The sequence below is a fragment of the Tachyglossus aculeatus genome, chromosome 1 (genome assembly GCF_015852505.1).
Source record: "Tachyglossus aculeatus isolate mTacAcu1 chromosome 1, mTacAcu1.pri, whole genome shotgun sequence".
Classification (NCBI taxonomy): domain Eukaryota; kingdom Metazoa; phylum Chordata; class Mammalia; order Monotremata; family Tachyglossidae; genus Tachyglossus; species Tachyglossus aculeatus.
The window spans coordinates 24,414,899-24,486,987 of NC_052066.1; the positions used below are offsets into that span (position 1 = coordinate 24,414,899).

Here is a 72,089-nt window from a genome sequence, read left to right on the forward strand (position 1 = left end):
GGCTCTTTCCGCTGAGCCACGCTGCTTCAATTTATTCAGCACATACTGTGTGCCTAGTACTGTACTAAGAACTTGGGAGAGTACAATATAACAATATAACAGACATGTCTCCTGCCCATAATGAGTTTACAGTCCGGAGGGTAAACTTCAATCTCCCGTCTCCCCTATGCTGTCACTGCTTCGCGGCCGTGATTGATGAGCTACTGAACTGGCTGTCTCCCCATATTTCCACAATGCTTCCACCCTCACTTCCATCCCCACGACATGCCTCAGACTCTGTAATGCCCTCTTGTCCCACACTTTTTATTTTACCTTATCAATCAATCAATCAATCAATCGTATTTATTGAGCGCTTACTGTGTGCAGAGCATCCCTGCCCTCTCCAACCTCTTTCCCTTTGTTGTTGTTCAGTCCCTTAGCAACCCCCAAAATCACGGGACAGCGGGGACAGAGAGCCTTTCCTTTGATATTGCACAAGAAGCAGCACAGTATAGTAGTTAGAGCACAGGCTGGGAGTCAGAAGGTCATGGGTTCTAATCCCGGCTCCTCCCTTTGTCTATTTTGTGACCTTGGGAAATCATTTTACTTCTCTGTGCCTCAGTTCCTTCATCCGTAAAATGGGGATTGAGACTGTGAGCCCCATGTGGGACAGGGACTGTGTCCAACCTGATTTACTTGTATCCACCCCAGCACCTTACTATTCATTCATTCATTCATTCATGCATTCATTCATTCACTCATTCATTCAATCATATTTATTGAGCACTTACTGTGTGCAGAGCACTGTATTAAGCGCTTGGGAAGTACAAGTTGGCAACATATAGAGACGGTCCCTACCCAACAACGGGCTCACAGTCTAGAAGGGGGAGACAGACAACAAAACAAAGCATGTGGACAGGTGACAAGTCATCAGAATAAATAGAAGTAAAGCTAGATGCACATCATTAACAAAATAAATAGAATAGCAAATATGTACAAGTAAAATAAATAGAGCAATAAATCAGGGGGGTTGGGGAGGGGGAGAGGAAAGAGGGGGCTCAGTCTGGGAAGCCCTCCTGGAGGAGGTGAGCTCTCAGTAATAATAACAATAATAATGGCATTTATTAAGCACTTACTATGTGCAAAGCACTGTTCTAAGCACTGGTGTGGGGGGGGAATACAAGGTTAACAGGTTGTCCCACGTGGGGCTCACAGTCTTAATCTCCATTTTACAGATGAGGTAACTGAGGCCCAGAGAAGTGAAGTGACTTGCCCAAAGTCACCCAGCTGACAAGTGGAGGAGCCGGGATTTGAACCAATGACCTCTGCCTCCAAACCCCATGCTCTTTCCACTGAGCCACACTGCTTCCCCAGGATAGTGCCTGGCACATAGTTAAGCACTTAACGAGTCCCATCATTATTATTATTACCTCTTAGAGCCTAGTTCAGTGCATTTCACTATGTGTTTGCTTAGTAAATGCTGCTGCTGCTACTACTACTACTACAGATTGCCTGAAATCCCATTTAACATAAGCGTCTCTTCAAAAATCAGTGTTCACGAGCCTTCTGATGGACAGGGACTTATCTAGTTCCTACTTGGGTATTCTCTCCAGCGCTCAGTACAGCGATCTGCCCACAGGAAGCACTTAATAAATATTCTCACTACTACACCAGGGGGATGACCTGGCCATCTTTGCATCCCAATCTCTCCACAGCAACGATAACTAAAAAGAAAAGACTCCAAATCCCACAGCATTTCACTCTATTTAATATATGTTCTTCTAATATATTAGACAAGAATAAATCTTTTGCTACATCTGTATAGTTTCCAATCATCTCACATACTACAGGCATTAGATCGTACGATACAAAAGACGGCGGATCGATGAACAACTGACGGACCACGGCAGTGTGCGGAGTTTGGGCGGAGAAGATTACGCTGTGACCCTCATTTGATGGGTGAATCCAGGATCTCCTGGTAGTCCTGCCTCTCTAACTTCCTCCAGTAAAGCTTATAGCCGGCGAGGACGAAGACGCTGATCATGATGACGACCCCTCCGGATACGTCGTAGGCACTGGGGAAGATGTGCAGCACCAGAAGCTGCAGTAACATGGCGACCACGATCTCCAGGTGTTGCACCGTGCTGACCAGAGCCGGATGGAATTTATCCAAGGCGTAATAGACGCCCAGAAAAGCCACGGTGGAGCAGAGGCAGATGGCGAGGAGGTAGCCCCAGGTCTCTCCGTCTAGCGGAACGATGGGCTCCTGGAGGACAAACATCGTGGAGACCCCCCAGGCTGTTCCCGTCCACCCGAAGGTAAAGAGGGCCGTCCACATGCTGACCTTCTCCCTGATGGACCTGTACACGATCATGGAGAGGGCCGCAGTCAGGCCGGCCGCCACCGTCATGGTGTATCCGAAAGCCGCCTTCCAAGCGCCCGGCGAGGAGTTTCCGTCGTCTGCGAGGTTGGGGATCATGACCAGGCAAACTCCCAAGATGCTGCCGCCGACGGCGGCCGCGTCGACGCCCGCCATGCGCTCGTCCGCGAGCAGGAAGGCCAGGACGGCGCTGAAGACCGTGGTGGTGGCCCTCCACATCGTGGTCCCGTTGCCGGGTGGCACGATGGAGAAGGACGTATAGGCGCAGGTGATGGAGATGACGTTGCACACCCCGTAGAAGAAGAGGCGTAGCCGGTACCCCTTGGGCCCGAAGGGAGGCTCGTGATGGTAGCACACGACGAGGACGGACAGCACCTGCAAGACGGAGCGGATGAAGATCAGCTCGAGGGAGGGCACGCGAGACCGGTCGGAGACCAGCCTGGTGATGAGGGCCACGCACCCATGGGCCAGGGCAGACCCGAACAGCACCATCCAAGTCTTTCGAGACTGAAAAAGATTTCTCTCTGCCAAACTCTGAAGCCGCTGGCCAACCTCGTGGGCTCTGGGGCCTTCCAGCGGTGGAGGACTCCTGCTCTCCGTGCTTCCGAAGAAGGCCCTTCCTTGTCTTTTCATCTCGCTCAGCAGTCCTCTCTTTGGATCGTCCTCCAGGAAACCCCCATAATCCTCGTCGATCTCCTCGTAGCCGTCCTCGCCGGGTTGAGGGTAGTGGGAGGTATATTTCACGGTCACCGTGTTGGGGTGGATCTTCACCCGTTTCTTTACTGGGTGTCGCTTGGAGGGGGAAGTATCCATTTCCTCAGTAACCCGTCACTGTCGCTTTTAAAAAGAGAAGGAGAAGATCGATTTAGGTTTCCATTTCAGTCAGCGCCGTATGCGTAATTCAGAGACAAAGTTCGTGAACCGAGACATCGGTGGAGAATCGGGCTTAGCCGCGGGCAGCGAAGTCAACCACGAAGTTGACAGGGGACGGGAGGGAGATTCCAGATATCCCAGCTCCCGCTCCATCTCCTTCCCTTTTTTGGGGGGCCCCCTCTGCCCTTTCAACCCACTTCCTTCATAACCCTGACCTTGGCTCTGGGACACTGCTTTGTGGCAAGCGGTTCTGCAAAGCAAGAGAGCAGGGAACGCATCTGCTCCTACTGTTGTGTCATACTCTCCCCAGCGCTTAGTAACAGGGATCTGTAATAATAATAATAATAATAATAATAATAATAATGGCATTTGTTAAGTGCTTACTATGTGCAAAGTACTGTCTTAAGCGCTGGGGAGGATACAAGGTGATCAGGTTGCCCCATGTGGGGCTCACAGTCTTAATCCCCATTTTATGGGGATGAGGTAACTGAGGCCCAGAGAAGTTAAGTGACTTGCCTAAAGTCACACAGCAGACATACGGCGGAGTCGGAATTTGAACCCATGACCTCTAACTCTCAAGTCTGTGCTCTTTCCTCTAAGCCACGCTGCTTCTTTGTACACAGTAAGCGCTCAAGAAAGCGTCATGATCTCCTGGATAGAGCACAGGCCTGAGAGTCAAAAGGTCTAATCCTGTCTCTGCCGCTTGTCTGCTGGGTGTGTGACCTTGGGCAAGTCACTTCACTTCTCTGCGCCTCGGTTCCCTCATCTGTAAAATGGGGATTAGGACCGTGAGCCCCATGGGGGACAGGGACTGTGTCCAACTTGATTAGCTTGAATCTAATTTTTTTGTTTTGTTTTTGTTTTGTTGTCTGTCTCCCCCTTCTAGACTGTGAGCCCACTGTTGGGTAGGGACCGACTCTACATGTTGCCAACTTGGACTTCCCAAACGCTTAGTACAGTGCTCTGCACACAGTAAGCACTCAATAAATACGATTGAATGAATGAATGAATTACTCTATTTTACTTGTACATATTTAGTCTATTTATTTTATTTTGTTAATATGTTTTGTTTTGTTCTCTGTCTCCCCATTCTAGACTGTGAGCCCGCTGTTGGGTAGGGACCGTCTCTACATGTTGCCAACTTGTACTTCCCAAGTGCTTAGCACAGTGCTCTGCACACAGTAAGTGCTCAATAAATACGATTGAATGAATTAATTACTCCATTTCTTTTACTTGTACATATTTAGTCTATTTTATTTTGTTAATATGTTTTGTTTTGTTGTCTGTCTCCCCCTTCTAGACTGTGAGCCCGCTGTTGGGTAGGGACCGTCTCTAGATGTTGCCAACTTGTACTTCCCAAGCACTTAGTACAGTGCTCTGCACACAGTAAGCACTCAATAAATACGGTTGAATGAATGAATGAATGAATTACTCTATTTATTTTACTTGTATATATTTAGTCTATTTATTTTATTCTGTTAATATGTTTTGTTTTGTTCTCTGTCTCCCCATTCTAGACTGTGAGCCCGCTGTTGGGTAGGGACCGTCTCTAGATGTTGCCGACTTGTACTTCCCAAGCGCTTAGCACAGTGCTCTGCACACAGTAAGCGCTCAATAAATACAATTTTATGAATGAATGAATGAATGAATCTACCCCAGGGCCTAGAACGGTGTTTGACCCACACAAGCAGCGTGGCTCAGTGGGAAGAGCCCGGGCTTGGGAGTCAGAGGTCGTGGGTTCTAATCCCGGCTCTGCCACATGTCAACTGTGTGACTTTGGGCAAGTCACTTCACTTCTCTGGGCCTCAGTTCCCTCATCTGTAAAATGGGGATGAAGACTGTGAGCCCCACGTGGGACAACCTGATCACCTTGTATCTACCCCAGCGCTTAGAACAGTGCTTGGCACATGGTAAGCACTTAACAAATACCAACATTATTATTATTATTATTATTATTATTCTCTGTGCCTCAGTTACCTCATCTGTAAAATGGGGATGAAGACTGTGAGTCCCACGTGGGACAACCTCATTACCTTGTATCTCCCCCAGCGCTTAGAACGGTGCTTGGCATATAGTAAGCACTTAATGAGTGCCATCATTATTATTTATTATTAAATACCATCATTAGCATTAGCATTATTATTAATAATAAATGCCACTGGTGGATGACTGATGGAGAGAGACTCCGGAACTTTTGATTCACGGTACCCAATGGAATGCTGACTCTATCTGCTTGTCCTCTTTTCTCCCATCTTGGCTCTCCGCCGACACCTCAGTCTGTTCTTGCTCTCTCTCTTTCTGCCCCACTCACATGCTTCCATTGTATTTATATTATACTCCCAAAGCGTTTAGTTCAGTGCTGTGCACTCAATAAGAGCTCAATAAATAATAATAATAATAATGGCATTTGTTAAGTGCTTACTATGTGCAAAGCACTGTTTTAAGTGCTGGGGAGGACACAAGGTGATCAGATTGTCCCACGTGTGGGGCTCACAGTCTTCATCCCCCTTTTACAGATGGGGGAACTGAGGCCCAGAGAAGTGAAGTGACTTGCCCAAAGTCACACAGCTGACAATTGGCGGAACTGGGATTTGAACCCATGACCTCTGACTCCTAAGCCTGTGCTCTTTCCATTGAACCACGCTGCTTCTCTAAATACCACTGGTCGACAGATTGATGCTTCTCCCAGCGAACTCTTCCCCTTCCCGCTTTAAATCCCCTCACAACAATCCTTCCGTAAAGACATTCATTAATGACAAGCATTCAAAAATAGCCATTCACACCAAGGTTCCCTTCAAAGAGGAAGCCAGGATTCCTTTTGACAAAGAAACAGACAACTGCATTTCAACTACTGGCCTTGTTTTCATTCAATCATACTTATTGAGCACTTACTGTGTGCAGAGCACAGTACTAAGCACTTGGGAAGTACAAGTTGGCAACTTGCGGCTCACTGTGTGCCAGGCACTGTTCTAAGTTGTGGGGTGGATACAAGTTAATCAGGTTGGACACAGTCCATGTCCCACATGAGGCTCACAGTCTTCATCCCCATTTTACAGATGAGGTCGCTGAGGCACAGAGAGGTTAAGTGGCTTTTCAAGGTCACACGGGAAACAAGAACAGAGCTGGGATGAGAATCAATCAATCGCATTTATTGAGCGCTTACTGTGTGCAGAGCACTGTACTAAGCGCTTGGGAAGTACAAGTTGGCGACATATAGAGACAGTCCCTACCCAACAGTGGGCTCACAGTCTAGAGAACCCGGAAGCAGCGTGGCTCTGTGGAAAGAGCACGGGCTTGGGAGTTAGAGGTCGTGGGTTCTAATCTAATGTTCCGAACACTGAACTAAACCCTGAGGTAGATACAAGATAGTCAGGTTGGTTGCGAACCCTATCTCATGTGGAGTTCGCGGTCTAATAATAGTGGCATTTTTTAAGTGCATGCTATGAGGGCCTGAGGGCCGCGGGCCGGGACCAGGCCTGACGTCATTCAGACCGTCTTCTACTTATTACTCCATTTATTTAGTCCTTTTACTTCTACAGATTTATTGCATTTATTTCATTTTGTTAATACGTTTTGTTCTGTTGTCTGTCTCCCCCTTCTAGACTGTGAGCCCGCTGTCGGGTAGGGACCGTCTCTCTATGTTGCCAACTTGGACTTCCCAAGCGCTTAGCACAGTGCTCTGCACACAGTAAGAGCTCAAGAAATATGATTGAATGAATGAATGAATACTAACCACTGGGGTAGAATCAAGGTAATCCGGTCAAACCCAGTCCCTGTCTCACAGTCCAAGAGGGAGGGAGAAGAGGAATTGAATCCTCATTTTCCAGAGAAGTGAAGTAACTTTCCCAAGTCACACAGCAGAGATTACGATCTCATGCCTCAGAGATTCCCAGGCCTGTGCTCTTTCCAATCAATCAATCAATCAATCGTATTTATAGAGTGCTTACTGTGTGCAGAGCACTGTACTAAGAGCTTGGGAAGTACAAGTTGGCAACCTATAGAGACGGTCCCTACCCAACAGCAGGCTCACAGTCTAGAAGGGGGAGACAGAGAACAAAACCAAACATATTAACAAAATAAAATAAATAGAATAGATATGTACAAGTAAAATAAATAAATAAATAGAGTAATAAATACGTACAAACATATATACATATATACAGGTGCTGTGGGGAAGGGAAGGAGGTAAGGCGGGGGGGATGGAGAAGGGGGAGAGGAAGGAGGGGGCTCAGTCTGGGCCACTAGTCCTTGCGGCTTCTCGGAGTTTGAGGTAACTAACTCTGGGAAGCAGCGGGGCCCAGTGGCTAGTGCTCTGGCCTGGGAATCAGAAAGATCTGGATTCTGATCCCGGCTCCACCACAAGCCCGCTGTATGACCTTGGGAAAGTCACTTAACTTCTCTGTGCTCCAGTTACCTCATCCGTAAAATAGGGATTAAGACTGTGAGCCCCATGTGGGACATGCACTGTGTCCACCCTGATTAATGCTAATACAGTGCCTGGAACATAATAAGTGCTTAACAAATGCCATTTAAAAATGACAAGGAACTCTTTAGGGTGCCTGGCTCTTCAATAAAGCTGACCTGTTTGAGAGAGTCAGAGTTTCTGGATCACTTGAACCCTTGAATGAACTTAATTTCCTAACCCTTCATTCAAGTAGCTAATGAAGTCCGTGAAACAAGGACTCTGGTTTTCTCATTTAATCCTGGATCCAACATCAAGTGGGCTGGAAATGAAGCAGATAGCCATATGCACAGAGCATGGGTACAAAGGGGGAATAATTCCCAATAAACTGAATAGAAAAGAGTGCCTTTATAATGAAGGGCTCATTTGTCTTGAATTACGGTGTCAAGTTGTCTCCGACCCAAAGAGACCCAAACAGAAAAGCAGTGTGGCTCAGTGGAAAGAGCCTGGGCTTGGGAGCCAGAGGTCATGGGTTCAAAACCCAGCTCCACCATTTGTCAGCTGTGTGACTTTGGGCCAGTCACTTCGCTTCCCTGGGCCTCAGTTACCTCATCTGTAAAATGGGGATTAAGATTGTGAATCCTATATGGGACAAGCTGATCACCTTGTATCCTCCCCAGCGCTTCGAACAGTGCTTGGCACATAGTAAGCGCTTAACAAATACCAAAATTATTATTTCCCCCTCGTCCCCCTCTCCATCCCCCCATCTTACCTCCTTCCCTTCCCCACAGCACCTGAATATATGTCTATATGTTTGTACATATTTATTACTCTATTTATTTATTTATTTATTTTACTTGTACATATCTATTCTATTTATTTTATTTTGTTAGTATGTTTGGTTTTCCTCTGTCTCCCCCTTTTAGACTGTGAGCCCACTGTTGGGTAGGGACAGTCTCTATATGTTGCCAACTTGTACTGCCCAAGCGCTTAGTACAGTGCTCTGCACACAGTAAGAGCTCAATAAATACGATTGATGATGATGAAAGAGATGCCACGGACATATCTCTCCCAGAATGCCACGCCTCCATCTGCAATCATTCTGGCAGGGAATCCATAGACTTTTCTTGGTACAAATATGAAAGTGGTTTACCACTGTCTCCTTCCATGGAAGGGCTCAATTAGAGAAGCAGCATTGTGTAGTAGATAGAGCCCAGGCCAGGGAATCAGAAGGTCATTCATTCGATCGTATTTATTGAGCGCTTACTGTGTGCAGAGCACTGTACTAAGTGCTTGGGAAGTACATTCATTCATTCATTTGATCGTATTTATTGAGCGCTTACTGTGTGCAGAGCACTGTACTAAGCGCTTGGGAAGTCCAAGTTGGCAACATCTGGAGACGGTCCCTACCCAACAACGGGATCACAGTCTAGAAAGGGGAGATAGAGAATAAAACAAAGCATATTAACAAAATAAAATAAATAGAATAACTATGCACAAATAAAATAAATAAAGAGTAATAAATTCATACAAGTTGGCAACATATAGAGGCAGCCTCTACATATTTATTCTATAAGGTCATGGGTTCTTATCTTGCCTCTGCCACTTGTCTGCTGTGTGACCCCTGGGCAAATCACTTACCTTCTCTATGCCTCAGTTACTCAACTATAAAATGGGGATCGAGACTGTGAGCCCCATGTGGGACAGAGATTGGGTCCAACCCAATTTGTTTGTATCCACCCCAACGCTTAGTGCAGTACCTGGCACACGGTAAGCACTTAACAAATACCATAATTAAGACCTTATATCAAAGTTCCAGCCACCTGACCCCTGGTCTATTTTAAATCTTATCATACTGCACGGTAAAACTCGGCATAATTAAATCTTTTGCTGATTTCCACAGTTAATCGCACTGCATTGGGATCCAAAGTGTATCAGCGTCGAGCGAGACAATGGAAAGGATCCTGCTGAAAAGGTTTGGTCAAGGTTTTGATTCTGTTCCCTACGATCTCTTTCCCACTTCGGAAGCACTCCAGGTCAGTCAGACCAGCCCCATCAGTGAAGATGCCTGACCAATCATTATTTAATAATAATAATAATAATGGCATTTGTTAAGCGCTTACTGTGTGCAAAGCACTGTTCTAAGCGCTGGTGGGATACAAGGTGATTAGGTTGTCCCACATGGGGCTCACAATCTTAATCCCCATTTTACCGATGAGGTAACTGAGGCACAGAGAAGTGAAGTGACTTGTTTGAGAAACAACATGGCCTAGTGGACAGAATCCAGGCCTGAGAGTCAGAAGGACCTGGTCATGTCTGCTGTGTGACCTTGGGCAAGTCATTTTACTCTTCTATGGCTCAATTCCCTCATTGGTAAAATGGGGATTAAGACTGTGAGCCCCATGTGGGACAGGGACTTTGTCCAGCCTGATTTGCTTCACCTCAGCGCTTAGTACAGTGACTGGCAAATAGTCAGTGCTTAGCAAACGCCCGTGGCTCAGTGAAAAGATCCCAGACTTGGGAGTCAGAGGTCAAGGGTTCAAATCCCAGCTCCACCACTTAGCTGTGTGACTTTGGGCAAGTCACTTGACTTCTCTGTGCCTCAGTTACCTCATCTGTAAAATGGGGATTAAGACTGTGAGCCCTACGTGGGACAACCTGATCACCTTGTATCCTCCCCAGCGCTTAGAACAGTGCTTTGCATGTAGTAAGCGCTTAATAAATGCTATCATTATTATTATTATGAAGGGTTCAAATCCCAGCCCCATCACTTGTCAGCTGTGTGACTTTGGGCAAGTCATTTGACTTCTCTGTGCCTCAGTTACCTCATCTGTAAAATGGGGATGAAGACTGTGAGCCCCACGTGGGACAACCTGATCACCTTGTATCCTCCCCAGCGCTTAGAACAGTGCTTCACACATAGTAAGCACTTAACAAATGCCATCATCATTATTATTATTATTACTACTGTGTGGAGAGTACTATACTAAGTGCTTGGGAGAGTACAGTTCAACAGAATTAGCAGGCACATTGCCTGCCGACAATGATCTTATAATCCAGACAGGCATTAATAGAAATGAATCAGTTATGGATGTGGACATAAATGCCGGGGGGCTGAGGGAGAGACCAAATCCAAGTGCAAAGGTGATGCAGAAGGGAGAGGGAGCAATGTGACTAGAGCTGGGATTAGAACTCGTGACCCTCTGAGTCCCAGGCCCAGGCTCTATCCACTAGGCCATGCTGCTTCTCATTATCATCATTATCATCAAGAGGAAATGAGAGTTTAGTCAGGGCCCGGGCACCAGCATTCCCGGAAGGGAGAGGCCTAGGAAGAGAGCGCTAAGAATCCCCTTATTCCCCATTTGAACCCCACCACCCTATAATCATTCCCTGGGCTCAGCCCCACCACCCTGAGGCCCCAGCAAGACAAAGGTAAGAAAATTGTAGAGAAGCAGTGTGGCTCAGTGGAAAAGAGCATGGGCTTTGGAGTCAGAGGTCATGGGTTCAAATCCCAGCTCCACCAATTGTCAGCTGTGTGACTTTTGGCAAGTCACTTCACTTCTCTGGGCTTCACTTACCTCAACTGTAAAATGGGGATTACGACTGTGAGCCCCCCGTGGGACAGCCTGATCACCTTGTAATCTCCCCAGCACTTAAAACAGTGCTTTGCACATAGTGAGCGCTTAATAAATGCCATAAAAAAAAAGGTACGTGGGCTGGAGGAGGGGCCTAGGGAACAGGACCAGTCTGATGTAGTAATAATAATAATAATTATTATTATGGTATGTGTTATGCACTTAACTATGTGCCAGGCACTGTACTAAGCACTGGGATAGATACAAGCAAATCAGATTAGACACAACCCCTGTCCCACAGGGGTCTCACAACTCAATCCCCAATTTACAGGTAACAGAGACCCAGAGAAGTGAAGTGACTTGTCCAAGGTCACACAGCAGACAAGTGGCAGAGCCGGGATTAGAACGCATGACCTTCTGACTCCTAGACTCAGGCTTGATCCACCCCACCATACTGCTTCCAAGGTAATAATAATAACAATGGCATTTATTAAGCATTTTCTTTGTGTAAAGCACTGTTCTAAGCGCTGGTGATCAGGTTGTCCCATGGGGGGGCTCACAGTCAATCCCCATTTTACAGATGAGGTAACTGAGGCCCAGACAAGTTAAGTGACTTGCCCAAAGTCACACAGCTGACAAGTGGGGGAGCTGGGATTTGAACCCATGACCTCTGACTCCAAAGCCCATGCTCTTTCCACTGAGCCATGCTGCTTCTCTAGGGGGGGAACATGGGAGGCTGGGCTCCAGGGCTCCCCTGTGACCCTCCCGTTTTCTGGAATAATTATCCTGGGTCAGAACAGGGTCAACCAAGTTGGTTGGCAACCCTCTTTCCATTCTGGGGCTTCCAGGAAAGAAAGAGTGTAAACCGATGGGGAAGTCCCACCTGTATATATGTATATATGTTTGCACGTATTTATTACTCTATTTATTTATTTATTTTATTTGTACATATTTATTCTATTTATTTTATTTTGTTAATATGTTTTGTTTCGTTGTCTGTCTCCCCCTTCTAGACTGTGAGCCCACTGTTGGGTAGGGACCGTCTCTATATGTTGCCAACTTGTACTTCCCAAGCGCTAAGTACAGTGCTCTGCACATACTAAGCGCTCAATAAATACGATTGAATGAATGAATGAATGAATGAATGAATGAATGAATGAATGAAAGTCCAGCAAGCCTGCTTTAACTTCCCTTTAGTCATCCAGGGAGTACCAGGGTTCAGGCCGCGCTGTGCTGCTTTGGGGGGCCAACCCATTTCGCTCACCCCACTGGTACCTAGGGCTGAAACTGGGACTACTGGGAAAGTTATGGTACCCTGGTTCCCAGGGCCATGCTTAATCTAGACTGTAAACTCCTTGTGGGCAGGGGATGTGTCTGCTATATTGTTGTTTTGTGATAATAATAATAATTGATAATTGTGGCATTTGTTAAGCACTTACTATATGCCAAGCACTGTTCTAAGCACTAGAGGAGATACAAGGTAATCAGGTTGTCCCACATGGGGCTCACGGTCTTCATCCCCATTGGACAGATGAGGGAACTGAGGCCCAGAGAAGTGAAGTGCCTTGCCCAAGGTCACACAGCCGACAAGTGGCGGAGCTGGAATTAGAACCCATGACCCTCTGACATCCAGGCGCGTGCTGTAGGTCATGCTGCTTCTTGACTAATAAAATACCACCTCTCCAAGTCTCCCCAAAGTGGACTGGTTAGTTCAACTGGGCAGACCCAAACCATCATCATCAATCGTATTTATTGAGCGCTTACTGTGTGCAGAGCACTGTACTAAGTGCTTGGGAAGTACAAGTTGGTAACATATAGAGACAGTCCCTACCCAGCACTGGGCTCACAGTCTAAAAGTCTAAACCAATAATCAATCGACTAACCGATCAATTAATCAATCGTATTTATTGAGTACTTACTATGTACAGAGAATTCAAGCATGGGGGAGTACAATATTACAATATAACGGAATTGGCAGACACATTCCCTGGCCACAGTGAGCTAAAGGTGAAGTTTTTTCTTTTTATTTGCTGATGACCTAAACAAAAACCTTGACAAGGAGGCCTTCCCAGACTGAGCCTCCTCCTTCCTCTCCCCCTCCTCCTCCTCCCCATCCTCCCCCCGCCTTACCTCCTTCCCCTCCCCACAGCACCTGTATATATGTTTGTACGTATTTATTACTCCATTTATTTATTTTATTTGTACATATTTATTCTATTTTCATTTGTTAATATGTTTGGTTTTGTTCTCTGTCTCCCCCTTCTAGACTGTGAGCCCACTTTTGGGTAGGGACCGTCTCTATATGTTGCCAACTTGGACTTGCCAAGCGCTTAGTACAGTGCTCTGCACACAGTAAGCGCTCAATAAATACGATTGAATGGATGAATGAATGATAAACTGACACGTTGTTGAGCAGCTAAGTTTGGATTTTGGGTGGGGAACTGGAAAGGGAGGGGAGAGCCAGGAAGAGCAGAGCGGTTGGAAGTTTGCTCTTCAAATGTGAAGGGATTTTGATGGATTGAAACCTGAGAACTTTTTCTTACAAGAGAAAATTGGTTTGGCTCCAGTGAAAGGGAAGAGGACTTATTTGACGAGGCTCTCAGATTCACAATATGAACTGTATTTTGACAATCACTCGTGGATGATTTGGCTGGCAGCCATTTAAGAAATACTATCTGTCTCAGTATGAATCAGTTATGCACACAAATGTATAAAAATATGATCCCTCTCCTTTTCATACACACACACACACACACACACACACACACACACACACACACTTTCCTATCCAGACTCCAGTCTCTGGATCAACAAATCAGTTCCCTTAAATAAAATATAACTTATCCATGTATCGGATGCTTGTATAGCAATCGATCAGTGTATTTATTGAGCGCTTCCTATGTGCAGAGCACTGTACTAAGCATTTAGGAGAGTAGAATCAAATTAGCAGGCACATCCCCTGTCCATGACAAGCTTGCAGTTTAGAGACAGACACTGAGCACACATCATTACATTTCACTGTCATTTAAGCAGACAGTTAATTCTCATTGACTGGTGAAGCAGTACTTTAGAAAAAAGGCATTTTGCTCAACGGTTTTTGCCAGGAATTCACTGGAAACAAAGGCTCGGCAGTAAAGGAGAGCTTGAAACTACTGTAAGATGAAAGATTTGTAGTTAATATCCTTTCCGGGGAACCTAGCATCATTCTTCTTTTTCATTTCCTTTTTAAAAGGAACTTAATTAGTTACTGGTTAAGCTGTTAATTAGGTTAGATTATTAATTGCATGTAAAACATGTGCCAGGCTACTCAAATTGGCTTAATAAAATTTTACTCTTTCATTGCTTATATTGGATGAAATATCCATTACAGAGCACCAAAAACTATGGTACCGAACAGAAAAATGCATATTATGCACAGGACTCGCTTTTAGTCCCGTCTTCAGGATAGAAGGTGTTCCAGATGCTTGTTCATTTGGGTTTTTTGTCTTTATTCTTTTATGGTACTTGTTAAGTGCTTACTCTGTTCCAGACACTGAACTAAGCGCTTGGGTAAATACAAGCTAATCAGGTTGGACAGAGTCCCTGTACCATATGGGGCTGACAGTCTTTTTTAGACTGTGAGCCCACTTTTGGATAGGGACTGTCTCTATATGTTGCCAACTTGTACTTCCCAAGCGCTTAGTACAGTGCTCTGCACACAGTAAGCGCTCAATAAACACGATTGAGGCCCTGCTGAGAGCTCACCTTCTCCAGGAGGCCTTCCCAGACTGAGCCCCTTCCTTCCTCTCCCCCTCGTCCCCCTCTCCATCCCCCCCATCTTACCTCCTTCCCGTCCCCACAGCACCTGTATATATGTATATATGGTTGTACATATTTATTACTCTATTTATTTATTTATTTATTTTACTTGTGCATATCTATCCTATTTATTTTATTTTGTTAGTATGTTTGGTTTTGTTCTCTGTCTCCCCCTTTTAGACTGTGAGCCCACTGTTGGGTAGGGACTGTCTCTATATGTTGCCAATTTGTACTTCCCAAGGGATTAATACAGTGCTCTGCACATAGTAAGCACTCAATAAATACGATTGATGATGATGATGATGATGATGATTGATTGATTAATCCCCATTTTACAGATGAGGCACCTGAAGCACAGAAAGGTTAAGTGACTTGCCCACAGTAACGTAGCAAACAAGATGAGGCTGCCATTTGATGGTTCCCATTCTCCAGAGGTTTTTCAGTCCTTTTATATCCCTCCTTTCAGACTGAGAGCTCCTGGGGGACAGGGATCGCATTTAATTATTATTATTATTATAGAATTTGTTAAGCACTTCCTATGTGCCAAGCACTGTTCTCTTAACAATTTCCTCTGTCCTCTCTCCACAACTTAATCAGGTTGGACACAGTCCCTTTCCCATATTGGCCTCACACTCTTAGTCCCCATTTTTTTTACAGATGAGGTAACGGAGGCACAGAGAAGTAAAATCACTTGCCCAAGGTCACACAACAGACATGGGGAAGAGCTGGGATTCGAACCCACGACCTTCTGACTTCCAGGACCATGCTCTCTCTACTATTCATTCATTCAATCATATTTATTGAGCGCTTACTGTGTGCAGAGCACTGTACTAAGCGCTTGGAAAGTACAAGTTGGCAACATATAGAGACGGTCTCTACCCAACAACAGGCTCACACGCTGCTTCCCATCTGGGTGTTCTCTCCCAGCGTTTATTACAATGTTTTAGACTGTGAGCCCACTGTTGGGTAGGGACCGTCTCTATATGTTGCCAACTTGGACTTCCCAAGCGCTTAGTACAGTGCTCTGCACACAGTAAGCGCTCAATAAATACGATTGATTGATTGATTTTACACACAGTAAGAGTTGAATAAATGCAATCACTACTATTACTCCTCCTCGCCTTGTGAATTTTCCCAAATGCTTGCTTAGAAAGATACTCTGCACATAAATTCTCCTTCTAGACTGTGAGCCCGTTGTTGGGTAGGGACCGTATCTGTGTGTTGCCGACTTGTACTTCCCAAGTGCTTAGTACAGTGCTCTGCACACAGTAAGCGCTCAATAAATACGATTGAATGAATGAATAAGTTCTCAATGAATGTTCTAGATAAATTTATTCATTGATTGATGCAATATTCTAGGTATCGTATGCTCGTACGGTCAGGGAATCGGTCTGCTCATTTTGTTGTATTGTCCTCTCCCAAGTGCTTCGTACAGTGCTCTGTACGTAGAAAGCGCTCAATGAGTATGATTGATTGATCAGTTATAATAATCTTGGCTATTTCAGGACAATTGGATTTTGGAAAGACATTTTAAAGGAATTGATAGACTTCAGCTAAAAAGGTATGCCAAATATTGTGCAACACAATGAATGCAGTCTTGCAAAATTGCATGTAGGCTTCACCCTGTGTCTGACTCCGCATGCGCACACACAGTTATTTTATCTAGTATGGCATCGTGCAGCTTTCAAACAGATGCTTGTGGTCTTCCCTTCGAAGCCCTACTCTCCCTTCAAAGCCCTACTGAGAGCTCACCTCCTCCAAGAAGCCTTCCCAGACTGAGCCCCCTTTTTCCTCTCCTCCTCCCCATCCCCCCCGCCCTCCCTCCTTCCCCTCCCCACAGCACCTGTATATATGTTTGTACAGATTTATTACTCTATTTTACTTGTACATATTTAGTATCCTATTTATTTTGTTAGTGATGTGCATTTAGCTTTAATTCCATTTGTTCTGACGACTTGACACCCGTCCACATGTTTTGTTTTGTTGTCTGTCTCCCCCTTCTAGACTGTGAGCCCGTCGTTGGGTAGGGACCGTCTCTATACGTTGCCAACTTGTCTTCCCAAGCGCTTAGTACAGTGCTCTGCACACAGTAAGTGCTCAATAAATATGATTGAATGAATGAATGAATGAATGAGGAAATTTCCTAATCCTACCATCACATTCTAGCCAAAATGCAGAGTGAAAAACCATGTATTCTAGCAGAATTAGTATGGGTTAGTGGATAGAGCACAAGCCTGGAAGTTAGAAGGACCTGGGTTCTAATCCCAGCCCTGCCACTTAATAATGATGGCATTTATTAAGCGCGTACTATGTGCAAAACACTGTTCTAAGTGCTGGGGAGGTTACAAGGTGATCAGGTTGTCCTATGGTGGGCTCACAGTCTTCATCCTCATTTTATAGATGAGGTCACTGAGGCCCAGAGAAGTTAAGTGACTTGCCCAAAGTCACACAGCTGACAATTGGCAGAGCTGGGATTTGAACTCATGACCTCTGACTCCAAAGCCCGCGATCTTTCCACTTGTCTGCCGTGTGACCTGGGGCGAGTCACTTCACTTCTCTGTACCTCAGTTCCCTCATCTGTAAAATGGGGATTAAGACTGTGAGCCCCATGTGAGACCAGGACTGTGTCCAACCTGATTAGCTTCTCCCTACCCCAGTGCTTAGAACAGTGCCTCACATATAGTAAGTGCTTAACAAATACTATTATTATTACTGAGTGGACCTCTCTCATCTAATTCATTCCAAGAATTTTTTTTTGCAGGTGAGACAGACAAAATGTTTCTTTGGTTTTTATATTCATCTATATCGTCACTTATTCAGCTGTTTCATCCTTATACTGCCCCCGCTCTATCCTTCTTTCTTCCTCCTGCTTTCACTATTTGTATCTTAGAACAGTGCTTTGCACATAGTAAGCGCTTAACAAATGCCATCATCATCATTTATCTTCCCTGTGCCTCAGCTGCCTCGTTTGTAAAATGTAGATTGATAATAATAATAATAATAATGACATTTATTAAGCGCTTACTATGTGCAAAGCACTGTTCTAAGCACTGGATTAAGACTGTGAGCCCCGTGTGGATTGTAGACTGAGGGAAGCAGCGTGATTTAGTGGAAAGAGCTCGGGCTTGGGAGTCAGAGGATATGGGTTCTAATCCCGGCTCTGCCACCTGTCTGCTATGTGGCCTTCTAGATTGTGAGCCCGCTGTTGGGTAGGGACCATCTCTATATGTTGCCAACTTGTACTTCCCAAGTGCTTAGTACAGTGCTCTGCACACAGTAAGCGCTCAACAAAAACGACTGAATGAATGAATGAATGTGGCCTTGGGCAAGTCACTTAACTTCTCTGTGTCTCAGTTACCTCATCTTTCAAGTGGAGATTAAGACTGTGAGCCTCAAGTGGGACAACCTGATTACCCTGTATCTACCCTAGAGTTTAGAATAGTGCTTGGCACAGAGTAAGTGCTTAGTAAATACCATCCCTCCACACATCCGCCAAGCTAGCTCTCTTCCTCCCTTCAAAGCCCTACTGAGAGCTCACCTCCTCCTGGAGGCCTTCCCAGACTGAGCCCCGTTTTCCTCTCCTCCTCCCTATCCCCAGCCCTACCTCCTTCCCCTTCCCACAGCACTTGTACATATTTGTACAGATTTATTACTCTATTTATTTTACTTGTATATATTTAATAGTCTATTTATTTTATTAATGATGTGCATATAGCTTTAATTCTATTTGTTCTGATGATTTTGACACCCGTCTTCAAGTTTTGTTTTTGTTGTCCGTCTCCCCCTTCTAGACTGTGAGCCCGTTGTTGGGTAGGGACCGTCTCTATATGTTGCCGACTTGGACTTCCCAAGCGCTTAGTACAGTGCTCTGTGCACAGTATGCACTCAGTAATACGATTGAATGAATGAATGAATTAGCTTGTATTAACCCAAGTGCTTAGTAATAATAATAATAGTATTTGTTAAGCGCTTACTATGTGCAACGCACTGTTCTAAGCGCTCGGGAGGTTACAAGGTGATCAGGTTGTCCCATTGGGGGCTCAGAGTTTTAATCCCCATTTTACAGATGAGGGAACTGAGGCACAGAGAAGTGAAGCGACTTGCCCAAAGTCGCACAGCTGACAATTGGTGGAGCCAGGATTTGAATTAGTACAGTGACGGGCACATAGTAAGTGCTTAACGGTTACCATAAAAAAAATCAGATCCTACAGAGTCTCTCTCCCATATAGGGCCCACTCTCTAAGAACAAGGGAAACAAACATTTGATTCCCATTTAACAGATGGGAAACTGAGGCACAGAGTAGTCAAGTGACTTGCCCCAGAACAACAAAGCACATAAATGGAAGTCAGGATTAGAACTCATGGCTCCTGACTCCCACTCATGAGCTCCTGCCCTGCCGGTCTAGGGTAACAACCCGAAAAATTAATCACTGGAGACCTTCTTTGAGACCCCTCTCTTGCTGATGATTTCTAGAAGACCCATTTTAGACTGTGAGCCCACTGTTGGGTAGGGACTGTCTCTATATGTTGCCAACTTGTACTTCCCAAGCACTTAGTACAGTGCTCTGCACACAGTAAGTGCTCAATAAATACGATTGATTAATTGACTGATTGAGTAGAGAAACAGCATGGCCTAGTGGGTAGAGCAAGGGCTAAGAGTCAGAAGGACCTGGGTTCTAATCCCAGCTCCACCACTTGTCTGCTGTGTGACCTTGGGCAAGTAACTTCACTTCCCTGAGCCTCATTTACCTCATCGGTAAAATGGGGATTAAGAAGACTGTGAGCCCTATGTGGGACTCGGACCGTGTCCACATTGATTTGCCTGTATCTACCCCAGACCTTAGTAAGTGGCTGGCACAGAGTCAGTGCTTAAGAAATGGCATTAAAAAACTTGATCATTGAAAGAAACGGAAAGCCTGAGCAAAACAATGTTGTAATTATATTAACAATAATAATAATCAATCAATCAATCGTATTTATTGAGCGCTTACTGTGTGCAGAGCACTGTACTAAGCGCTTGGGAAGTACAAGTTGGCAACATATAGAGACAGTCCCTACTTAAAAGTGGGCTCACAGTCTTAAGGGGGGAGAATCATATATTATAATAATCATCATCATAATCAATCAATCGTATTTATTGAGCGCTTACTGAGTGCAGAGCACTGTACATAATAATAATAATAATAATAATAATGGCATTTGTTAAGCGCTTACTATGTGCAAAGCACTGTTCTAAGCGCTGGGGGGGAGACAAGGTGATCAGGTTGTCCCACATGGGGCTCACAGTCTTAATCCCCATTTTACAAATGAGGGAACTGAGGCTCAGAGAAGTTAAGTGACTTGCCCAAGGTCACACAGCTGACAAGTGGCAGAGCCGGGATTCGAACCCATGACCTCTGGCACCCAAGCCCGGGCTCTTCCCACTGCACCACGCTGCTTCTCTAATCATCATCATAATAATAATCATAGAATCATAATCATATTAGTTATCTAAGCACTGTTGTAAGCACAGGGGTAGAAACATTCCTCTAGACTATAAACTTGGTGTGGGCAGGAGATGTGACTGTTTGTTGTTGTATTGTAGTCTCCCAAGCTCTTAGTACAGTGCTTTGCACACATTAAGCACTCAATAAATACATCTGAATGAATGAATGCAAGATAATCAGCGTGGCTCAGTGGAAAGAACACGGGCTTTGGAGTCGGAGGTCATGGGTTTGAATCCCGGCTCCGCCACTTGTCAGCTGTGGGACCTTGGGCAAGCCACTTAACTTCTCTGTGCCTCAGTTACCTCATCTGTAAAATGGGATGAAGACTGTGAGCCCCCCGTGGGATAACCTGATCACCTTGTAACCTCCCCAGCGCTTAGAGCAGTGCTTTGCACAGAGTAAGCGCTTAGTAAATGCCATTATTATTATTATTATTATAAATCCCGGCTCCTCCAATTGTCAGTTGTGTGACTTTGGGCAAGTCAGTTCACTTCTCTGGGCCTCAGTTGCCTCATCTGTCTCTATATGTTGCCAACTTGTACTTACCAAGTGCTTAGTACAGTGCTCTGCACACAGTAAGCGCTCAATAAATACAATTGAATGAATTAAGCACTTAATAAATACATCTGAATGAATGAATGCAAGATAATCAGTGTGGCTCAGTGGAAAAAGCCCGGGCTTTGGAGTCAGAGGTCATGGGTTTGAATCCCGGCTCTGCCACTTGTCAGCTGTGGGATCTTGGTCAAGCCACTTCACTTCTCTGTGCCTCAGTTACCTCATCTGTAAAATGGGATTAAGACTGTGAGCCCCACGTGGGACAACCTGATCACCTTGTCTCCCCCCCCAGCGCTTAGAACAGTGCTTTGCACATAGTAAGCGCTTAACAAATGCCATAATCATAATCAGGTCAGAAACAGTGCCTGCTCACTTGGGACTCACAGACTAAGGGGGATGCAAACAGGTAATGAATCCCCATCTTACAGTTGAGAAAACTAAGGCCTGGAGAAGTGAAGTGACTTGCCCAAGGTCACACAGGAAGCAGGGGGCAGTGATGGGATTAGAACTCAGGTCCTCTGACCCCCAGGCCTGGGCTCTATCCACTCGGTGCATCTCCATTCAAACATCCAAGAATGGTTACAGAGGATGTTATAATTCTCATGAAAATGAACACAATGTTAATTAATGATGATGATGATGAAGATGGCATTTGTTAAGCGCTTACTATGTGCAAAGCACTGTTCTATGCTCTGGGGGGATACAAGGTGATCAGGTTGTCCCACGTGGGGCTCACAGTTTTAATCCCCATTTTCCAGATGAGGTAACTGAGGCTCAGAGAAGTTAAGTGACTTGCCCAAGGTCACACAGCAGACATGTGGTGGAGCTGGGATTTGAACCCATGACCTCTGACTCCAAAGCCCGGGCTCTTTCCACTGAGTCACGCTGCTTCTCAAATATTAAATATTACTGTGCTGAGTGCTTAGTACATTGTTCATTTGGGGAGGACAGAAAAAGGGACTTTGGGTGTCTCTGCAGAGAAGCAGCGTGGCTCAGTGGAAATAGAACAGGCTTTGAAGTCAGAGGTCAGGGGTTCAAATCCTGGCTCCGCCAGTTGTCAGCTGTGTGACTTTGGGCAAGTCACTTCACTTCTCTGGGCCTCAGTTACCTCATCTGTAAAATGGGGAGTAAGACTGTGAGCCCCCGTGGGACAACCTGGTCACCTTGTAACCTCCCCAGTGCTTTGCACATAGTAAACGCTTAATAAATGCCATTATTATTATTTTTATTATGTTTCTATTGTCCTCTCCCAAGAGCTTAGCACAGTGCTCTGAATATAGTAAATACTCAATAAATATGATTGACTGACTGACTGCTGTCTTCCACTCGGAGCGAGTCTCCTTTTGTCCTCTGTCACGGTCTGCCACCGTCTGATTCATTCCTGTCCTGGATAGCCTCATTTCCCCTTTGTTGGGTAGGGATCATCTCTATATGTTGCCGATTTGTACTTCCCAAGCACTTAGTCCAGTGCTCTGCACATAGTAAGCGCTCAATAAATACGATTGAATGAGAAGCAGTGTGGCTTTGGAGTCAGAGGTCATGAGTTCAAATCCCAGCTCCGCCAATTGTCAGCTGTGTGACTTTGGGCAAGTCACTTAACTTCTCTGGGTCTCAGTTACCTCATCTGTAAAATGGGGATTAACACTTTGTGATCACTTTGTAACCTCCCCAGCGCTTAGAACAGTGCTTTGCACATAGTAAGCGCTTAATAAATGCCATCATTTTTATTATTATTATTGAACTCCTGGCACTGTGGAGCGTGCCCTGCCTTCTGCCTTCTGAGAAGCAGCTTGGCTCAGTGGAAAGAGCCCGGGCTTTGGAGTCAGGGGTCATGAGTTCGAATCCCGGCTCCACCAATTGTCAGCTGTGTGACTTTGGGCAAGTCACTTAACTTCTCTGTGCCTCAGTTCCCTCATATGTAAAATGGGGGTGAAGACTGTGAGCCCTCCGTGGGACACCTTGATCTCCTTGTAACGTCCCCAGTGCTTAGAACAGTGCTTTGCCCATAATAAGCGCTTAATAAATGCCATTATTATTATTATTATTCTGCCAGTCAATCCATTTGGGATGGCAAGCCATTTTCCTACACTTGCAACTTGCGATGCTTTTAATTTACAATCCTTGAGCTAGTTGTTATTTCCTAATCTGGGTTCTGGGTTTGTTAGTATGTTTGGTTTTGTTGTCTGTCTCCCCCTTTTAGACTGTGAGCCCACTGTTGGGTAGGGACTGTCTCTATATGTTGCCAACTTGTACTTCCCAAGCGCTTAGTACAGTGCTCTGCACACAGTAAGTGCTCAATAAATACGATTGATTGATTGATTGTTCTGTTGCCAGTTTTCAAGTGCTTCATGAAACTGCCTCCTTAATAATAATGGTATTTGTTAAGCACTTTGTGCTAGACACTGTAGCACAAAGTGCTGGGATGGATACAAGCAAATGGGATTGGACACAGACCCTGTCCCATGTGGGGCTCACAGTCTCAATCCCCATTTTACAGATGAGGTAACTGAGGCCCAGAGAAGTGAAGTGATTTGCCCAAGGTCACACAGCAAACAAGTAGCGGAGTTGGGATTAGAAACCGTGACCTATTGACTCCCAAGCCTGTGCTCTAACCACTGTTCTATAGTTTGCCTCGATTTTGTTCACCAAAGAGCTTAGCCACTTTATGAAGGACGTAAGTATCTGTCTATCATCATCATCATCATCAATCGTATTTATTGAGCGCTTACTGTGTACAGAGCACTGTACTAAGCGCTTGGGAAGTACAAGTTGGCAGCATATAGAGACAGTCCCTACCCAACAGTGGGCTCACAGTCTAAAACCTGGCTGGCCAGGTTCCTGATAATCATGGTATCCAGGAGGATGGCACTGTGGTGCCTCATTAAAGGTTTTTTATAAAAAATGTATATAAGATTTATATATTTCATAAGATTTATATATTTTCATATATATTTCATTTGTTAAATGCTTACTATGTACCAGGTACTGTACTGAGTGTTGGGGTAGATACAAGCTAATCAGGTTGGACACAGTCCATATGCCGGATGGGGCTCCCAGACTTAATCCCTATTTTTTACAGATGAGGAAGCAGAGGCCCAGAGAAGTTAAGTGACTTGCCCAAGATCACACAGCAGACAGGTGCCTGGTTCTGACTCCTGGCTCCTGTTTCTGCCACTTATCTGCTGTGTGTTCTTGGACAAGTTGTTCAACTTCCCTTTTCTTCAGTTCCCTGATCTGTAAAATGGGGATTAAGACACTGAGTCTCACAATAATAATAATAATAATGATAATAATAATAATAATAATGATAATAGTAATAATAATAATAATAATGTTGGTATTTGTTAAGTGCTTACTATGAGCCAAGCACTGTTCTAAGCTCTGGGGGAGATACAAGGTAATCAGGTTGTCCCACTTAGGGCTCACAGTCTTCATCCCCATTTAACGGAGGAGGTCACTGAAGCAGCATGGCTCAGTGGAAACAGCATGAGCTTTGGAGTCAGAGGTCATGGGTCCAAACCCCGGCTCCTCCACTTGTCAGCTGTGTGACTTTGGGCAAGTCACTTAACTTCTCTGTGCCTCAGTTACCTCATCTGTAAAATGGAGATTAAGACTGTGAGCCCTCTGTGGGACAATCTGATCACCTTGTAACCTCCCCAGTGCTTAGAACAGTGCTTTGCACATAGTAAGTGCTTAATAAATGCCATCGTTTTATTTTATTTTATTTTTTTTGAGGCCAAGAGAAGTGAAGTGACTTGACCTAGGTCACACAGCAGACAAGCAGCAGAGGTGAGATTAGAACCCATGACCTCTGACTCCCAAGACTGGGCTCTTGCCACTAAGTCACACTGCCTGGGCTTTTATCTACCCCAGTGGTTAGTACAGTGTCTAACACTGGTTAACAAATACAAATACCATGGAAAAAAAAAAAAGGTGGCAGATCTAGGATTAGAACCCAGGTCCTCTGACTCCCATCTTTTTCTCCTAGGCCATGCTGCTTCCTGAGAATGTTTTCCAGAACCAAGTTTATTCCATCATTGTTTCATTCAATCAGTCATATTTATTAAGCGCTTAGAACAGTGCAGTGCTTGAGGGAGTGCTTGCAGTGCTCTTACCTCCTTCCCTTACCTCCTTCCCTTCCCCACAGCACCTGTATATATGTATATATGTTTGTACATATTTATTACTCTATTTATTTATTTATTTATTTATTTTACTTGTACATATCTATTCTATTTATTTTACTTTGTTAGTATGTTTGGTTTTGTTCTCTGTCTCCCCCTTTTAGACTGTGAGCCCACTGTTGGGTAGGGACTGTCTCTATATGTTGCCAATTTGTACTTCCGAAGCACTTAGTACAGTGCTCTGCGCATAGTAAGCGCTCAATAAATACGATTGATGATGATGATGGGGGAGGATTGAATAAGTTTATCTTTAGGATTCCCAACTATGGGATATTAATCTCCCATCAGAGGCCAGAACTCTGTTTGTGAGGACCGAGAATTTTCCTCTGTCCCAAGTGTCCAGGCTCAATCTTAAACAGTGAAGTTTTAGACTGTTTTAAATATTTTTTAAAGTTTTAAATCTTTTAGACTGTGAGCCCACTGTTGGGTAGGGACTGTCTCTATATGTTGCCAATTTGTACTTCCCAAGCACTTAATACAGTGCTCTGCACATAGTAAGCGCTCAATAAATACGATTGATGATGATGATGATGATGAAGTTCTGGACTTCTTGGCCAGGCTGCCCGTGTGAGAAAGCCGGACGTCAGCAGGATCCCCAGACAACTGCTCTATGGTGAACTGGAATTGGGTTCGAATCATCACGGTGGTCTTTATGAAATGGTTTCTGTGCACCATTCATTCATTCAATAGTATTTATTGAGCGCTTACTGTATGCAGAACACTGTATTGAGTGGAAGAGAACAATACAGCACTACACAGACACATTCCCTGCCCACAACAAGCTAACAAGCACTGGGGCAGGTGCACTCAAATAAACGTTTAGTAGAGTGCTCTGCACCCAATAAGAGCTTAATAAATACCACTGATGAGATTGTGAGCCCGTTGTTGGGTAGGGACCGTCTTTATACGTTGCCGATTTGTACTTCCCAAGCGCTTAGTACAGTGCTCTGCACACAGTAAGCGCTCAATAAACATGATTGAATGAATGAATGATTCATTGATAATTATAATAATGGCATTTATGAAGCGCTTACTATGTGCGAAGCACTGTTCTAAGTGCTGGGGAGGTTACAAGGTGATCAGGTTGTCCCACAGGGGGCTCACAGTCTTCATCCCCATTTTACAGATGAGGGAACTGGGGCACAGAGAAGTTAAATAACCTGTCCAAAGTCACACAGCTGACAGTTGGCAGAGCCGGAATTCGAACCCATGACCTGTGACCCCAAAGCCCAGGCTCTTTTCCACTGAGCCACGCTGTTGAGCACTTACTATGTGCACAGCACTGTACTAAGCACTTGGGAGAGTCCAGTATAAAAATAAATATGGGAAGCAGCATGGCTCAATGGAAAGAGCCCGGGCTTTGGAGTCAAAGGTCATGGGTTCGAATCCCGGCTCCACCGCATGTCAGCTGTGTGACCTTGGGCAAGTCACTTAACTTCTCTGAGCCCCAGTTCCCTCATCTGTCAAATGGGGATTAAGACTGTGAGCCCCACCTGGGACAACCTAATCACCTTGTATCCCCCCAGCGCTTAGAACAGTGCTTGGCACATAGTAAGCGCTTAACAAATGCTGTCATTATTATTATTATTATTATAAACGGAAACATTCCCTGCCCACAGCGAGCTTGGAGTCTAGAGGGGGGAAGACAGACATTAATATAAATAAATAAATGACAGATATGGACATAAGTGCTGTCGGGATGGGAGGGGGGAGTCAGAAGAGGGGAGCAAGTCAGGATGATGCAGAAGGGAGTGGGAGAAGAGGAAAGGGGGGCTTAGTCAGGGAAGGCTTCTTGGAGGAGATGGGCCTTCGATGAGACTTTGAAGGGAGGGAGAGTCATTGCCTGTCGCATTTGAGGAGGGAGGGCGTTCCTGGCCAGGGGTAGGATGTGGGCCAGGACTTGGCCAGGAGATGATAATGATGATGATGGCATTTGTTAAGCGCTTACTATGTGCAAAGCACTGTTCTAAGCACTGGGGGGGATACAGTGGGATCAAGTTGTCCCACGTGGGGCTCACAGTCTTAATCCCCATTTTTACAGATGAGGGAACTGAGGCTCAGAGAAGTTAAGTGACTTGCCCAAGGTCACACAGCAGACCTGTGGTGGAGCCGGGATTCGAACCCATGACCTCTGACTCCAAAGCCCGGGCTCTTTCCACTGAGCTACGCTGCTTCTGCAGAGATAGATGAGACTGAGTCCCAATGAGAAGGTTAGCATTGGAGGAGCGAAGTGTGAGGGCTGGGTTGTAGTAGATGACGATCAGACTCAATTCCTCTTCCACAGTCTAAAGGAGAGAGAGAAAGGGCAGGTACTGAAATCCCCTTTAACGGATGGGGTAACAAGCACAGAGAAGTTAAATGACTTGCCCAAGGTCACACAACAGGAAAGTGGCTGCAGAGTGGCCTGGCAGAAAGAGAACGGGCTTGGGAGCGGGAGGAGCGTGGCTCAGTGGAAAGAGCCCGGGCTTTGGAGTCAGAGGTCATGGGTTTGAATCCCAGCTCCGCCACTTGTCAGCTGTGTGACTTTGGGCAGGTTACTTCACTTCTCTGTGCCTCAGTTCCCCCATCTGTAAAAATGGGGATGAAGACTGTGAGCCCCACGTGGGACAACCTGATCACCTTGTCACCTCCCCAGAGCTTAGAACAGTGCTTTGCACATAGTAAGCGCTTAACAAATACCAACATTATTATTATTATTATTATCTGGGTTCTAATTCCCGTTCTTCCACCTGGCTGCTGTGTGACTTTGGGTAAGTCACTTCACTTCTCCGTCTCAGCGACCTTATCCACAAAATAATAATAATAATGACGGCATTCGTTAAGCACTTACTATGTGCCAAGCACTGTTCTAAGCGCTGGGGGAGATACAAGGTAATCAGGTTGTCCCACGTGGGGCTCAAAGCCTTAATCCCTATTTTACAGATGAGGGAACTGAAGCACAGAGAGTTGAGGTCACACGGCGGACAAGTGGCAGAGCCGGGATTAGAACCCACAACCTCTGACTCCAAGCCCTGGGATCTTTCCATTAGGATACACTGCTGCAGTTGGACGGACGAAAGGCGTAGGAGACACTATGAAATTAAATGTAAAATGCTGTGGCAAAGCAGTGAGCTGTTGGAAGACAGCCAAAGAAGATAGGTCAGGTTGGCTTACAGCAATCAAAAACAGAATGACTGATGGATAGATCGATTAGAACAGCGGCTTCCGCAAGATCACGACATCAAGAGAACCAAGGGAAAACAGCAGCTGGTGTTTTGGATAAAACACACAACAGGACAACAAGGGGAAATCTTTTCATACACGTAACGTGCTGCGATTTTCAGTAATGTGTGGGTCTTAGCCACAGCTGCGCACGCTGATAAAAAAAAAAAATCTTTTCAGTATTATTATCTCTCTAAATAGTAGGAGGCCCTCTCTAAATGTATTTACAGAAGTTGTCAATTACTGCATTTCCCAGAAAGTTGCTATTTTGATGGTGATTGATGGGAAAGGAGAGGGCCTGTCGCCACTAATGCGTTTGTCGGTTTCTCTTGGGACTTAGCCGCGCGTCTCCCGGTGACGGTGGCGGAGGAAAGTCATCATCAATCGTATTTACTGAGCGCTTACTATGTGCAGAGCACTGTACTAAGCGCTTGGGAAGTACAAAGTCGCGGTTCCAGCTGAGAGTTAGAGAAGCAGTGGGGCTTAGTAGAGAGGCAGTGTGGCTTAGGGAATAGAGCACAGGCTCGGGAATCTGAAGGACCTGCGTTCTCATCCCAGCTCTGCCACGTGTCCGCTGTGTGACCTTGGGCAAGTGACTTCACCTCTCTGGGCCTCAGGTACCTCATCTGGGAAAATGGGGATGAGTGTGAGCCTCATGTGGGACTGGGGCTCTGTCCAAACTGGTTCACTTGTACCTTCCCCAGGGCTTAGAACAGTGCTCGACAATAGTGTCTGCCTAATGAGTAACATAATTACTATTTTTATTATTAGGGTACATTCCCAGCCACGCAAACAGCCGAGAGCCCAGGCGTTGGACTGAGAGCCCTCATCCTTGGGCGCAGAGAATAATAATAATAATAATAATAATAATAATAATGATGGCATTTATTAAGCGCTTACTATGTGCAAAGCACTGTTCTAAGCGCTGGGGTGGTTACAAGGTGATAAGGTTGTCCCACAGGGGGCTCACAGTCTTATTCCCCATTTTACAGATGAGGTAACTGAGGCCCAGAGAAGTTAAGTGACTTGCCCGAAGTCACACAGCTGACAATTGGCAGAGCCGGGATTTGAACCCATGACCTATGATGCCCGACGCAGGCTCTCTGAACCAGGCAATTTCCTCCCTCATTGTCTCAGCCCTGTTGCCACTTTCATGGTTTCATTCATTCATTCATGCATTCATTCATTCATTCAATAATAATAATAATAATGGCATTTATTAAGCGCTTAATATGTGCAAAGCACTGTTCTAAGCACTGGGGAGGTTACAAGGTGATCAGGTTGTCCCACGGGGGGTTCACAGTCTTAATCCACATTTTACAGATGAGGAGGGAACTGAGACCCAGAGAAGTGACTTGCCCAAAGTCACACAGCTGACAATTGGCAGAGCCGGGATTTGAACCCGTGACCTCTGACTCCAAAGCCCGGGCTCTTTCCATTGAGCCAATCACATTTATTGAGCGTTTGCTGTGTACAGCACGCTGTACTAAGCACTTGGGAGAGTACAAAGCAGCTGTACTAAGCCCTTGGGAGAGTACAAAGCAGCATGGCTCAATGGAAAGAGCACGGGCTTGAGAGTCAGAGGTAATGGGTTCAAATCCCGCCTCCACCAGTTGTCAGCTGTGTGACCTTGGGCAAGCCACTTAACTTCTCTGGGCCTCAGTTACCTCATCTGTGAAATGGGGATTAAGACTGTGAGCTCCCCGTGGGACAGTCTGATCACGTTGTATCCCCCTCCAGTGCTTAGAACAGTGCTTTGCACATAGTAAGTGCTTAACAAATGCTATCATTATTATTATTATTAAGGAGCAGCATGGCATAGCGGATAGAGTACGGGCCTAGGTACTCAGAAGGCCATGGGTTCTAATCCCAGTTCCTCCACTTGTCTGTGACCTTGGACAAGTCATTTCAGAAGCAGCGTGGCTCAGTGGAAAGAGCCCGGGTTTTGGAGTCAGAAGTCATTGGTTCAAATCCCAGCTCCGACAATTGTCAGCTGTGTGACTTTGGGCAAGTCACTTCACTTCTCTGTGCCTCAGTTACCTCATCTTTAAAATGAGGATTAAGACTGAGAGCCCCCAGTGGTACAACCTGATCACCTTGTAACCTCCCCAGCGCTTAGAACAGTGCTTTGCATATAGTAAGCGCTTAATAAATGCCATTATTATTATTTCACTTCTTTGAACCTCAGTTCCTTCATCTGGAAAATGGGGATTGAGACTGTGAGCCTCATGTGGGAGGGACGGGGACTGTGTCCAACCTGGTCTGCTTGTATCCACCCTAGCGCTTAGTAGTGCCTGGCACATAGTTAAGCGCTTAACAAATATCATTATAAAAAGAAGGAGTTATCCTTTGGAAACTCTTATTTGAGTTATAATTATATTGGGCTCACTTCTCTAAAGAGCCTGGGCCACCCCTACTTGACTTGATTAGGCCTTCGGATGTGCCTGCAGTGAACTTGCGGGTGGCTCGTTTCCTTATTATCATTATTATTATTATTATTATTATTATTATTATAACTAATTAATGGTAATTGTTAAGTGTTTACTTTGTGCCAGGCCCTGTTCTAAGTGCTAAGGTAGATACGAATTAATCAGGTTGGACACAGTCCCTGCCTGACATGGGGCTCTCAGTCCAGAAGCAGCGTGGCTTAGTGGAAAGAGCCCAGGGTTGGAAGTCAGAGGTCATGGGTTCTAATCCCAGCTCCATCACTTGTCACTTGTGCAACTTTGGGCAAGTCACTTAACTTCTCTGTGCCTCAGTTACCTCATCTGTAAAATGGGGATTAAGACTGTGAGCCCCACGTGGGAACAACCTGATCACCTTGTATCTATCCCAGCACTTAGAACAGTGCTCAGCACACAGTAAGCGCTTCATAAACCATTGGGTCTGCCACTGGTCAGCTGTGTGACTTTGGACAAGTCACTTCACTTCTCTGGGCCTGTTACCTTATCCGTAAAATGGGGATTAAGACTGTGAGCCCCATGTGGGACAAGCTGACTAAGTTGTATCTACCCCAGCGCTTAGAACAGTGCTAGGCACATAGTAAGCGCTTAACAAATACCAACATTATTATTATTATAAATACCATAATAATTATAATTATTACAATTCATCAACAAATGGAGATAATCCCTACCCAACAATGGGCTCACAGTCCAGAAACCCCGGCTCCGCCACTCGTCTGCTGTGTGGCCTTGGGGCAAGCCGCTTAACTTCTCTGTGCCTCAGCGACCTCATCTGTAAAATGGGGATTAAGACTGTGAGCCCCACGTGGGACAACCTGATTACCTTGTATCTACCCCAGTGATTAGAGCAGTAATAGTAAAAGCTTAACAAATACTATTATTATTATTATAAGGTAACTGAGGCACAAAGAAGTGAAGTGATTTGCCCAAGGTCACACAGCAAACATGTGGCAGAGCCGGGATTAGAACCCAGGTCCTTCTGACTCCCAGGATTTAGGTCTATCTACTGAGCCATGCTGCTTCTCCCTTTTCTCCCACTCCCTTCTGCATCCCCCTGACTTGCTTCCTTTATTCCTTCCCACTCCCAGCCCCGCGGCAATTATGACCATAAGCTGAAATTGATTTATTTGTATTAATGTCTGTCTCCCCCTCTAGACTGCAAGCTTGTTGTGGGCAGGGAATATCTGTTTTATTGTTATATTACACTCCTCCAAGCACTTAGTATAGTATAGTAAGCAATCAGTAAATAGGATTGACTGACTACTCTCCCAAGTGCTCTGCACACTGTAAACACTCAATAAATACCACTGATCGATAGATTGATTGGGTCAGACAATTAGTGTCTGGTTGGGGGCATGATTGGGTGGGGTGGAGTTGGGCTGAAACTGCATCAAGTGAATGAATACATCCATCTCATTCATTCATTCGTTCATTCGATCAATCATATTTATTGAGCTCTTACTGTGTGCAGAGCACTATTCTAAGCGCTTGGGATAGGATACTACAACAAAAAACAGGCACATTAACACTATGTTAATACAACAGACACAGTAAGCCCACAGAGAGCTTACACTCTAGAGTGGTGGAGACAGACATTAATAGAAATAAGCAACGTGGCTCAGTGGAAGGAGCACGGGCTTTGGAGTCAGAGGTCATGGGTTCGAATCCCGACTCTGCCACATGTCTGCTGTGTGACCTTGGGCAAGTCACTTAATTTCTCTGAGCCTCAGTTACGTCACCTGTAAAATGGGGATTAAGACTGTGAGCCCCATGTGGGGAAACTTGATCACCTTGTATCCCCCCCCCAGCGCTTAGAACAGTGCTCTGCACATAGTAAGCGCTTAACAAATGCCATCATTATTATTATTATTATTATTATTATTAAATAAGCAAATGACAGATGTGTACATAAGTGCTGTGGGGCTAGGAGGGGGGAAGAACAAGAGGAGCAAGTTAGGGCGCACAGAAGGGAGTGGGAGGAGATTAAAAGGGGGCTTAATCAGGGAAGGCCTCTTGGAGGAGATGTTCCTTCAATAAGGCTTTGAAGTAGTGGGGAGAGTGATGGTCTGTCGGATTTGAGGAGGGAGGGCGTTCCAGGCCAGAGGCAGGATCTGGGCCAGGAGTCGGCGGTGAGATAGACGAGATTGAGACCCAGTGAGATGGTTAGCATTAGAGCAGCCGTGTGTGGGCTGGGTTGTAGAAGGAGAGAAGTGAGGTGGGGTAGGAGGGGGTGAGATGGTGGACTGCTTTAAAGTCAAGGGTGAGGAGTTTCCATTTGATGCAGAGGTGGATGGAAACTGGAGTTTTTTGAGGAGTGGGGAAACCTCCTGAATGTTTTTGTAGAAAAATGATCTGGGCAGCAGAGTGAAGTACGGACTGGAGTGGGGAGAGGCAGGAGGCTGGGAGGTCAGTAAGGAGGCTGATGGAGTAATCCAGGCGGGATAGGATGAGTCCTACCTCCCCTCCCTTGTCTCCTTCTCCAGCCCAGCCCGCACCCTCCGCTCCTCTGCCGCTCACCTCCTCACTGGGCCTCGTTCTCGCCTGTCCCGCCGTCGACCCCCGGTCCACGTCCTCCCACTGGCCTGGAATGCCCTCCCTCCACACATCTGCCAAGCTAGCCCTCTTCCTCCCTTCAAAGCCCTACTGAGAGCTCACCTCCTCCAAGATGACTTCCCAGACTGAGCCCCCTTTTTCCTCTCCCCCTCCCCATTCCCCTGCCCTACCTCCTTCCCCTCCCCACAGCACCTGTATATATGTTTGTACAGATTTGTTACTCTATTTATTTTACTTGTACATATTTACTATTCTATTTATTTTGTTAATGATGTGCATCTAGCTTTATTTCTATTTATTCTGATGACTTGTCAGCTGTCCACGTGTTTTGTTTTGTTGTCTGTCTCCCCCTTCTAGACTGTGAGCCCATTGTTGGGTAGGGACCGTCTCTCTATCAATCAACCGTATTTATTGAGCACGTTGCCGACTTGTACTTCCCAAGTGCTAGTGCAGTGCGCTGCACACAGTAAGTGCTCAATAAATACAATCAAATGAATCTCCGTTCATTCCTGGGAGTCAGGAAGACCTGAGTTTTAATCCTAACTCAGTCGCTTGTCTGCTGTGGGTGACTTTGGGCTTCTCTTCATTTCACTTATCTTCCCTTCACTCCTCTTCACTTCATCATCATCAATCGTATTTATTGAGCGCTTACTATGTGCAGAGCACTGTACTAAGCGCTTGGGAAGTACAAATTGGCAACATATAGAGACAGTCCCTACCCAACAGTGCTTCACTTCACTGGGCCTCAGTTACTTCACCTGTAAAACAGAAATTAAGACTGTGAGCCCCATGTGGGACAGGGACTGTGTCCAACCTGATTAGCTGGCATCTACCCCAGCGCTTAGTACAGTGTTTGGCACAAAGTCAGTGCTTAACAAATGCACAATTATTATTATTAGATGGTCCCTACCCAACAGTGGGCTCACAGTCTAGAAGGGGGAGACAGAGAACCAAACAAAACATATTCACATAATAAAATAAATAGAATAGATATGTACAAGTAAAATAAATAAATAAATAAATAGAGTAATAAATATGTACAAACATATATACATATATACAGGATTAAGCACTTAATAAATGCCATTATTATTATTATAACCCTGTATCTACCTCAGCGCTTAGAACAGTGCTTTGCACATAGTAAGCGCTTAATAAATGCCATTATTATTATTATAACCCTGTATCTACCTCAGCGCTTAGGACAGTGCTTTGCACATAGTAAGCGCTTAATAAATGCCATTATTATTATTATTATAACCCTGTATCTACCTCAGCACTTAGGACAGTGCTTTGCACATAGCAAGCACTTAATAAATGCCATTATTATTATTATTATTATAACCCTGTATCTACCTCAGCGCTTAGAACAGTGCTTTGCACATACAAAGCGCTTAATAAATGCCAATATTATTATTATTATTATAACCCTGTATCTACCTCAGCACTTAGAACAGTGCTTTGCACATAGTAAGCGCTTAATAAATGCCATTATTATTATTATTATTATTATTATAACCCTGTATCTACCTCAGCGCTTAGAACAGTGCTTTGCACATAGTAAGCACTTAATAAATGCCATTATTATTATTATTATAATAACCCTGTATCTACCTCAGCGCTTAGAACAGTGCTTTGCACATAGTAATTGCTTAATAAATGCCATTATTATTATTATTATAACCCTGTATCTACCTCAGCACTTAGAACAGTGCTTTGCACATAGTAAGTGCTTAATAAATGCCATTATTATTATATCCCTGTATCTACCTCAGCGCTTAGAACAGTGCTTTGCACATAGTAAGCACTTAATAAATGCCATTATTATTATTATTATAATAACCCTGTATCTACCTCAGAGCTTAGAACAGTGCTTTGCACATAGTAAGCGCTTAATAAATGCCATTATTATTATTATTATAACCCTGTATCTACCTCAGCACTTAGAACAGTGCTTTGCACATAGTAAGCGCTTAATAAATGCCATTATTATTATTATTATTATAACCCTGTATCTACCTCAGCGCTTAGGACAGTGCTTTGCACATAGTAAGCGCTTAATAAATGTCATTATTATTATTATTATTATAACCCTGTATCTACCTCAGTGCTTAGAACAGTGCATTGCACACAGTAAGAGCTTAATAAATGCCATTATTATTATTATTATTATAACCCTGTATCTACCTCAGCGCTTAGAACAGTGCTTTGCACATAGCAAGTGCTTAATAAATGCCATTATTATTATTATTATAACCCTGTATCTACCTCAGCGCTTAGAACAGTGCTTTGCACATAGTAAGCGCTTAATAAATGCCATTATTATTATTATTATAACCCCGTATCTACCTCAGCACTTAGAACAGTGCTTTGCACATAGTAAGCGCTTAATAAATGCCATTATTATTATTATTATAACCCTGTATCTACCTCAGCGCTTAGAACAGTGCTTTGCACATAGCAAGTGCTTAATAAATGCCATTATTATTATTATTATTATAACCCTGTATCTACCTCAGCGCTTAGAACAGTGCTTTGCACATAGTAAGCGCTTAATAAATGCCATTATTATTATTATTATAACCCTGTATCTACCTCAGCGCTTAGGACAGCGCTTTGCACATAGCAAGCGCTTAATAAATGCCATCATTATTATTATAACCCTGTATCTACCTCAGCGCTTAGGACAGAGCTTTGCACATAGCAAGTGCTTAATAAATGCCACTATTATTATTATTATAACCCTGTATCTACCTCAGCGCTTAGGACAGCGCTTTGCACATAGCAAGTGCTTAATAAATGCCACTATTATTATTATTATAACCCTGTATCTACCTCAGCGCTTAGGACAGCGCTTTGCACATAGCAAGTGCTTAATAAATGCCACTATTATTATTATTATTAGAACCCTGTATCTACCTCAGCGCTTAGGACAGCGCTTTGCACATAGCAAGCGCTTAATAAATGCCATCATTATTATTATAACCCTGTATCTACCTCAGCGCTTAGGACAGCGCTTTGCACATAGCAAGTGCTTAATAAATGCCACTATTATTATTATTATAACCCCGTATCTACCTCAGCGCTTAGAACAGTGCTTTGCACATAGTAAGAGCTTAATAAATGCCATTATTATTATTATTATTATCATTATAACCCTGTATCTACCTCAGCACTTAGAACAGTGCTTTGCACATAGTAAGCGCTTAATAAATGCCATTATTATTATTATTATTATTTTGTGTCTCTCTCCCACTAGACTGTAATCTCCTCAAGGGCAAGGTTCATGTCTATTTATTCTATTTTACTTTTATTCTATTTTACAAGTGCTTAGTGCTGTGCTCCGCACATAGTACGCACCTGATAAATACCTCGGATTGATTCACCGAGTGGCAGGAGCTCAGGAAAATTGTTGAGTTCCTTACGGTGGCGAAGATGGCAGGCAGTCAAGACCTACTCAGGGCTTCCTGAACTAGCCAAAATGACTGAAAATGCCCCATTTTGGGGTCTTTAAATTGCCAATCCCAGTTCTAGCTTTGAAAGACAAATCCACTGTGTAAAACTAATAAAATTGCTTCCGATCCCATCCTGAAGGAACCCGGCCTTTTACATCAAAAACCAAAGGTAACCCGAAGGTTTGGGAAAATGAAAAGTTTCTAAACTCCCTTGGAATTCTGTCTGGGGCAGTTTGGAGAATTCCCCCCAAAACTGAAAAAGATTACTGTGAGAATGGTCACAAAAAAAGTCAAACGAAGCTCTAGTTTTTGGCATTCTCCCAGTTGGAGGGAGGATTGTTGTCACGCAGAAGAACAGATGGTGAGAATAAATACTATTATATAGGTGTCAGGCACCCTAGCCAAAACCCAGAGAAATTATGCACAAACTGAGGACACTCTCGGCAAAGTGTTAGAAGCGATTAATTCAGTGGGTGTGTGGAGTGTTTGTGTGGTGTGTACATGAAAATACGTACGATAATTGATCAAAGAGCTCCAGTTGATTCCCTATTAGTTGCAAAGACTGAATCAATCAATCAATCGATCAATCAATCGTATTTATTGAGCGCATACTATGTGCAGAGCGCTGTACTAAGCGCTTGGGAAGTACAAATTGGCAACACATAGAGACAGTCCCCACCCAACAGTGGGCTCACAGTCTAAAAGGGGGAGACAGTCAATCAATCAATCAATCAATCGTATTTATTGAGCGCATACTATGTGCAGAGCGCTGTGCTAAGCGCTTGGGAAGTACAAATTGGCAACACATAGAGACAGTCCCTACCCAACAGTGGGCTCACAGTCTAAAAGGGGGAGACAGAGCACAGAACCAAACATACCAACAGAATAAAATAAATAGGATAGAAATGTACAAGTAAAATAAATAAATAGGGTAATAAATATGTACAACCATATATACATATATACAGGTGCTGTGGGGAAGGGAAGGAGGTAAGATGGGGGGATGGAGAGGGGGGCGAGGGGGAGGGGGAGGGGGAGAGGACTGAAGGAAATTTGGTTTTGTTCTCTGTCTCCCCCTGTATATATGTATATATGTGTGTGCATATTTATTACTCTATTTATTTATTTTACTTGTACATATCTATTCTATTTATTTTATTCTGTTAGTATGTTTGGTTTTGTTCCCTGTCTCCCCCTTTTAGACAGTGAGCCCACTGTTGGGTAGGGACTGTCTCTGTATGTTGCCAACTTGTACTTCCCAAGCGCTTAGTACAGTGCCCTGCACACAGTAAGCGCTCAATAAATACGATTGATGATGATGAAGGAAATGGAACATTTCCTGGTACATCCTTTTCCTTCACATTCAAAGGTGGTGCTACCAATTATAGCCTTTGCATATGATGATGGTATTTGTTAAGCACTTACTATGTGCAAAGCACTGTTCTAAGTGCTGGGGAGGAAACAAAGAAGAAGCGGCGTGGCTCAGTGGAAAGAGCGCGGGCTTGGGAGGCAGAGGTCATGGGTTCGAATCCCACCTCCCCCACATGTCTGCTGTGTGACCTTGGGCAAGTCACTTCACTTCTCTGTGCCTCAGTTCTCTCATCTGGAAAATGGGGATTAAGACTGTGAGCCCCACGTGGGACAACCTCATCTCCTTGTGTTCCCCCCGGCGCTTAGAACAGTGCTTTGCACATAGTAAGCGCTTAACAAATACCAACATTATTATTATTATTACAAAGTGATCAGGTTGTCCCACGTGGGGCTCACAGTCTTCATCCCCATTTGACAAATGAGGGAACTGAGGCCCAGAGAATCAATCCATCAATCGTATTTATTGAGCGCTTACTGTGTGCAGAGCACTGTACTAAGCGCTTGGGAAGTACAAGTTGGCAACATATAGAGACAGTCCCTACCCAACAGTGGGCTCACAGTCTAAGAGGGGGAGACAGAGAACAAAACCAAACATACTAACAAAATAGGAGAAGTGAAGTGACTTGCCCACAGTCACACAGCTGACAATTGGCGGAGCCGGGATTTGAACCCATGACCTCTGACTCAAAGCCCGGGCTCTTTCCACTGAGCCACGCTGCGTACGTTCATGGGTGTGCCCCAAAAGACCACATATGACCAACAGCTTTTTCACATTGAGAAGCAGCGTGGCTTAGTGGGCAGCATACAAGCTGAGAGTCGGAGGAACCTGGGTTTGAATCCCAGCTCTGGCACTTGTTTTCTGTGTAACCTTGGGTAAGTCACTTCACTTCTCGGGGCCTCAGTTAACTCATCTGTAAAATGGGGATTAAGACCGTGAGCCCCACGTGGGACATGGGCCGTGTCCAACCTTGTATCTACCTCAAAATTTAGTACAGTGACTAGAACATAGCGGGCACTTAGCATGGCTCAGTGGAAAGAGCCCGGGCTTTGGAGTCAGAGGTCTTGGGTTCGAATGCCGGCTCTGCCACATGTCTGCTGTGTGACCTTGGGCAAGTCACTTAACTCCTCTGAGCCTCCGTTCCCTCATCTGTAAAATGGGGATTAAGACTGGGAGCCCCAGGTGGGACAACCCGATCACCTTGTATCCCCCCAGCGCTTAGAACAGTGCTTTGCACATAGTAAGCGCTTAACAAATGCCATCATTATTAAATACTGTGAAAACAAAGAATTGAGCATATCGTTCACCCGAAAGATTGTCCTCTCATGGGCCGGGACAACTGCAGTTTGGGTCTCGAGGGGCGGTTGATGATTCCGCTTCTCCGATTTCAGTGCCGCTCCGAAATAGCCACCTCTATTTGTTACTGTCATCCGGCAGGCCGGTATCTCCCCCACTCTGGTCTCCCAGCAGGTCACAGCTAAATCATCATCATCATCATCATCAATCGTATTTATTGAGCGCTTACTAAATCCCCTTCAGAAGTCACGGCCCATTCCTTGTCACAATAATAATAATGGCATTTGCGAAAGGCTTATTATGTGCCAAGCACTGTTCTGAGCACTGGGAGGATACAAGGTAATCAGGTTGTCCCACGTGGGGCTCACAGTCTTAATCCCCATTTTCCAGATCAGGTAACTGAGGCACAGAAAAGTTAAGTGACTTGCCCAAGGTCACACAGCTGACAAGCGGCAGAGCCGGGATAAGAACCCATGACCTTTGGTTTTGTTCTCTGGTTTTGGTTTGTGGTTTGGTTTGTTTGGTTTTGTTCTCTGTCTCCCCCTTTTAGACTGTGAGCCCACTGTTGGGTAGGGACTGTCTCTATATGTTGCCAACTTGTACTTCCCCAAGCGCTTAGTACAATGCTCTGCACACAGTAAGCGCTCAATAAATACAATTGATTGATTGACCTCTGACTTCCAAGCCCGTGCTCTTTCCACTGAGCCACAAGCAAAGAGGGACAATGCTGCCTCTTTTTAAAATGGAATTTGTTAAGCGCTTACTACGTGCCAGATTCTGTACTAAGTGCTGCGGTGCATAGACACAATACATTCAGGTTGGACAATCAATTTGTACTTCCCAAGCGCTTAGTACAGTGCTCTGCACATAGTAAGCGCTCAATCAATATGATTGATGATGATGATGATGATGATGATGACACAGTTCCTAACCCACATGAGGCTTACAGTTTTAACCCCCATTTTACAAATGAGGGAACTGAGCTACAGAGAAGTGAAGTGACTTGCCCAAGATCATACAACAGACAAGTGGTTAGGCCCTACTGAGAGCTCACCTCCTCCAGGAGGCCTTCCCAGACTGAGCCCCTTCCTTCCTCTCCCCCTCGTCCCCCTCTCCATCCCCCCATCTTACCTCCTTCCCTTCCCCACAGCACCTGTATATATGTATATATGTTTGTACAGATTTATTACTCTATTTATTTATTTATTTTACTTGTACATATCTGTTCTATTTATTTTATTTTGTTAGTATGTTTGGTTTTGTTCTCTGTCTCCCCCTTTTAGACTGTGAGCCCACTGTTGGGTAGGGACTGTCTCTATATGTTGCCAATTTGTGCTTCCCAAGCACTTAGTCCAGTGCTCTGCACACAGTAAGCGCTCAATAAATAGGATTGATTGATTGATTGAAGTGGTGGGGTCAGGATTAGAACCTAGGTCCTCTGACTCTCAGCCCTGTGCTATTTTCTCTAGATGATGCTGCATTTTATTTTTTAAAGCCACAACAGACACACCTGAAGAGATAGACCTCCCATTCCAAGGGGATGGTCAAAATCCAACTACCGCCCAGAAATCCACCTTGGCAGTGGAAATATGAGCTTGTTGTGGGCAGGGGATGTGTCTGTTTGTTGTTGTATCGTACTCTCCCAAGCTCTTAGTGCAGTGTTTTGCGCACACTATGCGCTCGATAAATACGATCGAATGAATGAATGCGAAGCAGCATTATCTAGCTGAAAGAGCACAGGCCTGGGAATCAGAAGGACCTGGCTTCTAATCCAGCTCTGCTACCTGTCTGCTGTATGACCTTGGGTAAGTCACTTAACTTCTTTGTATCATCTTGTACATATATATGTATAGATGTTTGTACATATTTATTACTCTATTTATTTATTTATTGTACTTGTACATATCTATTCTATTTATTTTATTTTGTTAGTACGTTTGGTTTTGTTCTCTGTCTCCCCCTTTGAGACTGTGAGCCCACTGTTGGGTAGGGACCGTCTCTATATGTTGCCAACGTGTACTTCCCAAGCGCTTAGTACAGTGCTCTGCACACAGTAAGCGCTCAATAAATACGAATGATTGATTGATTGATCTTGTATCTATCCTAGCATTTAGAACATTGCCTGGCTCATATTAAGCGCTTAACAAAGACCATGAAAAAAAAGGTGGCTCCACAGCTGGGAGGGATTGTAGAGCTTAGTTGCTAATGGGCTACTGCCAAGATGGAGCTGTTGATTACGTAACAGTGAGTTCTGGAGAAGTGCTGGAATGTCATACATCTGTCTTTTTTTTTAAAAAAAAGGCAGTCGTTACGCACTTACTATATGTCAAACACTGTTCTAATTATTGGGGTAGAGACAAGATCATCAGGTCCCACATGGGGCTCGCAGTCTATGTAGGAGGGAGATCAACCAATCATATTTGAGTGCTTACTGTGTGCAGAGCACTATACTAAGCATTTGGAAGAGTGCAATATAACAGACCATAATGATAATATTATAATTATCATATTATATATTATATCATATATTGTTACATATTATAAAATTATAATTATTATAATAGTATAATAATAATGGTATTTGTTAAGAGCTTACTACGCGCCAGGTACCGTACTAAGCACTGGAGTGGATACAAGGAAATCGAGTTGGTAGACACATTCCCCGCCCACAATGAGCTTACAGTCTAGAGGGATCAAGAGATCAAGTATCGATCAAGATATCAAGTATCGAATCCCCATTTCACAGTTAAAGAAATGGAGGTGCAGAGTTGTTAGTCACTTCGTTCAATGTCACAAAGCAGGCGTGTGTTACAACTGGGATTCGAATCCAGGTCTTCTGGCTCCCAGGCCCGTGTTCATTCTACAGTATATCAATCAATCAATCGTATTTATTGAGCGCTTACGGTGTGCAGAGCACTGTACTAAGCGCTTGGGAAGTCCAAGTTGGCAACGTATAGAGACGGTCCCTACCCAACAGTGGGCTCACAGTCTAGAAGGGGGAGACAGAGAACAAAACCAAACATATTAACAAAATAAAATAAATAGAATAGCTATGTACAAGTAAAATAAAAAAATAAATAGAGTAATAAATATGTACAAACACATATACATATATACAGGTGCTGTGGGGAAGGGAAGGAGGTAAGGCGGGGGTGTTGTATATCTACAATTGTGCATATATCTATAATTCTATTTATCTATTTCGATGCTATTGATGCCTACTTCTTTTGTTTTGTTGTCCGTCTCCCCCTTCTAGACTGTGAGCCCATTGTTGGGTAGGGATTGTCTCTGTTGCCGAATTGTACTTTCCAAATGCTTAGTACAGTGCTCTGCACACAGTAAGCGCTCGATAAATACGATTGAATGAATGAATACTAGGTCACACGGTCTTCTCTTTAAATCTACAAACACTGAGTGCCGTGCGCCCACGCCAATTGTTCACGAACATCACGAGCAGCAAATGGCTCCCACAAACTGGGAGCTTAATTCAAAGAGCAGCACGGCACAATGGAGAGAGCCAGGCCTCTGAGTCAGAAGGTCATGGGTTCTAATCCCAGCTCTGCCATTTGTCTGCTGTGTGACCTTGGGCAAGTCACTTCACTTCTCTGGGCTTCAGTTACCTCGTCTGTAAAATGGGGATAAAGACTGTGAGCCCCACGTGGGACAGGGACTGGGTCCAACCTCATTGGCAAAAACTCCTCACTCTTGGCTTCAAGGCTGTCCATCCCCTCACCACCTCCTACCTCACCTCCCTTCTCTCCTTCTCCAGCCCAGCCCGCTCCCTCCGCTCCTCCGCCGCTAATCTCCTCACCGTTAGGCCTCGTTCTCACCAGTCCCACCATCGACCCCCGGCCCACATCCTCCCCCTGGCCCGGAATGCCCTCCCTCTGCCCATCCGCCAAGCTAGCTCTCTTCCTCCCTTCAAGGCCCTACTGAGAGCTCACCTCCTCCAGGAGGCCTTCCCAGACTGAGCCCCTTCCTTCCTCTCCCCTTCATCCCCCTCTCCCTCCCCCATCTTACCTCTTTCCCTTCCCCACAGCACCTGTATATATGTATATATGTTTGTACATATTTATTACTCTATTTATTTATTTATTTATTTTACTTGTACATATCTATTCTATTTATTTCATTTTGTTAGTATATTTGGTTTTGTTCTCTGTCTCCCCCTTTTAGACTGTGAGCCCACTGTTGGGCAGGGACTGTCTCTATATGTTGCCAACTTGTACTTCCCAAGCGCTTAGTGCAGTGCTCTGAACACAGTAAGTGCTCAATAAATACGATTGATTGATTGATCTAGCTTTACTTCTATTTATTCTGATGACACCTGTCCACATGTTTTGTTTTGTCTGTCTCCCCCCTCTAAACTGTGAGCCCAATGTTGAGTAGGGACCATCTCTATATGTTGCCAACTTGTACTTCCCAAGCGCTTAGTACAGTGCTCTGCACACAGTAAGTGCTCAATAAATATGATTGAATGAATGAATGAATGAATTTGCTAGTATCCAGCACTTAGTACAGTGCCTGTTCTAGACTGTGAGCCCACTGTTGGGTAGGAACCGGCTCTATATGTTGCCAACTTGTACTTCCCAAGCACTTACTACAGTGCTCTGCACACAGTAAGCGCTCAATAAATATTATTGAATGAATGAATGGTATGTAGTAAGCGCTTTACAAACACCACAATTATTTTTGTTATTGTTAACAAGCTGGCAGTTCAGGGCTATGCTAGTGCAAGCCCCAGTGGCAACGTGTAATGTGTTCGTAAAACTAAATTAGATCAAACTCTTGCCAATACCTAATCCTTAGTCAGTCAAATCATATTTATGGAGCACTTACTGTGTGCGAAACACTGTACTAAGTGCTAGGGAGAGTAAACTATGGCAATAAAAAGACACGTTCCCTGCCACAGTGGTGGCTTCAAATTGGGAGCATTTCATTTGCAGTGATTTCATTTTCTCGAGAAGACTAGAGATTTAAAATTGGGTTTTAGTTTAAATAGGCTTTGTAAATGTTTGAGCTCTCTCCACGGCATGGTGGTATTTTAAAGAGTCAAGAGAAAGAGCCTTGGAAAAGCCATTTACTTCCCATCATTAACGTAGGCAAAAAGGAAATGAACATCATAAGGCGCAAACCAAACAGCTGTGATTAAAAAGCTTTTAAAGGAATGACAGCAGCTGCTTTCCTATTGTGATGGATCTGCTGAAAAGAGCCCTTCTGGAAGAGACAGCTTAAGGTTGAGCAAAATTTAGCTTCATTCACAGGCACAGAAATCACCCCAGACTTCCAGGTCAATCAGAGAGCTGCATCACAGTGTGGAAGGTAAAAAAACTTTCACCTCTTTTTGTATTTTTTCAACACTTACTTTATGCCAGGCACTGTGGTAGATAAAAGTTTATCAGGTTGGACACAGTCCCTGTCTCATGTGGGGCTTACAGTCTTACTCCCCATTTTATAGATGAAGTAACCGTGAGGCCCAGAGAATTTGGGTGACTTATCCAGTCACTCAACAGACAAGTGGCAGAGCCAGAACTAGAACTCAGGTCCTTTCATTCATTCATTCAATCGTATTTATTGAGTGCTTACTGTGTGCAGAGCACTGTACTAAGCGCTTGAGAAGTACAAATCAGCAACAAATAGAGACGGTCCCTACCCAACAACGGACTCGCGGTCTAGAAGGGGGAGACAGACAACAAAGCAAAAAAAGTAGACAGGTGTATCTATCCTAGTGCTTAGTACAGTACTTGGTACATAGTAAGTGCTTAACAAGAACCACAGTTATTACTGTTGGAGATACTTAAGAACTGAATAGACACATACCATTCTTAAATGATTTAGATTCAGTCCTATCTTGGAGCAAAGGGATAGACTACATTAGCTTTGCAGTCCTTAGCAAACCTAAGATTAAGTGGTAATATCAATTAATAACAATCATTAGGCACTTATTATGTGCCTAACACTGTACTGAGAACTGAGGTAGATACAGATAATCAGGTCAGCTTCATTTGTCTCTCGTGTGGCTCACAGTCTAACTAAGAAGGAGAATAGGGAGAATAAAATAAATTATTGATAATAATTCTGTGTGACAAGTCATTTAACTACTCTGTCCTTCAGTTGCCTCATAATTGTGGTATTTGTTGACCGCTTACTATGTGCCAAGCACTGGGGATAAATACCAGATCATGGGTCAGGGACTGTGTCCAACACAGATTAGCTTGTATTCACCCCAGTGCTTAGCACAGTGCCTGGCACCCGGTAAGTGTTTAACAAATACCACAATTATCATCACCATCATTATTATTACTATTATTATCAGCTCCCACATGGGGCTTACAGTCAAAGCAGGAGGACGAATAGGTATTGAATTCCCATTTTGTAGATGAGGGAACTGAAGCACAGAGAAGTTAAGTGTCTTGCCTAGGGTCACACAGCAGGTATGTGGTGGAATCAGGATTAGAACCCAGCCCCTCGGACTCCCAAGCCCGTGCTCTTTCCACTGAGCCACGCTGCTTCTCTGGTGTTACTGGTTACTTTCTAAAAAGGCAAGCCATGGAAAGGAATCAGCGAGAACACTTGACTTTTATCGGTTTCTTAGGGATCCCACATCTTGGGATGAATCTCTGGCCTATATCTGCATTAATGAGGAAAATGTAGCTTGAAAGTAGCAGAAAAGCTGTCCAGTTGTATCAGTATCCACATCAACAGACCATCACCTATTGTGCGCAGAACAATGTTTAAGGCGCCTCGAGGAAATAAAAAAGAAATTGCAATTATTATCAAGTACCGTCAAGTCATTTCTGATTCCTAAGCACCAGGCCACTCTGCTCATTTGTATAATTGGGATTAATTACTGTTGTCCCGTCCCTTTAGACTGTAAACCCGATATGGGACAGGAACTGTGTCCACTTTCCTTATAGTGTATCAGCTCCAGTGTTTAGCACAGTGCTTGGCCCAGAATAAGTTCTTAACAAGTACAATAATAATTGTTAATAATAAAAAGAAGAATTTACTGTGGTAGGTATAGAATAAACCAGCCAGGCACATTCCCTGTCCCACATAGGGCTCACAGTCTGATGGAGAGGGAGAACTGGCATTAATTTTACAGATGAGGAAAATGAGACACAGAGAAGTTGAGACCTGCCCATGGTCACACAGCTGGTAAGTGACGGAGCTGGGATTAGAACCCAAGTCTCTAGACCCTCCGTCCTGTGCTCTTTCTACTAGTCATTTTGGCACACTCTATCCCCTCCTCTCAGAGACTTAGGTTCATGATATTGGGAAATTGCAAAGGACAGTGGTAATAGTAATATTCATTCATTCATTCAATCGTATTTATTGAGCGCTTACTGTGTGCAGAGCACTGTACTAAGCGCTTGGGAAGTACAAGTTGGCAACAGAGACGGTCCCTACCCAACAGCGGGCTCACAGTCGAGAAGGGGGAGACAGAGAACAAAACAAAACATATTAACAAAATCAAATAAATAGAATAAATATGTACAAATAAAATAGAGTAATAAATATTAAAATATTAAATATACTATTAATTATAATAGTAATAACGATGGCATTTGTTAAGTGCTTACTATATGCCAAGCACCGTTCTAAGCTCTGGGGGAGATACAAGATGATCAGGTTGTCCCACGTGGGGCTCACAGTCTTAATCCCCATTTTACAGATGAAGTAACTGAGGCACAGAGAAGTTAAGTGACTTGCCCAAAGTCACACAGCTGACAATTGGCAGAGCTGGGATTTGAACCCATGACCTCTCACTCCCAAGCCCGTGCCCTTTCCACTGAGCCACGCTGCTTCTCTGGTGTTACTGGTTACTTTCTAAAAAAGCAAGCCATGGAAAGGAATCAGCGTGAACACTTGACTTTTATCGGTTTCTTAGGGATCCCACATCTTTGGATGAATCTCTGGCCTATATTTGTGTTAATGAGGAAAATGTAGCTTGAAAGTAGCAGAAAAGCTGTCCACTTGTATCAGTATCCACATCAACAGACCATCACCTATTGTGCGCAGAACAATGTTTAAGGTGCCTCGAGGAAATAATAAAGAAATTGTAATTATTATCAAGTGCCGTCAAGTCATTTCTGATTCCCAGCAACTCTATGGATATATTTTCTCCAGAAAGTCCCGTCTTCTGCCATAAACTGTTTCTGCCATAAACTGTTCAGCGCTTAGAACAGTGCTTTGCACATAGTAAGCGCTTAATAAATGCCATTAAAAAAGAAATAATCCATAACCTTTCTAATGGTTCTTCTGTTATCATTGTTATGGTCTCTATCCATCTAGCTTCCTGTCTACCTCCTCCATGTTTTCCCTGAATTTTTTCTAAGCATTAGTGTCTTCTCCAGAGAAGCATTAGTGTCTTCTCCAGAGAATTAGTCCTCCTAATTATGTGTCCAAATATGCTAATCCAAGTCTAGTCATTTGAAATTATAGGAGGTAATAATAATAATAGTAATAATAATAATATGATAATTATAGGAGGTAATAATAATAATAGTAATAATGGTATTTGTTAAGCTCTTACTATGTTCCAGGCACTGTTCTAAGCACTGGATAGATGCAAGGTAACAATAATAATAATAATAATGTGTGGTATTTGTTAAACGCTTACTATGTGCCAAGCACTGTACGAAGCTCTGGGGTGGATACAAGCAAATCAGGTTGGACACAGTCACTGTCCCATGTGGGGCTCACAGTCTCAATCCCCATTTGACAGATGAGGGAACTGAGGCCCAGAGAAGTGAAGTGGCTTGCCCAAGGTCACACAGCAGACAAGTGGCAGAGCTGGGATTAGAACCCAGGTCCTTCTGACTCCCATGTTTGGGCTCTATCCACTAGTCCACACAAGGAACAGAAAATCCCCCAATGGCTGAACTGATGACTGTAGCATAATAAAAAATAAAAAAATAGATATAATAGCCTCACTAACACTGTCTCTGACTCTTCTCCTTCAGGTGCCCTTCTCTCTACTGAACTCTCCCTTTTCCAGGCCAAGCCTGCATGAATTCAGGTCAGGGAGCTTATTAATCCAGTTCAATTTTGAAGGATTTCTAGGTTGAAAAGCAAAATAATAGGAAAACTTATTTTGAGAAATTGATTGCAACTTCTTAAAGTTGCAGAAATTGCAACTTTGGCTCAGGGGAAAAAGCATGGGCTTTGGAGTCAGAGGTCATGGGTTCAAATTCCCGCTCCACCAACTGTCAGCTGTGTGACTTTGGGCAAGTCACTTAACTTCTCTGGGCCTCAGTTACCTCATCTATAAAATGGAAATTTAAATTGTGAGCCCCCCGTGGGACAACCTAATTACCTTGTAACCTCCCCAGTGCTTAGAACAGTGCTTTGCACATAGTAAGTGCTTAACAAATACCATTATTATTATGATTAGCAGAAAATGACTGCACACTGAATTGCAATATTCATTTATTTCTGTTAGCTTTTGTAAGCCAATTAGAAATGAAAGGTATTGCATTAAAGTAGTCATGGTGAGTACTGAAAATAGTTCCTGTTGAGTAGCATGCATGAGTGTAATGTGCAAAATGCAAATTTGCATCTATCTTGAAAGTAATATTTATTTAAATGCCATATTCACAGAACCAATTTCTAATACCATGTTGAATATAGATAGGTTTTGACCAAATGCAGAAGAAGCCACAAATTCAGTTTGAACTCTAATTACAGGACTTCCATATCCTACACAGTGAAACCAGCACAGTTAAAGAGTACTAAATGCGATTTGACATTTTCCAAGTGAAGAATATTTTCCAAATGATTTCTGCCGTTCAGCTTTTGTTCCACAAGTCAAAATGACTCCAGTCACTATCGAGCTTTCATTTTTTATACTATTTACAGAATAGTCTATTCTCAACAAATTCCAAATTGGCATCTGGCCAGATCAAATCTATTTCCACATCAAACACATGCAGATACCAGAATGGTCGGCAAAAAACAGACATTGCCAACCGCAAAAATCTCTCTTTGGCCGTATCTAGAGACAGACGGACATGAAAACCAGTGATTTTTGCACAGTTCAGGACCACGCTAAGGTTTCTGAACAGCTTCTAGGAAATCAAAGCATGCTAAAAACCCTGCTCAAGGAAATCAGGCCATTTCTGACAACACAAGTTTTTCTGAAGGCATTGATATTATCTCCAGGCCTGGAAGGATCTCTGAGAGAATCAGGAGCATAGCAGGAGCCCTAACACTGCTAGAATCTGCTTCTGTGCTACAGTAGGCTTAGCTCTGACAGTTTCCTATCAATCAATCAATCAATCGTATTTATTGAGCGCTTATTGTGGGCAGAGCACTGTACTAAGCGCTTGGGAAGTACAAGTTGGCAACATATAGAGACAGTCCCTACCCAACAGTGGGATCGCAGTCTAAAAGGGGGAGACAGAGAACAAAACCAAACATACTAACTAAATAAAATAAATAGAATAGATATGTACAAGTAAAATAAATAAATAAATAGAGTAATAAATATGTACTAACATATTTATGGTTGTTATAAACATATTTATTTATGTTATAAATATGTACAAACAATTTGTACTTCCCAAGTGCTTAGTCCAGTGCTCTGCACACAGTAAGCGCTCAATAAATACGATTGATTGATTGATTGATATATACATATATACAGGTGCTGTGGGGGATGGAGGGGATCCTATAGCAGTAGGATGTATGTAGCCAAAGGGCTGTGGGGGATGGAGGGGAATTGTAGCCTCTCATGCAATCAGCCATTGATGACGAAGCAGAGAGGCCTCAGCACCACAGACACGAGCGAATCCCCTTGATGTTGGTTCCTGTTCGACCCAAGCTAGGTGGGAAGGTGACATTCCCAGTGACCTGGTGGAATTACCTCGAGGGACTATCTAACCTCTCAAATCCCCAGCCCTTTCCTCCTCTATCCCTCCCCCCATCTTCAAGCTTGATCTTTTAAAGGCCTGCTGAAAAAAGATTCCACAACTCCCCTCCGCTGACCATTCCTGCCTTCATTGTTAGGTTATGATGCCATCTCTTTAGCTTCAGTGTCTCAGACTACAATCCTCTGGTAGTTCTCCCTCATTCATTCATTCAATCGTATTTATTGAGCGCTTACTGTGTGCGGAGCACTGTACTAAGCGCTTGGGAAGTACAAGTTGGCAAAATATAGAGACGGTCGCTACCCAACAACGAGCTCACGGTCTAGAGGGGGAGACAGACATTAATACAAATAGATAAGGTGACCAGGTTGTTCCCACAGGGGGCTCACAGTCTTAATCCCCATCTTACAGATGAGGTAAGTGAGGCTCAGAGAAGTGAAGTGACTCGCCCAAAGTCACCCAGCTGACAATTGGTGGAGCCGGAATTTGAACCCATGACCTCTGACTCCAAAGCCCAGGCTCTTTCCCCTGAGCCACGCCGTTCACCCTCTTACTTTGACGGTGAGCTCCGTGTGGAACAGAGACAGTGTCCAACCTGAGGATCTTGTATCTACCCCAGCGCATAGTACGGTGCTTGGCCCAGAGTAAACATTTAGCAGACATCACAATTATTACTGTGGTATTACAGTCCTCTAGACTGTAAGTTCGTTGTGGGCAGGGGATGGGTTTATTGTCAAATTTTTTAATAATTCTATGTATTAAGTGCTTACTATGTGCCAGGCACTGTACTAAGCACGGGAGTGGATCCAAGCAAATCAGGCTGGAAACAGTCCCTGTCCCACGTGGGGCTTGCAGTCTCAATCCCCATTATGCAGACGAGGTAACTGAGGCCCAGAGAAGTGAAGTGACTTGCCCTAGGTCACCCAGCAGACAAGTGGCAGAGCCGGGATTAGAACCCATGACCTCCTAACTCTCAGGCCCGCACTCCATCCCCTAATAATAATGATGATAATAATAATAATGGCATTTATTAAGTGCTTACTATGTGCAAAGCACTGTTCTAAGCGCTGGGGAGTTTACAAGACGATCAGGTTGTCCCACAGGGGGCTCACAGTCTCAATCCCCATTAAGCATGATGAGGTAACTGAGGCCCAGAGAAGTGAAGTGACTTGCCCAAAGTCACACAGCTGACAATTGGCAGAGCCGGGATTTGAACCCATGACCTCTGACTCCAAAGCCCTCCTGCACTAAAGACTGATTGACTTGGGTAGTGAGCCCCCGGAGCCACAGGGACCATGTCTAAATTCTACCTGCGTATTCTCTCACAGCGTTTAGTACAGGGTTCTGTACACATTCATTCATTCAGTGAATTGTATGAATTGTATGAATTGAATAATAATTGTATTAACTGAGCTCTTTCTGTGTGCAAAGCACTGTACCATTGTACTTAAGAGAGTACAATATGAGAAGCATTAGAGAATTAGAGAAGCAGCGTGGCTCAGTGGAAAGAGCACGGGCTTTGCAGTCAGAGGTCATGGGTTCAAATACCTGCTCCGCCAATTGTCAGCTGGGTGACTTTGGGCAAGTCGCTTCACTTCTCTATGCCTCAGTTACCTCATCTGTAAAATGGGGATTAAGACTGTGAGCCCCACGTGGGACAACCTGATCACCTTGTAAGCTCCCCAGTGCTTAGAACAGTGCTTTGCACATAGTAAGCACTTAATAAATGCCATTATTATCATTATTATTATTATATGACAATAAACAGATACATTCCCTGTCCACAGTGATCTTACATTAGCAATCAATCAATCAATCGGTGGTATTTATTCGGAGCACTGTACTAATTGCTTGGGAGAGTACAGCCCAGCAGAATTGGTAGACATGTTCCCTGACTCGAAACTTGACAACTTGTACTTCCCAAGCGCTTAGTACAGTGCTCTGCACACAGTAAGCACTCAATAAATATGATTGATTGATTGATTGATTGATTGATTGAAAAAGCTTACACTGTGAGCCCCATGTGGGACAGGGACTGTGTCTAATCTGATTTGCTTATATTCATTCATTCATTCATTCAATCGTATTTATTGAGCGCTTACTGTGTGCACAGCACTGTACTAAGCGCTTGGGAAGTACAAGTTGGCAACATAATCCACCCCAGAGTTTAGTAATAATAATAAAAATGATGGCATTTATTAAGCACTTACTATGTGCAAAGCAGTGCTTTGAACAGTAATAATAATAACAATGATGGCATTTATTAAGCACTTACTATGTGTCAAGCACTGTTCTAAGCGCTGGGGAGGTTACAAGGTGATCAGGTTGTCCCTCGGGGGGCTCACAGTCTTAATCCCCATTTTACAGATGAGGTACCTGAGGCCCAGAGAAGTTAAGTGACTTGCCCAAAGTCACACAGCTGACAAAAGTGGCAGAGCCGGGATTTGAACCCATGACCTCTGACTCCAAAGCCCGGGCTCTTCTGGACCACTGTAAGTGCTAAAGACATTCCACCCAGCCAGCTTACCCACCACCTCTTCTCGCCAGGAAAATCCCACTTACTTCTACATCCTGTCAGCTTCTCCCTTGGGCCTCCTCTACTACTAGCCTACAGTTAGGCAGTCTATCATATTTATTGAGCACTTACTGTGCGCAGAGCACTGTACTAAGTGCTTGGGAGAGTACGCCGCAGCAATATAACAGACTCATTCCCTGTCCACGATGAGCTTACGGTCTAGAGGGGGGGGACAGACATTAGTAGAAATTAATAAAATTCCACAATGAGCTTACGGTCTAGAGGGGGAGACAGGCATTAGTAGAAATTAATAAAATTACAGATATGGACAGAAGTGCTATGGGACTAGGAAGGGGGGTGAATAAAGGGAGCAAGTCAGGGTGGTGCAGAAGGGAGGAGGAGAAGAGAAAAGGAGGGCTTAGTCAGGGAAGGCTTCTTGGAGGAGATGGGCCTTCAATAAGGCTTTGAAAGGGGGAAAAGTCATAGTCTTTCGGATATGACTTTCCTCGTCCTCCTCTCCATCCCCCCATCTTACCTCCTTCCCTTCCCCACAGCACCTGTATATATGTATATATGTTTGTACATATTTATTACTCTATTTATTTATTTTACTTGTACATATCTATTCTATTTATTTTATTTTGCTAGTATGTTTGGTTTTGTTCTCTGTCTCCCCCTTTTAGACCGTGAGCCCAGTGATGCGTAGGGACTGTCTCTATATGTTGCCAATTTGTACTTACCAAGCGCTTAGTACAGTGCTCTGCACATAGTAAGCGCTCAATAAATACGATTGATGATGATGATGATGATGATGATGATATGAAGAGGGAAAACGTTTCAGGCCAGAGGCAAGGCGGGGCAAGAGGTTGGCGGTAGTCCATTTGGGCTTTATGGGGACAACGAATGAAAAGTAGCATGGCCTAAGGGAACGGGAATCAGGAGACCTGATATTTAATTCCTGCTCTGCCCCTTGCCTGCTGTGTGATCTTGGGCAAATGACTTGACTTCTCTGGGCCTCAACTTCCTCATTTGTAAATTGACTATACTTTCAGGGATCATTTCTATAGTATGTGACTAGAGAAGTGAGATCGAAACACCTGTATATACACTTATACACCTGTATATATGTTTGTATGTATTTATTACTCTATTTATTTTATTTGTACATATTTATTCTATTTATTTTATTTTGTTAATACGTTTTGTTGTCCATCTCCCCCTTCTAGACTGTGAGCCTGCTGTTGGGTAGGGACCGTCTCTATATGTTGTCAACTTGTACTTCCCATGCACTTAGTACAGTGCTCTGCACACAGTAAGCGCTCAATAAATACGATTGAATGAATGAATGGAGTTTTAATACTGGTTCTCCCTCTCCTTAGACCATGAGCTGCAGGTGGGACATGGGACAATGTACAATCTGATTGCATTGTATCTACCCCAACACTTAGTACAGTCCTAGGCACAGAGTAAGGGCTTAACAAATACCATTATTACCATAATTATCATTATTATTATTATTATCACATAGGAGAACACATGTTTCCTTTGGACAAATGAATATTCAATCACTGGTATACATCCTTGCTAGAGAGTATGCTCAGCTTTTTTCTATGGCCCCAGATTGCACTCTTTTACATTTTATAATAATAATAATGGCATTTGTTAAGCGCTTACTATGTGCAAAGCACTGTTCTAAGCACTGGAGGGGAATACAAGGTGATCAGGTTGTCCCACATGGGGCTCACAGTCTCCATCCCCATTTTACAGATGAGGTAACTGAGGCCCAGTGAAGTGATTTGCTCCAAGTCACACAGCTGACAAGTGGCCGGGATTAGAACCCACAGCTTCTGACTCCCAAGCCCGGGCTCTTTCCACTGAGCCACACCATTTTATAATGGCCCAGAGGTGGAAAAAAACCCAACAACCCAGAGAGATGATCACAGCATTGGGACCGAATTGGAATAGATGGGCACTGGGCCCCGGGCCTGGAATGCCCTCCCTCTGCCCATCCGCCAAGCTAGCTCTCTTCCTCCCTTCAAGGCCCGGCTGAGAGCTCACCTCCTCCAGGAGGCCTTCCCACACTGAGCCCCTTCCTTCCTCTCCCCCTCGTCCCCCTCTCCATCCCCCCATCTTACCTCCCTCCCTTCCCCACAGCACCTGTATATATGTATATATGTTTGTACATATTTATTACTCTATTTATTTATTTATTTATTTTACTTGTGCCTATCTATTCTATTTATTTTATTTTGTTAGTATGTTTGGTTTGTTCTCTGTCTCCCCCTTTTAGACTGTGAGCCCACTGTTGGGTAGGGACTGTCTCTATATGTTGCCAATTTGTACTTCCCAAGCGCTTAGTACAGTGCTCTGCACATAGTAAGTGCTCAATAAATACGATTGATGATGATGATGATGGAGAAGCAGTGTGGCTCAGTGGAAAGAGCACGGGCTTGGGAGTCAAAGGTCATGGGTTCTAATTCCAGCTCCAAAACTTGATTATGCCCGAGCAACCCAAGGAGACCTTGACAGGCATATATTTGCAGATGCTAGGCTGTATCTGTTGGCTTCTTGGCTTCCTTCCTTTCCCTCCACCCACCCCCTGACCACCTCACTGGCATTGAAGGTGATAAGTGAGCATGGCTTAGTGGAAAGAGCCCGGGCTTAGGAGTCAGAGGTCATGGGTTCTAATCCCGGCTCTGCCACTTATCAGCTGTGTGACTTTGGGCAAGTCACGTAACTTCTCTGTGCCTCAGTTACCTCATCTGTAAAATGGGGATTAAGACTGTGAGCCCCATGTGGGACAACCTGATCACCTTGTATCCCCCAAGTGCTTAAAACGGTGCTTCACACATAGTAAGCGCTTAACAAATACTATCATCATCGTCATCAGTGCTCCGTCACAGTGCACTCGGTGGGCATTCAGTTAACAAACCTGAAAGTGCAGAGGGTGGGGGAAAGGAAAAAAGAAGGGGCAGGGGGTGGGGAAAAACACAACCAATATGGATCCTATTTTCTCCTTCCCAGCAGGATTTCCTCAGTCGGAGTACAGATCTACGCTGCTCACGGGCGTTAAGGACCTGCTGAGTTGTAGACTGATTTCCATGTCCTTTGGGCCTGCACCATGCCATTATTTATGCCCGAGCAACCCAAGGAGACCGTGAGAGGCATATATTTGCAGATGTTAGGTTGCATCTGTCGGCTTCTTAGCTTCCTTCCCTTCCCTCCACCCTTCCCCTGCCCACCTCACTGGAGTTGAAGGTGATGAGTGAGCACGGCTTAGTGGAAAGAGCCCGGGCTTAGGAGTCAGAGGTCATGGGTTCTAATCCCGGGTCCGCCACTTGTCAGCCGTGTGACTTTGGGTAAGTCACTTAGCTTCTCTGGGCCGCAACTACCTCATCTGTAAAATGAGGATTAAGACTGTGAGCCCCATGTGGGACAACCTGATTACCTTGTATCTACCCCAGGGCTTACAACAGTGCTTGGCACATAGTAAGTGCTTAACAAATGCCATCATCATCATCATCATCGTGGCTCAGTGAAAAGAGCCTGGGCTTGGGATCAGAGGTCCTGGGTTCTAATCCCAGCTCCGCCACTTGTCAACTGTGTGACTTTAGGCAAGTCACTTTGCTTCTCCGGGCCTCAGTTCACTCACCTGTAAAATGGGGATTAAGACTGTGAGCCCCATGTGGGACAACCTGATTACCTTGTATCTACCCCAGGGCTTACAACAGTGCTTGGCACATAGTAAGTGCTTAACAAATGCCATCAGCATCATCAGCATCATCATCGTGGCTCAGTGAAAAGAGCCTGGGCTTGGGATCAGAGGTCCTGGGTTCTAATCCCAGCTCCGCCACTTGTCAACTGTGTGACTTTGGGCAAGTCACTTTGCTTCTCTGGGCCTCAGTTCCCTCATCTGGAAAATGGGGATTAAGACTGTGAGCCCCACGTGGGACAACCTGATTACCTTGTATCTACCCCAGCACTTACAACATTGCTTGGCACATAGTAACGGCTTAAATGTCATTATCATCATCACCATATCATTATTGACAATATTTTTCTCATATCCTCTCTCACCTTCTTCCTGTATTATCCTGTCTTCCCCCTCCAGGTGCCCCACCCCATATCCCCACCTCACACACATACTCTAATATCCCCCTCTGTGGCTCTAGCTCACAGAGCGCTGAGGATCTCTGCCTAGGAAAGGTGAAATGTTGCCTTAATTATCCTAACCCCAAAAGGTCTGTCCGGGTTCCCCAAATAGAGCATTACGGAGAATTCATTCATTCATTCAATCGTATTTATTGGGCACTCACTGTGTGTAGAGCACTGTACTAAGCACTTGGGAAAGTACAAGTCGGCAACATATAGAGATGGTTCCTACCCAACAATGGGCTCACAGTCTAGAAGGGGGAGACAGACAACAAAACAAAACATGTAGACAGGTGTCAAAATCGTCAGAAAATAGAATTAAAGCTGGATGCACATCATTAACAAAATAAAAAGAATAGTAAATATGTACTAAAGGTTTTCCAATGGCTGTTAACACTGTCCAAATATTTCCTAACATAGTGTTGAGAGAATGCAATGAAAATGTCAAGCAAAGAGACATGATGCTAAAAGTTCTGGTTATAGAATTAGGGGGTGAAGGGAAGTGGATGGGGTCCTCTGAACCCCTGATTCCACAGGGCTTCTCCCTTCCACCCCATGCCGGGTGGGAAGAAATCCAAAAAGTAGCTTTTCTCAGGGGCAAACCGTTCACAAGAAAGCTAGAGGCCAGGGGTGGGAGAGAGGGGAGCCACTGGGAACTGTGCCGTGTTCTGGTTTCAACATCCCCACAGCCCGACAACTGCTATTCATTCATTCAATCGTATTTATTGAGCACTTGATGCGTGCAGAGCTTTGTACTAAGCGCACAATACCACAGTAAACAGACATCCCCTGCCCACAGTGAGCTCACGGTCTAGAGCTGTAGCTAGAACTCATGGGACAACCGCATACCAAATCAGGCAATTCAACTATATTTGGAGCTGGCCCCAATCAGGATGTTAGTGGTCCCCCCAAAAAATGGGGGACGGGTGCCAGATTCTCATCTCTCCCAGAGGATGTGAATTTCCCAATCCCTTCTCCCCAGTCTACTGAAGGAACCGGAGCAAAGAAAGTATTTAAAATCTGTCCTGTTTTAAATCCTCTTCACTCCCCTCCCCTACCTGTCCCTCCATATCCCCCTATAGCCTCCTACCCAGCCCCTCTAGACTCTAAGTTCATTGTGGGCAAGGGACATGACTACCGACTGTGCTAAATTGTACTCTCCCAAGTGCTTAGCACAGTGCTTTGCACAGAGTAAGCGCTCAATAAATACCATTGATCGATTGACTGAGCCTCAACCTACATGTCCGCTGGGAAGGAAAACCAAAAAGCCGGAGGGAGTGACTGTGAAACGCAAAGGCAGGCTCCTCTGAATCCCGCAAAAGGCCAAGGAATGGGGAATGGGGGGAGCCCAGAAAACTGCAGCTTTTATTTTTTTTTACCTCTCCTTCCCGATGACGAAGGGACAGAGACCTGTCTACTTCTTTGCCGAAGTCTGGAAGTTGTTGCCTTCGGCCAACGCAGAAAATCAGCAGGGTTAGAGGAAAAGAGAGTAGGAAGCGTGGGGAAATGTCTTGGCCGGGGTTTCCATTTCCCTCCGTCTGGAAAACCCCAGGGAAATAAGGCTGAGGAGATGAAGGCCGCCTGGCTCTCAATCTGCTGGACAGCCACTAACGGCTCTGCATGCTGGGGGTGATGGGGAGGGGGCCTCTTCTAGGATGCTGCTATTACTCCTGCGGCCCTTCTCCAAGGGACTCTCCCTCCTCCTTCTCTCCGCAGATGCCTGGCATGGAAAGGGCGAAGCAAGGGGAGGAGAGGTGGAAAGAGGCCGCAGTTTGGAGCAGGGAGAGGGTGGGGGATGAAAAGAGACAGAGGAGAGAGGAGGGGGTGAGGAGTAGAGGGTGGAGAAGCAGCGGAGCATGCGTGTTCAGCAGCGGCCCTGCTTCTTGGGGGTGAGGAGGGGGGTGTCTTGGAATAAGGATGGGGCTCTGCCCCCTCCGATGATGTCTGTTCCCCCCTTGGGTGAATTTATCCAATCCTGGAGATTCTTCCCCGGCCCACCTCCCACCCTTTCTGTCGGACCGAGATGGCAGGAATCATTTCCCGGCTTCCCTGAAGAAGCCCGGGAGGTGAACCAAAATAAAGGTGGCACCTTTTGAAGGTCACTTTGACGTAGTTTGGGAAGGAAAAATCCACTGTTCAATGCAAGTGGTTTCTGTTTGCTTGTTTTTGGTTTGCGTGCTTTAAGTTTTTCTTTTAAGAACTATTTAGCCAATAATAATAATTGTGGTACTTGTTAAGTGCCTACCTATGTGCCAAGCACTGTTCTAAGTGCTGGGGTAAATACAAGTTATTAATCATCATAATAATAATAATGTGTAGTGGGGTAAATACAAGATATTAATAATAATAATAAGTGTAGTATTTAAGCGCTTACTGTGTGCCAGGTAATACACTAAGTGCTGGGGTGGGTACAAGGAAATTGAGTTGGACACAATCCCTGTCCCTCACAGGGCTCACAGTCTCAATTCCCATTTTACAGATGAGGTAACTGAGGCCCAGAGACATCAAGTGACTTGCCCAAGGTCACAGAGTAGACAAGTGGCAAGGCTGGGATTAAAACCCATGATCTTCTGAAGCCCAGGCCCGTGCTCTATCCACTACACCAGTCAGGTTGGACACAGTCCCTGTCCCCATTACTCCACATTTTACAGATGAGGGAAAGGAGGCCCAGAGAAGTGAAGTGACTTGGCCAGGGTCACCCAGCAGACATGTGGCGGAGCTGGGATTAGAACCCATGTCCTGTGATTCCCAGGCCCATACTAGAAGTGACCCTGGAGGAAGAGGATAATAATAATAATAATAATAATAATAATAATAATAATAATAATAATAATAATAATGGCATTTGTTAAGCGCTTACTATGTGCAAAGCACTGTTCTAAGCACGAGGGGGAGGGCGAATACAAGGTGATCAGGTTGCCCCATGTGGGGCTCACAGTCATCATCCCCATTTTACAGATGAGGTAACTGAGGCTCCGAGAAGTTAAGTGACTTAAGGAGAAGGTGAAGTGGGTGGGTGAGTGACGAGACGGGGTGAAGCAGTAATTGATTAATTAATGATGGTATTTGTTAAGCGCTTACTATTCATTCAATCATTCATTCATTCAATCGTATTTACTGAGCACTTACTGTGTGCAGAGCACTGTACTAAGCGCTTGGGAAGTACAAGTTTGCAACAAATGTGCTATGTGCCAAGCACTGTTCTAAACACTGGGGTGGATACAAGGTAATCAGATTGTCCCACGTAGGGATCACAGTCTTCATCCCCATTTTACAGATGAGGTAACTGAGGCACAGAGAAGTTAAGTGACTTGTCCAAAATCACACAGCTGATAAGTGGCAGAGCTGGGATTAGAACCCACGACCGCTGACTGCCAAGCCCATGCCCTTTCCACTAAGCCACACGGCTTGTCCAATTGGGAATGGCAATCAATCAGTAATGTGGCTAAGGAGCAGGGGTAGGGGTGGGGTCTCTGTCCTGAGTCTCTCTGTCTCTGTGTGTCTCTGGAGGAGTGGGGCCCCGGGGGTCTGGAGGGGGACGGGACCCCGAGATGGCTTGTCGGTCGGTCGCCGGGCAGCCGGCCACCCAAGCGATCTTCTGGCAGCAATAGCAACATCGGGAGTCAATTTTCCTTTGAGGAACTATTTTCCTCGGTGGAGATCTTCCTTTGAGGATTAGAAGTGGGAAACAAAAGCCAGCAAAGCTTTTTAAATGGCCAAACCATTGCGACCAATGTCAGGGCCCCAGAGCTCCCCACCGGCCTTCTCTGGGCTCCTGCCAAACTGCGGGGCGATTCTGGATCGGTCAGCTGAGGAGGGGGATTTGCTGAGATCTCCGGGAATTGGGGGAATAATGATAATAATGATGGCATTTGTTAAGCGCTTCCTGTGTGCCAAGCACTGTTTTAAGCTCTGAAGGGGATACAAGGTTGTTCCACGTGGGGCTCACATTCTTAATCCCCATTTTACATTTGAGGTAAAGGAGGCCCAGATAAGTGAAGTGACTTGCCCAAAGTCACACAGCTGACAAGTGGCGGAGCCGGGATTAGAACCCACAACCTCTGACTCCCAAACCCGGGCTCTTTCCACTGAGCCACGCTGCTTCTCTAAGAGTAGACGGAAGATTCATCCACCCAGCAGTGATATTTATTGAGCACCTATTGGGTTGAGAGCACTGAACTAAATCCTTGCGAGACTGAGCCCCTTCCTTCCTCTCCCCCTCGTCCCCCTCTCCATCCCCCCAACTTACCTCCTTCCCTTCCCCACAGCACCTGTATATATGTATATATGTTTGTACAGATTTTTTACTCTATTTATTTACTTATTTTATTTGTACATATCTATTCTATTTATTTTACTTTGTTAGTATGTTTGGTTTTGTTCTCTGTCTCCCCCTTTTAGACTGTGAGCCCACTGTTGGGTAGGGCCTGTCTCTATATGTTGCCAATTTGTACTTCCCAAGCGCTTAGTACAGTGCTCTGCACATAGTAAGCGCTCAATAAATACGCTTGATTGATTGATTGATTGAGTAGCATAGTTAGTGGACACGACCCCTGCTCTCATGGAGCCTGGCGGGCAGATGCTAAAATAAAGATCTCCCTTTAAAGGCCATCATAAAAATAAACGTTATTGTCCCTCTGGATCCTATTATCACTTTTTTTCTTTCTGTATTCAGAAGTCAGGGACTTGCTGGAGGAGTGTATACACACACAATCACGCATACAAACATACACAAGCTGTATATATGTATTCTTTCTATATTCAGAAGTCAGGGACTTGCTGGAAGAGTGTATACACACACAATCACACATACAAACATAGACAAGCTGCATATATGTATATATGTTTGTACGTATTTATTACTCTATTTATTTATTTTACTTGTACATATCTATTCTATTTATTTTATTTTGTTAGTATGTTTGGTTTTGTTCTCTGTCTCCCCCTTCTAGACTGTGAGCCCACTGTTGGGTAGGGACCGTCTCTATATGTTGCCAACTTGTACTTCCCAAGCGCTTAGTACAGTGCTCTGCACACAGTAAGCTCTCAATAAATACGATTGATGATGATGACACAAGCTGTCCAGTTCAAGGAGGATGTTCCTGGAGGGGAGACTGCACCCGGGAATGGGAATGTCCCTGGGCTCTGAATAAAACACCACAGGTCTGTTTATAGCCCTTGAAATGAAATGCGCAGGCAGCAGATCATTTGGACATCTCTGTCTCCCCATTTTAGACTGTAAGCCCACTGTTGGGTAGGGACTGTCTCTGTATGTTGCCAATTTGTACTTCCCAAGCGCTTAGTACAGTGCTCTGCACATAGTAAGCGCTCAATAAATACGATTGATGATGATGATTTGCGGGGTCAAGTTGGAGTACTAGGTAGACAGGTAGATAATCCCCATTGCATACAGAAAGGACTAGGCGATTCATTCAATCGTATTTATTGAGCACTTACTGTGTGTAGAGCACTGTATTAAGCGCTTGGGAAGTATTCATTCATTCATTCATTCAATCGTATTTATTGAGCACTTACTGTGTGCAGAGCACTGTACTAAGCGCTTGGGAAGTACAACTTGACAACATATAGAGACGGTCCCTACCCAACAGTGGGCTCACAGTCTAGAAGGGGGAGACAGACAACAAAGCAAAACATATTAACAAAATAAAATGAATAGAATAGTAAATATGTACAAGTAAAATAAATAGAGTAATAAATCTGTACAAACATATATACAGGTGCTGTGGGGAGGGGAAGGAGGTAAGGCTATGTTGCCAACTTATACTTCCCAAGCGCTTAGTACAGTGCTCTGCACACAGTAAGCACTCAATAAATCATCCATCGTATTTATTGAGCGCTTACTGTGTGCAGAGCACTGTACTAAGCGCTTGGGAAGTACAAGTTGGCAACATATAGAGACAGTCCCTACCCAATAGTGGGCTCACAGTCTAAAAGACCCAATAAATACAATTGATTGATTGATAGATTGATTGGGGAGGAGGAGGAGAGGAAGGAGGGGGCTCATCTCCTTTCCTGGACAATACAAAAAAAAAATGCAAGTCCTCCCCTTTCTCTCTCTCTCCTCTCTCTCTTTTTTGTGGTATTTGTTAAATACTATGTGCCAGGCACTGGTCTTAGCACTGGGGTCTTGTCTTACGCGGTTAATAATAATAACTGTGGTATTTGATAAGCGCTTACTAAGTGTCAAGCACTGTACTAAATACTGGGGTGGGTACAAGCAACTCGGGTTGGACACATTCCTTGTAATCGTGGGGCTCACAGTCACAATCCCCATTTTACAGATGAGGTGACTGAGGCCCAGGGAAGTGAAGTGACTTGTCCAAGGTCCTTCAGCAGACCTGGGGCAGGGCGGGATTAGAACCCGTGACCTTCTGACTCCCAAGCACGTCAACTGCACCGTGGTGCTTCCCACTTGGAGACGTTGAGTCGTTGTTGGGTCTGCTGTTGGGTCACCTTCGACCCATGGACGCATCTCTCCTAGAACGCCCCACCTCCATCTGCAATCGCTCCGATAGTGGATCCATAAAATTTTTTCTTGGTCAAAATGCAGAAGTGGTTTATCCTCGCCTTCTTCCATGGTTATGGTTGTACATATTTATTACTCTATTTATTTATTTATTTATTTATTTTACTTGTACATTTCTATCCTATTTATTTTATTTTGTCGGTGTGTTTGGTTCTGTTCTCTGTCTCCCCCTTTTAGACTGTGAGCCCACTGTTGGGTAGGGACTGTCTCTATGTGTTGCCAATTTGTACTTCCCAAGCGCTTAGTACAATGCTGTGCACATAGTAAGCGCTCAATAAATACGATTGATTGATTGATTGATTGATTCCGTGCAGTCAATTTGCATCTCCACCCTCGACTCTCTCCCACGCTGCAGCTGCCCGGCGCAGGTGAGTTTTGACTCGTAGCCGATGGCCTTCCACTGCCCAAGCTAGGAGTGGAATGGGTAGGCCGCTGCTTTTTTTTTTTTTAATGGCATTTATTAAGCGCTTACTATGCGCAAAGCACTGTTCTAAGCGCTGGGGAGGTTACAAGGTGATCAGGTTGTCCCACGAGGTTGTCACACTCTTAATCCCCATTTTACAGATGAGGGAACTGAGGCACAGAGAAGCACTTGACTGGATAAATCTAGTTTGTTTTTTAATGGCATTTATCATCATCATCATCATCATCAATCGTATTTATTGAGCGCTTACTATGTGCAGAGCACTGTACTAAGCGCTTGGGAAGTACAAATTGGCAACATATAGAGACAGTCCCTACCCAACAGCGGGCTCACATTCTAAAAGGGGGAGACAGAGAACAAAACCAAACATACTAACAACCAAACATACAAGGCACTGTTCTAAGCACTGGGGAGGTTACAAGGTGATCAGGTTGTCCCACGAGGGGCTCACACTCTTAATCCCCATTTTACAGATGAGGGAACTGAGGCGCAGAGAAGTACTTGACTGGATAAATCTAGTTTGTTTTTTTAATGGCATTTATTAAGCACTTACTATGCGCAAAGCACTGTTCTAAGCGCTGGGGAGGTTACAAGGTGATCAGGTTGTCCCACGAGGGGCTCCCAGTCTTAATCCCCATTTTACAGATGAGGGAACTGAGGCGCAGAGAAGTACTTGACTGGATAAATCTAGCTTGTTTTCTTAATGGCATTTATTAAGCACTTACTATGTGCAAAGCACTGTTCTAAGCGCTGGGGAGGTTACAAGGTGATCAGGTTGTCCCACGAGGGGCTCCCAGTCTTAATCCCCATTTTACAGATGAGGGAACTGAGGCACAGAGAAGTACTTGACTGGATAAATCTAGTTTGTTTTTTTAATGGCATGTATTAAGCACTTACTATGTGCAAAGCACTGTTCTAAGCGCTGGGGAGGTTACCAGGTGATATGGTTGTCCCACGAGGGGCTCACACTCTTAATCCCCATTTTACAGATGAGGGAACTGAGGCCCAGAGAAGTGAACAGAGCTGACAATTGGCCGAGCAGGGATTTGAACCCATGACCTCTGACTCCAAAGCCCAGGCTCTTTCCACTGAGCCACGCTACTTCTCTCATAGCTGTTCTTTCATAGCAGTAACAACGTGATTCCTATACTGACATGTTTAGATTTTAAAAATACATATACAATTATTGCTCTAAATTATTCATTTACTTACAATTTTAAATCTGAAAATTAAAAAAAAAACCCTAAACTTGATTCAAAATTATTAGCGTCTGGAGGCCAGGTGAATAATTTAGCTCTGGGTTTTCTTTCTTTCATTACTTTCATCTCTCTCTCTCCTCCTGGAACATCTTTGAGCTTGGATTTCGCTTTCAGCCAGCTGAACGCTTTCTCCCGGAGCCAAGACTATTATCATCATCATCATCAATCGTATTTATTGAGCGCTTACTATGTGCAGAGCACTGTACTAAGCGCTTGGGAAGTACAAATTGGCAACATATAGAGACAGTCCCTACCCAACAGTGGGCTCACAGTCTAAAATTAGACTACTGAATAGACTACTATTAGAGTACTGAAAACTCTCCAGGTGTTTACAATGGGGTAGATACAAGATAATCAGGTTGGACACAGTCCATGTTCCGCATGGAGGTTAACAGCTTTAAATCCCCATTTCACAGATGGGGTAACTGAGACACAGAGAAGTGAAGTGACTTGTCCAAGATCACCGAACAGACAAGTCGTGAAGCAGGATTAGAACCCAGGTCCTCTTACTCCCAGGCCTGTGCTCTTTTCACGGTGCTTTGCACATAGTAAGTGCTTAACAAATGCCATCGTTATTATTATTAGGCAACACTGCTGCTCTTCCCCCACGCTAGCACCAGAGAGTGGGAACAAGTTGTTACCATCGGCAATTGGTGGGATGGAAAACAGGAAATATCTTCATATATATGTATATATGTTTGTACATATTTATTACTCTATTTATTTATTTATTTATCTTACCTGTACATATCTATTCTCTTTATTTTATTTTGTTAGTATGTTTCGTTTTGTTCTCTATCTCCCCCTTCTAGACTGTGAGCCCACTGTTGGGTAGGGACTGTCTCTATATGTTGCCAACTTGTACTTCCCAAGCGCTTAGTACAGTGTTCTGCACACAGTAAGCGCTCAGAAAATACGATTGATTGATTGATTGATTCATGAAAATGATAATAATAATAATAATAATGGTATTTGTTTAGCATTTACTATGTGCCAAGCACTGTTCTAAGCTCTATTGTAATAATAATAATAATAATAATGATAGCATTTATTAAGCACTTACTATGTGCCAAGCACCGTTCTAAGCACTGGGGGGGATACAAGGTGATCAGGTTGTCCCACGTGGGGCTCACAGACTTAATCCCCATTTTCCAGATGAGGGAACTGAGGCACAGAGAAGTTAAGTGACTTGCCCAAATAATAATAATAATAATAATGATGGCATTTATTAAGCACTTACTATGTGCAAAGCACTGTTCTAAGCACTGGGGTAGATACAAGGTAATCAAGTTGTCCCACATGGGGCTCACAGACTTAATGCCCATTTTCCAGATGAGGGAACTGAGGCCCAGAGAAGTGAAGTGACTTGCCCAAAGTCACACAGCTGACAAGTGGCAGAGCCAGGATTCGAACCCATGACCTCTGACTCCAAAGCCCGGGCTCTTTCCACTGAGCCACGCTGCTTCTCTATTGTATTGCATTATATTCTCTTCCACAGCCTTATTCCAGCAGAGTGGCTGCACACATCAAAACCAATACTTATTTGAATACTGCCCTAACCATATTTTATATATTTATATGTAATATGCATTATATTACATTATATATATATATTATTATATTAGAGAAGCAGCGTGGCTCAGTGGAAAGAACATGAGCTTTGGAGTCAGAGGTCATGGGTTCAAATCCCGGCTCTGCCAATTATCAGCTGTGTGACTTTGGGCAAGTCACTTCACTTCTCTGGGCCTTAGTTCCCTCATCTGTAAAATGGGGATTAAGACTGTGAGCCCCACGTGGGGCAACCTGATCACTTTGTATCCCCCCAGCGCTTAGAACAGTGCCTTGCGCATAGTAAGCGCTTAACAAGTACCATTATTATTACATAGTTTATAAACATATTTTAATGGTACATATGTTCACTTCCTTGTTTTCGATCTCTGGAAAAGTTATTTTAGTAGGAACTGATCCTGATCAACGAGAAAAGTGACAAGCCACTTCATGTTTCTGTGCCTCATTTACCTCATCTGTAAAATGGGGATTAGCATCATCATCAATCGTATTTATTGAGCGCTTACTGTGTGCAGAGCACTGTACTAAGCGCTTGGGAAGTACAAGTTGGCAACATATAGAGACGGTCCCTACCCAACAGTGGGCTCACAGTCTAAAAGGATTAGGACTGTGAGCCCCACGTGGGACAATCTGATTACCTTGTATCTATCCCAGTGCTTAGAACAGTGCTTGGCACATAATAAGTGTTTAGCAAATACCATAATAATAATAATGATAATAATATTTTAGCCATGAGATTGCTGTCTCGTGCTAACCTCCTGATTGTTCTGGGAATCCAACCAGTTGGCCACTGCTGGACAAGGCTTCTGGTAACGGTGTGTTGCTCTCTTTCCTGCCAAGATGCTCATCAATATTGGAGTATTTGAATTTTGCTCAGCCACGATCTCCAGGGCAGGAACTACTTGGCTCAATCATACTCTACCTTCGATCCCCTCCCCACAGCACCTGTATATATGTATATATGTTTGTATGTATTTATTACTCAATTAATTTTATTTGTACATATTTATTCTATTTATTTTGTTAATATGTTTTGTTTTGTTCTCCGTCTCCCCCTTCTAGACTGTGAGCCCATTGTTGGGTAGGGACCGTCTCTCTATGTTGCCAACTTGGACTTCCCAAGCGCTTAGTACAGTGCTCTGCACACAGTAAGCGCTCAATAAATACGATTGAATGAATGAATGAATGAATGAATGAATGATCTCCGGGACTGCTCCTTAACAAGATCAAAGAAGGATCCCAGTTGATTGGAAACTCTCACTAGCCTGTTGGCTAGTTTAACCAATCAGAGATAATAATAATAATAATAATGGCATTTATTAAGTGCTTACTATGTGCAAAGCACTGTTCTAAGCACTGGAGAGGTTACAAGGTGATCAGGTTGTCCCACGGGGGCTCACAGTCTTAATCCCCATTTTACAGATGAGGTAACTGAGGCCCAGAGAATTGAAGTGACTTGCCCAAAGTCACACAGCTGACAATTGGCAGAGCTGGGATTTGAACCCATGACCTCTGACTCTAAAGCCCGGGCTCCTTTCACTGAGCCACGCTGCTTCTCCATGTGAGCCACATGGAGATCATCTCTGTCCCATCAGAATAGCAATAATAATTATTATTACCGTTATGGTATTCGTTAAGCGCTTACTATGTGCCAGGCACTGTTCTAAGTGCTGGGGTTGGACACAGTCCTTGTCCCATATAGGGTTCACAGTCTTAATCCCCATTTTGCAGAGAAGTGAACTGAAGCACAGAGAAGCTAAGTGACTTGCCCAAAGGTGACACAGCAGGTAAGTGGTGGATTTGTGATTAGAACTCATGACCATCTGACTCTCAGCCCTGTCTGTCGGGTAGGGACTGTCTCTATATGTTGCCAAATTGTACTTCCCAAGCGCTTAGTACAGTGCTCTGCACACAGTAAGCGCTCGATAAATACGATTGATGATGATGATGCTCTAACCACTGGGCAATTCTGCTGTAGTTGGTCAGTCATGATGTCTGATCAATTAGGTACAATTCTTTTTATGGGATTTGATAAGGGCTTACTATGTGCCGTGCACTGTACTAAACGCTGGGGGAGATACAAGTTAATCAGGATGGACACAGTCCCAGTCCCACATAGGGCTCATAATCCCCATTTTACAGATGAGGCCCAGAGAAGTGAAGTGACATGCCCGAGGTCACACAGCAGACAAGGGTCAGAGCCGGAATTAGAACCCAGGTCCTTCCAACTCCCAGGCCCCTTCTGTGACCAGTAGGCCACGCTGCTTCTCTAATTTCCCAGATATGGATGTCCACCTCCAGTGATGTGGAGGCTACCTCTTCCTCCCTTCAAAGCCCTACTGAGAGCTCACCTCCTCCAGGAGGCCTTCCCACACTCAGCCAGCCCCCTTTTTCCTCTCCTCATTCATTCAATCGTATTTATTGTACACTTACTGTGTGCAGATCACTGTACTAAGCGCTTGGGAAGTACAAGTCGGTAACATAGAGATGGTCCCTACCCAATAGCGGGCTCACAGTCTAGAAGGGGGAGACAGACAACAAAACAACACATATTAACAAAATAAAATAAATAGAATAGTAAATATGTACAGGATAGTAAATATGTACAAGATAGCCCTTTTTCCTCTCCTCATTGCACCCACGTCCTCTCCTCCTCCCCATCCCCCTGCCCTACCTCCTTGCCCTCCCCACCACACCTGTATATATGTTTGTACAGATTTATTACTCTATTTATTTTACCCCTACATATTTACTATTCTATTGATTTTGTTAATGATACACATCTAGCTTCATTTCTATCTATTCTGACGACTTGACACCTGTCCACATGTTTTGTTTTGTTGTCTGTCTCCTCCTCCTCGACTGTGAGCCCGTTGTTGGGTAGGAACCGTCTCTATATGTCGCCAACTTGTACTTCCCAAGTGCTTAGTACAGTGCTTTGCACACAGTAAGTGCTCAATAAATACGATTGAATGAATGAATGAATGTCTGATGATGATGATGGCATTTATTAAGCACTTACTATGTGCAAAGCACTGTTCTAAGCGCTGGGGAGGTTACAAGGGTATCAGGTTGTCCCACGGGGGGCTCACAGTCTTCATCCCCATTTTACAGATGGGGTAACTGAGGCCCAGAGAAGTTAAGTGACTTGCCCAAGGTCACACAGCAGACATGTGGCGGAGCGGGATTCGAACCCCTGACCTCTGACTCCAAAGCCCGGGATCTTTCCACTGAGCCACTGGTCAGGAAGGTCTGTTTCTAATTGGGCAGAAAAAGCTAGTCAAGGCAGAGAGGATGGGAAAATCTGCAGAGGAATCTAGCCAACAGGGAGGTATGGTGGTGTCACGGATCCTGGGACAGACTCTGGTGCAATCGATGAAATCGATCGATAGATAGTATTTATTGAGTGCCAACCGTGTGCAGGGCTCTGTACTACACCCTTAGGAAGGTACGATAGAAGAAGGTATGAGTCCAGCCTTCAAGGGATTTGCATTTCCAACATGGGAGACCGACACAAAATACATTTTTATAGATAAAAGGAAGAAAAGGGAAAGATAGACTAGTAGGTGCTTAAATAGTAGGGTATGTCAAGCCAAATGACGAGAAGCACCTTACACCTTACACAGAAGCAGCGTGGCCCAATGGAAAGAGCACGGACTTTGGAGTCAGAGGTCATGGGTTCAAATCCCAGCTCCACCACGTGTCAGGTGTGTGACTTTGGGCAAGTCACTTCACTTCTGTGCCTCAGTTACCTCATCTGTAAAAGGGGGATGAGGACTGTGAGCCCCACGTGGGACAGCCTGATTAGCTTGTATCCCCCCAGTGCTTAGAACAGTGCTTTTTTACATAGTAGTCATTTAATAAATGCCATCATTATTATTATTATGATTATGTACCTAAGTGCCACAGGTTTTGGTGAGGGTACAAGTGCAGCGTGGCTCAGTGGAAAGAGCACGGGCTTTGGAGTCAGAGGTCGTGGGTTCAAATTCTGGCTCTGTCACTTAGCTGTGTGACTTTGGACAAGTCACCTAACTTCTCTGTGCCTCAGTTACCTCATCTGTAAAATGGGGATTAAGATTGTGAGCCCTCCGTGGGACAACCTGATCACCTTGTAACCTCCCCAGTACTTAGAACAGTACTTTGCACATAGTAAGTGCTTAATAAATGCCATCATTATTATTATTATTATTAAGTGCAGAGGTGGTGTAAAAGTGCTCAGGTGGTAGTTGGAGGGATATGATCGGGGGAGAAGAAAAATTAATTGGAAAAGCAGTTTTGCCTAGTGGATAGAGCACAGGCTTGGGATTCAGAAGGACCTGGCTTCTAATCCTGGCTCCGCCATGTATCTGCTGTGTGACCTCAGCACCTCACTTCTCTGGGCCTCAGTTTCCTCATCTGTAAAATGGAGATTAAGCCTGTGATCCCCATGTGGGACATAGACTATGTCCAACCTGACTAGCTTGTACCTACAGTGCATGGCATATAAAAGCAGCATGGCTCAATGGAAAGAGCACAGGCTTGGGAGTCAGAGGTCATGGGTTCTAATCCCAGCTCCACCACTTGTCAGCTGTGTGACTTTGGGCAAGTCACTTAACTTCTCTGGGCCTCAGTTACCTCATCTGTAAAATGGGGATTAAGACTGTGAGCCCCACATGGGACAACCTAATCACCTTCTATTCCCCCCAGTGCTTAGTACAGTGCTTCAGACATAATAAGTGCTTAACAAATAATAATAATAATGATGGCATTTATTAAGCTCTTACTATGTACAAAGCTCTGTTCTAAGCGCTGGGGAGGTTACAAAGTGATCAGGTTGTCCCAAGGGGCTCACAGTCTTAATCCCCATTTTACAGATGAGGTAATTGAGGCCCAGAGAAGTTAAGTGACTTGTCCAAAGTCACACAGCTGACAAGTGGCGGAGACGGGATTTGAACCCCTGACCTCCGACTCCAAAGCCTGTGCTCTTTCCACTGAGCCACGCTGCTTCTCCAATACCATCAAATACCATCATTATTATTATAGTAAACATTTACTATGCTTTAACAAATTCTATTGGAAAAAAAGAAGTCGAGACAAGCCTTCAGGAGGAGATGAAGGTTTTGGGAAGGACACTGAAGGACTCTGAAGGTGGGGAGAACTGAGGTCCAGCAGATTTAAAGATGAAGTGTGTTCTACTACTAA

At 44.4% G+C, this 72,089-nt stretch overlaps 1 protein-coding gene and 1 pseudogene across 1 annotated transcript; one reads left to right on the plus strand and one right to left on the minus strand.

Moving 5' to 3' along the window:
* Positions 1–1,808: 1,808 nt before the first annotated feature.
* On the minus strand, positions 1,809–58,863 carry SLC35G2 (solute carrier family 35 member G2). The gene is made up of 2 exons (XM_038748375.1): positions 58,489–58,863; positions 1,809–3,196 (listed from the first exon to the last, which is right to left on the minus strand). Exon 2 carries the CDS (start codon positions 3,170–3,172, stop codon positions 1,928–1,930), a length of 1,245 nt encoding a protein of 414 aa, XP_038604303.1. The 5' UTR covers positions 3,173–3,196; positions 58,489–58,863; the 3' UTR covers positions 1,809–1,927.
* On the plus strand, positions 53,994–54,081 carry LOC119937275 (annotated as a pseudogene).
* Positions 58,864–72,089: the final 13,226 nt, after the last annotated feature.

Coding starts and splice junctions, on each gene's coding strand:
- SLC35G2 (XM_038748375.1), bottom strand. CDS start 3,172: ATGGATACTTCCCCCTCCAAGCGACACCCAGTAAAGAAACGGGTGAAG.